The sequence below is a fragment of the Pongo abelii genome, chromosome 19 (genome assembly GCF_028885655.2).
Source record: "Pongo abelii isolate AG06213 chromosome 19, NHGRI_mPonAbe1-v2.0_pri, whole genome shotgun sequence".
Classification (NCBI taxonomy): Eukaryota; Metazoa; Chordata; class Mammalia; order Primates; family Hominidae; genus Pongo; species Pongo abelii.
In genome coordinates this window covers 14,285,048-14,340,971 of record NC_072004.2, presented here as the reverse complement: position 1 = coordinate 14,340,971, position 55,924 = coordinate 14,285,048, and the positions used below count along the sequence as shown (strand labels likewise).

Below are 55,924 nucleotides of genomic sequence, written 5' to 3'. Positions count from 1 at the left end.
GAACTACTCCAGACTAATGGCTTTTAACCTTGTATACACATAGAATCTCTTGGGGAGCTTCTTAAATATACCCATGTTAAGGCCTCAGCCCCTAGTGATTCTAAATGTAATTGGTCTGAATTGTGTTCAGGCTTCACAATTTTTTTTTCTTCTTTTTTGAGACAAGGTCTCCCTCTATCACCCAGGCCGGAGTTCAGTGGCACGATCACAGCTCACTGTAGCCTTGACTTCTAGGGCTCAAGTGGGCGCCTCAGCTTCTTAGATAGCTGGGACCACGGGTGTACCACCACACCCGGCTCGTTTTTATATTTTTTGTAGAGATGGGGTTTTGCCATGTTGCCCAGGCTGGTCTTGAACTCCTGGGCTCAAGCCATCCACCCACCTTGGCCTCCTAAACTGCTGGTATTTCTTGCGTGAGCCCCCGTGCCCAGCCAGGCTTTGGAATCTCTTGAGGCTTCTTTAGGTCATTCGAATATTTCCTGAAGCTTGACGACCACTGCTCTAAACTGTGTCATCAGATTAATAATTAGATTTGTGCCAGGCACGGTGGCTCACGCCTGTAGTCCCAGCACTTTGGGAGGCCGAGGCGGGTGGATCACTTGAGGTCGTGAGTTCAAGACTAACTTGACCAACATGGAGAAACCCCATCTCTACTAAAAATACTAAAAATTAGCCAGGCATGGTGGCACATGCCTGTAATCCCAGCTACTTGGGAGGCTGAGGCAGGAGAATCGCTTGTTCCTGGGAGGTGGAGGTTGTGGTGAGCGAGATCGCACCATTGCACTCCAGCCTGGGCAACAAGAGCAAAATTCCATTTCAAAAAAAAAAAAAAAAAATGTAGATTTTAGGTCCATTTTAGTACCTTTCTGTAGAAAAAGCATAAAATTGATGAGATGGGGTGCAAAGTAAAGTCAACACTTCTATTTCACACACCTATTTCACTGAGTGGCAAATTTCTAGCTTTGAAGAAACTGGTCTCCATAGAATGCTAGCTTTTGAAAACCAAATCTTAAGTAAGGCTTGTTTTCTGACTGACGAACTTACACCCTGCTCTAGTTAAGTCAGGGTTTTCTTTCCACTGCTTTCCCAAAATGCTAGACTAATTTTCAACTCCATGCCTCTCCAAGGCATTTTCTTAGTGTGAGGTACTGTGTTTCCAAAAGTGTCAGAAAACCAAGAGAACTGTGAGAGATGATTTGGAGGTGGGGAGTGGACGCCCACATTTTAGGCATACATAGAACCAACAATAAATAACATTGAGTAAGTCATTCCTTCACCAAGTCCCATTTATTCTTCATGGCAAGATGCAAATCTCACTTATGTGCCAGTCTTGAACAGCAGAATCTTTGCCAGGAGCAGCGAGTGAGCCTAAGGTGAGGCTAGTGTGGCTTTAGTGATACTATCTGGGCTAGAAATTAACAGCATTGCTTTGTTTTCATTGTGCCTTTTAAAAATGATGATCTCCTCTTGTTGGCAAGACATCATGGCTTTTTACTTAAAATATGTTTCCTTTTAAAGTTAAGTAAAATCAGAGAGTGAATCAAATGGTTAAAGTAGCAAATACTAATTGTACAGATGGTGTGCCAGGTAAAAAGTAAGCAGAAGGTAGTTTGAGACGGATTAAAGACACAGAAATGCTGCCTCATCTGAGTCTTTTCTGTCTCTGTCTTGCAGATAAGGATCTCCACCTAATAGGAGAACACTCTGTAAAAGTGAGACGAGAAGGCACCTATTGTCAAAATCCACCCAGCCATAGGTGCTGTGCTCACATTGCACCTGTCGTGTGACATGTGGCTGCCCATGCACACGAACCTGCGGCACCAAAAGACTGGGGCAGGCAGCGGCTTCAGTGTTCTTGGAATCCTGTGTAATAGACAGCACTTCCTGGGGGCTGCGGGGAAGGTCCACTAGGGCACACAAGCCCCTCTCACCGATCTTGTCTTCAGAGTCATTTATAAAAAAAAATCCACCCTAAATGCTTGTGGATTAGTTGTACATTGGATTGGACCCTTTAAAATCTGAAAGGTCAGCCTGCCCTCAGAATGACTCGTGTGTGTGTGTGTGTGTGTGTGTGTGTGTGTGTACGCATGCATGCATGCACATGGGATTATTAAATAAAACATTGCTACCTTGTCCTTTTATAATACTTAAGAAAACATAAAGGTACCCACACGTTGGCAAAATATATTTTATTTGTTCATACAAAGAAATAGTATGAATTACCAGAATTTCATTTGCCTAGAAACATCTTTCTCTGTGTAAAATTAATTTGTGTTATACATAGGACAAAATACTTGATTTAATTTTTTGTACATATTGGCTATCCTAACATCCAAGTTATCGAAGACATACTGCTAGAATTTGCACAGTATTTTAGATTACTTGGTTGAATGAGACTCAGTGATAAATTAATGTCACAAAAGTGAGAAAACATCTAACCACACCTTTAAGTTTTATTGGCCATCCTCTTGATAAGCTGAAAAGTCACATTAGCTTCTGTGTCAGCATCTTAGATGCGTAATGTTTCTAGTTTATTGGAACCTTCCATTTTCCTTTCTTACAAAAATATCCTGGCAGGATCTGAAACTGTTTCTCCAAATGTCTAAAATATATCTGTCACTCAAAATGACCCCCAAAGAGAATCCTGGGAAGAAAACAATTTCTCCTCCTCCATCGTCCAATTAAGTATTTATTAAACAGTCACTATACTGAAAGTACCTTTCCAGGTACCACCTACTAAGTTAACAGACTACTGTTCAAACACCGCAAAGAAAGCATGAAGTAGATAGAAACAAGAAAAACCTCCCAATTTTTTTTTGTTGACCTTTTTGTTTGTTTTCACATGAGAAAAGAAACAAAACTGAGGAAAAAAAATAAAGTACTCCAATGAATATCAGAGCTTTTCGTGTAAATTGGAGGAAGTCCAAAACACGTGCCAGGACAAATTGCCGAAACAGAAAAGGGTGTTTGTCTTCTGGCAGCTAAAAAGTTAAGCTTGGTGGTCTTGCAGATTGCTAGAACAGGAAGAAATCTAAGTCTTACGTTACCTAACTTCTGCAGGAGGAAGATGACCGTCCGATGATGGGGTGCAAGCTCCGGCAGATGCTGCAACCAGATCTGTTAGGAAGTTTAAGCCATCAGACCCTTATGAGGAGATGCACATGATGTTTGATTTATTTGTCTTACATAGAAAAACTTGCTCTATTCCATCAGTACTAATATGGACATCTGTTTGAATTCAAGGATTTGACCCAGAATAGAATTTTGACCCACTTCAGTGTTCATGACTAAATGATCCTCCTTCTACCAGAAAATTTCCTGTTTCAGTTTTAAGGCAGGGAATAAACAACTTAATAAAAAATTGTCCAGCTTGGAAAGAGGGCAGGGACCTGAAGGGGAGGGAAAAGCTCCTGCGTGTTTTCCTATGGCTTTGTTGCATACTCTTCTCCGAACTCTTCTGCAGTTCCACATCGACTGCCACATCAGACCATCAGAATGATCAGAAAGTAGACAGGGCAAGACCACGTGAAGGACTTGGATACTGCCTTTTACTTCAAGCCATGTTATGCTGTAAACCGAAAAGAGGTGTTCTCAGTTTGATTTCAAATAAATGAAAAAATACACAACCAATTAGCACCCTTATGCAGGTGTTTTTCACAATCACTCATCAAGAAGGCAGAACCACGCTATGATTCTGGTATTCCCCTAAGTGCAGGTCCTACACTACTTTCTGGAGACAGTAAAAAAGCTACAAAATGGATAAAACATTGGAGAACAGGGAGAAACCTAAGAAATACACAGATCCCCCATGAGCTTTCTCCAAAACAGAACCTACACAATGATGGTTTGGCTGCTAAGTGTAAGCTAGCTAGATGTAGGCTAAAACTTTTGGGCAAATACAAACTGGATTTTCAAGACATCACTTAAAGACCAGTGACATCTCTGATCAGTTTCTAAAAATGATTTATCTTTTCCTCTTTTCATACAACGTTTCTTATACTATCAGGCAAGTGATTCCATACAACATACAAAAGTGTCCTTTGTAACTATCCCATCCCGACCATTTTGACAACATGTATATCTTCCCACATAGTCCTTGATGGAAATATAACTGAAATCACAATTCTTTTATGGTAGAAGCATTCTGGTTTAAAAAACTGAGGTTAAATTAAACATATCATTATGTGATATTGCTATATGTTTAACCAATTGCCCCTGTATTACTATATGGCTACTCAATTGCCACTATATTGCTATCTGGTTACCCAGCTGTTATAAATCAACAGAGAGGCATGGGGAGAGCATTCTGTAGAGCAGTGACAGTGCTGGTAACCCTTCTGTCAAGACCTGGCTAAAACAAGGGACAGCTGTATGAGCATTAGGCTCAAGGGTTTACAGGCAATATGGACCCAGCTTTCCCAATCTTTTTTTACAAGGGCCACTCTTAGTTCTTCCTGTTTGGCCACTGGCTACTGCCCATATTATCACTCTGAGATATAATTCTGAGATGAGCTAGGAATTCCAAAGATGCATCAAGCTGAGGTGTCAGACTCCTTTCCTCTGCCAGGCTGCCTGTCATTTTGAGGCCTTTGTCTTTTCTCCCTATTGAGGCTGTGAGCCTGCTGCCCAACACTGGCTGGCTCTGTACCTAGCAGCACCTTGGTAGACGCTGATGCCGCGGGACACAGCTGACACCTCTGAGTCTCGACACCCAGCGCCCTTGGTTTGTGCTGGCGGCTTTGCTAGCCTCCGGATTCTTTGGTGTGTCAAAGCAGAACTGTCTGCCTGGGGAACGCAGCGTGGTGTAGTTTCATGCAAATTAAAGGAGATCATCTTGATTTCTGAAGCAGCACCCAGGCATCTCACACACATGACCTGGGAAAGAGGGGGCAACAATCTGCATACACTTCAAACCAGGGAACGGGGCAGAGGAGGATACAGGGCCATCCTGCAAAATCAAAAGCTGAAGTCAATGGACCCTAGCATTCTGACTCTAAAAGGATGTGGATAGAGGGCGCAGTGGCTCACACCTGTAATCTCAACACTTTGGGAGGCCAAGGCAGGCGGATCACCTGAGGTCGGGAGTTCAATACCAGCCTGACCAACATGGAGAAACCCTGTCTCTACTAAAAACACAAAATTAGCCAGGCATGGTGGTGCATGCCTGTAATCCCAGCTACTTGGGGGGCTGAGACAGGAGAATCACTTGAACCGGGAAGCAGAGGTTGTGGTGAGCATATATCACACAATTGCGCCCCAGCCTGGGCAACAAGAGCAAGACTCCATCTCAAAAAAAAAAAAAAAAAAAAAAGAAAAAAAAAAGGATGTGGACGTCCCTGTAAAGGGAGTGAGAAATTTCCCCATGTGCTGAATGGAGCGGGGGACAGAACCCTAGGGCTGTGGCTTTCAGGCTACATCATTGGACCGGACACCACATCTGCAAGGAGGCTGCTACATGAGGTCTGCCCTTTAGAATACAGTCCTGTTGAGGCAGCTCAGCGTTCCTACTAGGTACACAGGCAGGAGGAGACAGGGAAGCTGGAATGGGAGACCCAAGACAAGACAAGGAGGCAGCAACTGGAGAACTCAGACGGTGACTGAAGGCTGAATACCCGTAACAACAAAAATCTCAAGTTGTGCTTTTCTTCGTTTTAAATATAACAGGTAGGGGAGAAGAAAAAATGGAAGCACCATCAATTGTGAAGAAGAGAACGAAATACTAGAGTTAAACACTTTGGAATGTTAACAGATTATGAAGCTAACTCTCTAAAGAGTGTGGCTAGGCAGCTTAGTGAATTAATTGCTTATGAATTAAAAATAAATTATTATAAAATAGATTTCTGTACATTTTACATACATATAATCTCTGTCAATAGATAAGCCACGTGGGTAAGGTACATAGACTGGGTTTGTTCAATCCCAGCCAAAGTCGTGCCCGGTCATCTGGTAGAACTTGAGGTTGAAAGGCCGGTAGAACTCACGCAGCCTGCGCACCACCTCGCGGTCGATCTCAGGGTGGGTCCTGCCCTTGGTCTTGCCCAGGCAGTGGGGCCGGCTGCTGCCCTCCGCCTTCTTCAGGCAGGGGAAGCCCTTGGTCTTGTTGAAGTAGAAGTGCTTGTCCGTGATGATCCTCTTGAGGCCCAGGAAGTCCTGCACGCGGCCCAGCTCGCCGGCCGGGTCGCTGATGAGCCGCTCGCCGCTCACGAAGAGCATCTGGCGGATGGGGAAGTGGCGCAGCCAGTGCTCCAGGTGCTTGGCGTAGATGCCGATCTGGATGGCGCTCCACGACGTGTCGATGAGGCCCGCTGTCCTGTTTTTGAACGTCAAGCTCTCGAAGGTGGGGATGTCGGGCCGCTTGGACAGCGTCTGCGTGTAGTCCGAGATGGCCCTGGTCACCGGGTCCCGCACCACCACGATGAGCTTGGTGTCCTTGGACATGGCCGAGATGCGCGCGGGGGCCTCCCGCGTGACGAAGTAACTGGGCGTCTTCTCCATGGTGATCTGCCCGTCCAGGGTTCTGGGCATCAGGTCCCTGAGAAACGCAAGCAAACAAACCGGGATCAGAAGGTGACGCCTCTCTGGCCACGCGTCTTAAGGTCACGACTTCCAATCCCATCTCCCTCTTATTTCTGGAAGCAGTGGTAGAAACATGTAAAATGCAAGTAGAACTTTAGAGCTGAAAGGTACATTAGCATCCCACCTGGTTTGGAGGGCAGGTACCATCTACCGGAAACACGAAGGCCCCTTCATGCAAGGTAGAAAGTGCAAGCTACCTGTTTCTCTAAGATCCTCTTGTGGATATAACCTTTCCCTTATTTTCCCAGCTTTCAGATTGCCCCAAACATCTGATGCCAAAATACAAAAGCCTTTGGCCTCTGATAAGTGCCTTTCCTAAAACTATAGCACCCAGGACTCCCAGAGATTTCACTGTCCATGAGTCCTGCCATTAGTCTGCCTTCCCACACTTATCAAACCCAGGCAGATGTGCCTTGGGCACTGGAAGGAAAACATCCCTCGGGTCCCGCCCAGTTGTTCCGGCTTTATCACAGTGACTGCTGACAAAGCCTTTACTTCACAAAGCAACAAGGCACACAGCAGCCAAAAAATCCAGTGAAATCAGGTAAGTAAACTGATACAAACATGCCACGAGGAAATTCCCAAGACACAACTCTAGAAGCCTCCAAAAATACTTTTGAGGGGGTACTATGCTCACTATCTGGGTGATGGGATCAATGGTACCCCAAACATCAGCATCATGCAATATACCTATGTAACAAATTCTTGCACGTGCATCCCCTGAATCTAAAATAAAAGCTGAAATTATAAAACAACAACAATAATAATAATAAAAAAAAACCAAGCTGGGCACACTGGCTCACGCCATTAATCTCAGCACTTTGGGAGGCGGAGGCGGGTGGATCACCTGAGGTCAGGAGATCAAAACCAGCCTGGACAAAATGGCAAAACTCCGTCTCTCCTAAAAGCCAAAAAACAATTAGCTGGGCGTGGTGGTGCATGTCTGGAATCCCAGCTACTTGGGAGGCTGAGGCAGGAGAATTGCTGGAACCAGGGAGGCAGAGGTTGCAGTGAGTCAAGATGGTGTTATTGTACTCCAGCCTGGGCAACAAGAGCGAAACTCTGCTCAAAAAAAAAAAAAAAAAAATTAAATGAGGTTAGATCCAGCAATCCCACTTCTGGATAGATATACAAAGGAATTGAAATTGGTATGTCAAATAGATATCTGCATTTCCCTGTTCATTTTATAATAGAATTATTCAAAATTGACAAGATATGGAAACAACTTAAGTGTCTATCAATGGAGAATAGATTTTTTAAGTGTAGTATATATGCACAATGAAATATTATACAGCCTTTAAAAAGAAGGAAATTCTGTCATCTGCAATAACATGAATGCAACTGGAAGACATTATGCTAAGTGAAATAAATCAGGCACAGAAAGACAAATACTGTGTTATCTCATTTATATGTAGAATCTAAAAAAGTTGATCTCACAGAAAGAGAGTAAAAAGGTGGTTACCAGAGGCTGGTTGGCGGATTAAAGGGAAGATGATGAAAGACAAGATGTTGATCAACGGGTTCTAAGTTTCAGTTAGACTGGAGAAATAAGTTGTAGGGATCTATTTCACTACACAGTGACCATAGTTAATAATAATATATTGTGTATTTCAAAACTTCTTCAAAAACAGATTTTCAAGTTTCTTACCACACACAAAAAATGATAAGTTGGTGAGGTGATGGATATGTTAATTTGCTTGATTGAATCTTTCTTTCTTTTTTTTTTTTTGAGACAGAGTCTTACTCTGTCACCTAGGCTGGAGTGCAGTGGTATGATCTCAGCTCACTGCAACCTCCGCCTCTCAGGTTCAAGCAATTCTCCTGCCTCAACCTCCTGAGTACCTGGGACTACAGGCGCCCACTACCACACCTGGCTAATTTTTGTATTTTTAGTAGAGATGGGGTTTCACCATGTTGGCCAAGATGATCTCGATCTCCTGACCTCGTGATCCACCCGCCTCGGCCTCCCAAAGTGCTGGGATTACAGACGTGAGCCACTGCTCCCGGCCATTGATTAAATCTTTCTAGAATATAAATGTAGATCAAAATATTACAGTGTACCCCCAAAATATGCACAATTATTTCACAAATAACTTTTTTTAAAAAAGGAAAAAAATTAAATGAAATTCATAAAGCTGACTCAGTTTAGCTCAAATTAGCTTCTTAAATTAGTTAAGGAATTTGGGATCTAAAGTCAGACTACCTGGGTTTAAATTCTGGCTCTACCTCTTATAAGCTACGTCACTTTGAATAATTTATTTAACTTTTCTGGGCATCTTTTTCTCGTCCACAGAAATGGAGCTACCAATACGTATTCATGGAAGTTTAATGAGGATTAAACAATTAATAATTATAATATGCTTAGAATACACCTGACATATGGAATATACTTGACAAATATCAGCCACTACTACTGTCATTATTATTATCATTATTAAGTTGCTCAATACACAGTTTATGGCATATCATATGACCAAAATTCAGCATATGTGTATAAGCACTATGTGTATACATCAAAAGGAGGTGTGTTAACTAAGTGGATACTAAGCTTTGGTGACAGATCTACAATCAGACAAGTTATTATTTACAAGTCAGATAATTTATTGGGTGCCTGCTATTATTCTGGATACCATGTTAGAGGCTATATCATCTATTAGCTATCTACTATGGAACAGAGATTTCTGATTGATTCCTGCCTAGGCACAGGAATTAAAAAGAAAAAAAAGAGAATTTCCCATTATTTTTGACCAAGTATTTACCTCTCAGTAAGGCATTCTAAGCTTCAAGCCATCTTAATCCACTGAGACCACAATTCTCCTATCTAGCACCGATACAGAAACGACAGAAACTTTATCACAGGAGTCAGAAAAGGCAATTCCCTGGAGGGCGGACACTCCTTCTTCCGGACTGCCAACAGGGAGTTTGAAGAAGGGTGCTTTTCCCTTAAGGAAGACTGCTCAGCAGCACTGGAGTCAGCCTTGGTTTAAGCTAAAGCTGGATTGACCCACTTTGCCCATTAACCACTTAAATTAATGTAGCAGTGTCATCAGGCTAATGTGATTGAGGATTAAAGAGAGTCTCGGCTCACAACTTATTTTGCATTTGACTAAAAAGCAGGTCAAGTCAGATAAAGCCCAAGTTCTTTTTCCCCTGTGTTAAACCATCTGCAACTAGACAGTTTACAAGACATTAATATTCAGAATCAAAGCATTATCACCACGATTGAAGGAATATCAAACCCCAAGGTTCTTCGGGACCATTGCAGAGAAGGGGGTTTTGGGGCATCTCGATGTCAGTCTGACTTAGCATGGGCTTGGAAGTCAGGCCACCGAGTTTGACTCTCAGCACCTCCATTTACTAAGGTGTGTGACCCTGGGGGACACATCACTTAATCTGTCCGTGCTGCAGTTTTCTCATCTGAATAATGAAAAAAAAAAAAAACAGATGATGTCTGCCTCCTAGGGCTTTTGAAAGAACTGCAAAGTTAGCTTTGGTACCCAGCCTGGTACCTAGTAGGCTGTTAGAAAAATGTTATCAATTATCTTCTGTTGACAGGATCTTGGAAAGGATGTAAGGAAGCAAGACTTGTGCACAGGGGACTTGTCACTCATTCAGTTCTACCCCACAGGCGGGCAACGAGGGAGGTTTGGCTCGTGGAAGAGGCTAAGTACAGGAATGCTGGATTCTGCTCTCAGCCTGCCTGGGGTCCACAACCTTCCCTGAACTCTGCAGCCGGAATTTCCTCACTAGCCCTAAAGAAGGGCTTGTCAGTAGCTGAACAGGATGCTAAATTGGCAATTGTGTATAAGAAACCACCTAATAAAGCTAGTAAAAAGGAAATGAGAGATCAACCATAAATAAAGATTCCCTGAGCCGTGGGCAGATTTACTGTGCTCGACTGCCTGCTGGTCCCCCAAACCATATGAGGGCCCCTCTCCCCAGGACAGTCTGGTGTTTGTCCACATGTGTCAGAAAGCACTCAAGGAGCCTCAGAATTTATTTTGATTATTGTCAAAATAACGGAGCCAGGGGAACTACTGCTGTGATAAAGAGACTCCTAAGCCCTTGTCCAGTGGAGGCTCCGGGGCCACTCTCCCCTCGGCATGCTTGGGTGCAGACAAGCAGTGGCTGAGAAGTGAGATCCACAACAGGATTTATCATTTTGGCAAATGCCTCCTGAGCCCTCTCCAAAGGCTTCCCGGGGCACATCTGTAGTAAGTGCTGGGTTCAGACCCTGACATCTCCCAAGATGCCAAGAAAAAAATTACTCAGCCGGGCTCGGTGGCTCACGCCTGGAATCCCAGCACTTTAGGAGGCCGAGGTGGGTGGTTCACTTGAGGTCAGGAGTTCGAGACCAGCCTGGCCAACATGGTGAAACCCTGTCTCTCCTAAAAATACAAAAATTAGCTGAGCATGGTGGCACACGCCTGTAATCCTGGCTACTCGGGAGGCTGAGACATGAGAATCTCTTGAACCTGGGAGGCGGAGGTTGCAGTGAGCTGAGATCGTGCCACTGCACTCCATCCTGGGCAACAGAGTGAGACTCTGTCTCAAAGGAAAAAAAAGAAAAAAAGAAAAGAGTAATCAATCACGCTTGTTAAATCACAGTAGCAAAGACTTTATTCACGACCGTCATGATAGGTATAGAGACCCACTGCAGTGGAGTCTTGCAGTGATGGGGAGACAGATTGGCCTCAACTCCGAATACAGCATGGGCAAGTGGGCTTTATAGCCAAGGAGCAGGGTGGGGGTCAGTGGACAGAAACTTACTACGAGGAGCCATGAGGGGTAAAGGGAATTCTGGCTAAACCGATCTAATAGGACTCTCCCTGAAGACTGGCCAAAGTGACCAGACATCACGTGGGGGCTGGTGGAGGCTGAGGAACCTGATAAGATATCAAGGGTGAGGAGTTCATGCCAAAATGACTTATCAGGGCCCTTTGCTAAGACTGGGTTTTACAAGGAAGTGCACAGGAGGTCCTGGGAGAAGGTTCAGGAGGCAGACTGAAGTTTGCTCAAGCAAAGAACCTTTGTCACACCAAGTGAGAAGCATGGCAGGCCTGAGAAGTGTGTGAACGGCTCCTTGCACAGAACCATCCAGGCAAGTCCCTCTTTGCCCCTTTGGCTGCTCTTCTTCTGCCACCCTCACCCCACAACCGCGCAGTCCTGGAATCAAGTTCTTTCCATTCACTAACTGGGCACACCTTCCTCTTCCTCCTCCCCTCCTCTGGGCACGCTTGCTGCCCTCACTCTCAGAAACCTCTCTGATCTCAACAGTGGCAGAGAAGAAAGGATGAGGATGTGGCCGAGGGTAAGACCCCCTCACATGGAATCTGCGTGCCCATCCCAGCAACCTCAGCAGCCTGTCCAGCCCCAGGCTGGCCTCCAGAGTGAGCACATGATGCAGGTTAACTGAGTCACTCATCGTAAAAACCAGCTTCTCAAAGGGATAGTCAGAGCTCATAATTATACAGCGCCCTGGAGCTTGCAAACTTTCACCTGCTTTATCATCTACTTTAATGCCTTTGTGGTAGTTATTGTAATCTCCAATTCAAATGAAGACACTGAGTCTAAAGGAGAGAGGGTGACTTGCTTGGAGATGGGTCACCGGCTGCAGGTCAGAGAGTTGGGACTTGTAGTCAGCTCTCCTGATGGGCCTTCTTCCATTCATGATGATCCTCTCTCAACCCTCCTTTGCTTCTTCTTAATATGATTTAGAACACGTAGAGCTACACACCTGTCCTCTCTTTAAATAGATTCCTGTATTTTTTCTTTCATTCATACATTAGTAGCCTAATAGGTACTTCAGTGCTAATCAGATCACTGCCGATCATAATTGTTCAAATAGGCGTCCAATTTCGAAACAATAAGGTTCTTTGGTTTACATGTTCCTATTGTTAACTGCCTTCTATGGGGCCTAGAAAATTACCAATCATTGCAATAGCACCTCCTCTCCAGCAGCCCTGGCCCTGCCTCTTCTTCCCCTCTTTACCACGTGGGCAGGAAGGGATACCTTTTTGAAAAGCACGTAAACCTGGCACATATTCCTAATAGATGTTTGTGAGGCCAATAGGGCTAGACAGCATCTCCAGTCCAAAGCTAAGGAAGGCACAATGCTCACAGCCCACAAGAGTATTCCTTGGGACAAGCCTAGGAGATACTAACCAGGTATGTGCGCCCACATGAACACAGGGTGACAGAACCCAAGAAAGATCCTACCTCTTTAATTAAACCTAAGGGCAAAGCAGGCTTGTCACCCCAGTAAGGTTTGGGGATGACAAGCACAATGAACTTCCAGGACCACCAGTGGCCTCAAAAAACTGAGCCACAGTGCATGATTCTGAGAACCGGGAGGATTTGGAGTATTTCAGGCTTTCAATTTGTTTAAGGATATTTCAAGAAAGGTATAAGCCAGGCTGGGTGTGGTGGCTCACACCTGTAATCCCAGCATTATGGGAGGCCGAGGCAGCTGGATCACCTGAGGTCAGGAGTTTGAGACCAGCCTGGCCAACATGTCGAAACCTCGTCTCTACTAAAAATACAAAAATTAGCCAGGTGCAGTGGCGCACACCTGTAATCCCACCTACTTGGGAGGCTGAGGCAGGAGAATCACTTGAACCTGGGAGGCAGAGGTTGCAGTGAGCCAAGATGGTGCCATTGTACTCCAGCCTGGGCAACAAGAGCAAAACTGCATCTCAAAAAACAAACAAACCAAAACAAAGAAAGGTATATGAGCCGGGTGCAGTGGCTCACACCTGTAATCCCCAGCACTTTGGGAGGCCAAGGTGGTCGATCACGAGGTCAGGAGATTGAGACCATTCTGGCCAACATGATGAAACCCCACCTTTACTAAAATACAAAAAATTAGCCGGGCGTGGTGGCATGCACCTGTAGTCCCAGTCACTCCGGAGGCTGAGGCAGGAGAATCACTTGAACCTGAGAGGTGGAGGTTGCAGTGAGCTGAGATTGCATCACTGCACTCCAGCCTGGTGATAGAACAAGAATCCGTCTCAAAAAAAATGGTATATGCCACCTCTGTGGCACTCAGTTCCATCCCTGGAAGCATTTTAAATCATGCAGGGTGCTTTTAATCAGCGTGATATGCCTGGCCCCTCCCCACACCCATTGAATCAGGCCCTGGATGGGTGGGGCTTAAAAATGGGATTCTTCTAGATGGTTCTAATGTGCAACCAGGACTGGAAACCATTATGCTGTGGTATCTGTGGGCCTGGAACTTGTCATAATCTAGTCATTTATTCTGCTGATATTCATGGGCACCTAAGTGGAGATACTATGTGGGTATAGAGGTCCACCATCGTCGGGGGAAAAAATGAGAAAACATCATTGTCAGCAGAACTGAAAGTTGTTCAGCTAATCCAAGACTAGCTATTTGAGTCATGGATAGAGGTGTGAAGGTCACATGCTCAGCTGCCTGGAGATCACTTCCCAGGGCCAGTGAGGGCTTGTGTCCTGATGGTCTACAAACTGCAGAGAAAAGAACAAATCCATTCCACTCAGGCAGGCTAGGTGCAATGGCTCACACCTGTAATCCCAGCACTTTGGAGGCTGAGGTGGGCAGATTACCTGAGGCCAGGAGTTCAAGACCAGCCTGGCCAACATGACGAAACCTAGTCTCTACTAATAATACCAAAAAAAAAAAAAAAATTAGCCAGGCATGATGGTGGGCTCCTGTAATCCCAGCTACTCAGGAGGCTGAGGCAGGAGAGTCACTTGAACCTAGGAGACGGAGTTTGCAGTGAGCCGAGATCCCACCACTGCACTCCAGCCTAGGCAATGGAGCGAGACTCCATCTCAAAAAAAAAAAAAAAATCCAATCAGGATAAGACACTTGTTACCCCTAAACACATACACACACACCCCTCTGAGAGTTGGTTACCTGATGTGAATCAGGCTACCAGTAAAACAAAACAAATGAAAGGAAACTAGAAAAAAGATAAGTCTACCTCTACTGGTGTGATAAAGAAAAGCTATCAGAGGTATCTAATTCTTTCATCATCAAAAGTTAAATAATATTACCCTAAGCAGAAGAAAAACAGACAGGTGAAGAATAATACTAGTATTAGATTGTCTAATTTATGCTCGTATAAGAGTTTGTGGCTGCAAATGAATCTCAGTGCTCTTTTAGAGCATATGAATGCACTTAGCCTCTCGCCATCGGATGCCTTAAACAGCCTCAGGACTCAACAGAGTCCCCGCCAACAAGAAGGCCCTCACCAGATGCGTCCCCAAAATCTTGGTCTTGTCAGCCTCCAGAACTGTAAGAAATAAACTCCTTTCTTTATAAACAAAAGAAAGAAAGGACGGAAGGAAGGAAAAGGAAAGAAAGACACTAAGTTCTCATTTAAAAGAAAAGATTCCATGAAAGTAAGATGAATTAATGGCGTAAATTCCTGTCTTCCTTTTTCCCACCCTTGAGGCAGGATGCTCAGAATCATGTTTGAGGATTTAGAATTTCCATCTGCAGTCGGAGATAGCCTCTGCCCCTTGCCTTTCCTCTCCAGAACAGAGAGGCCAGCTGAGAAGATGAGCTGACTTTCTGCCAAGTCAATTTCCCACTGGGGAATGGCGGTCCCAGGGCTTTGGAGAAACACGAGACTTTACCACTGAACATCCCAACTATTGCTGGGGCTCTTAAATACTGCAGCTAGAAGTGGACTATTAAAAACCAACCTTGAAGGCTAAAGGTGTAGGAAATTAAAATGAACCACAGCAGTTCTAAAAAGCCCTATAATTCTGATGTTACCCAGTACCAAATGTTGCTCTAATTTCTTCTTCTGCTTCTTCCTTTCCTCGGGTGATATCCCTCCTCCTATAGCCCAGCAATTGAAGTTACTGTTTGAACTGGTAAATTACACAACAATAAAAAAGAAGATTATTGAAATGGGTGTAACCTAACTCACAACAGGCAAACAGATGCCTGGAAATTTATGTAAAACAGATGATGGAAGTTAATGTGCTTTAGAGAGGAGAGCAAGCTGCAGCCCACATTGAGTTGGGGTAGGCCCAGTCTTCCAAGCCAATTGAGGAAAACTGGGAAGAGCAAGGGAAACATTCACCCCACCCACTTCTCCTGGCCCGTTAGGAAAATGACTTCCTTGTTTAGTTGCAGAAATACCCCATGTTTTCTGAACTCCAACAAAGATTCTTTTTCGTTTTTTAAACTTAATTTTTAACTTAGATATAGTAAAAATCATTCTTAGTGTCCAGTTCCAAGAATTTTGACAAATGCATAGAATTATGTAACCACCACTATCATCAAGATAGAGAACAATTCTAGCAATCCCCCAAATCCACTTATTCAGCCTCTTCCAATGAAGATTTTACAAGTTCCCTTTGAAACGGCCAAAGGTTGCCCAAATCCTTGTTTTGACACTGCTTTGGGGAAAATATTGATTGAAATGAAAAAATCGTCAGTAGAGACATAGAAGTTTTTTTTCCTTTTTTTTTCTTTTGAGACAGAGTCTTGCTCTATTGCCCTGGCTGGAGTGCAGTGGTGTGATCTCGGCTCTCTGCAACCTCCGCCTCCTGGGTTCAAGCAATTCTCCTGCCTCAGCTTCCAGAGTAGCTGAGATTACAGGTGCCGCCACCATGCCCAGCTAATTTTTGTATTTTTAGTAGAGATGGGGTTTCATCATGTTGGACAGACTGGTGTCGAACTCCTGATCTCAACTGATCCACCCGCTTCGGCCTCCCAAAGTGTTGGGATTACAGGCGTGAGCCTGAGATTACAGGCCACCGCATCTGGCCAAATTTTCACATAACTGATATATTTACTGTTGTTTTTTTTCTTTAAAGACAAGTCATTTTTTTGAAGATATCTGCTCCTAATCGGCACGTCCCAGTGATTACTTTCCTGGGCTTCAGCTTCCTCATCTATAAAATTAGTTCACCAGTGGAATCTGCAGAGGGTCAGCCCATTCTGATAAACTGTTCTCACACCAATCCCAAGAGCATGGGACAGTAAATTGTGATGTCACATCTGCTTTACCTTCCAGGAAGCCCAGGTCCAGCCTCTGAGAATTCACCAGTCAAAAATGTGACAAACAGAAATATTTACAAACACAAGAATCAAGATTTCTAGGAAGGCTATGTTTCCCCCCTCCCCACTCCAAAGCAAAACATGTTCCTAGCATCTACACAGTCACAAATCTGTCTAGGAAATAAGGATGCCCCCTTAAAAAGAGCAAAGGAAATAGAGAGTGCAGTTTTTTGAGTGCCTGATAAACCAACAAATATCAGCAGCTAAACTCAAAAAGAAAACACTGGGATACTGGGGGTTGGGTGAGGGGCATAAAGAGACGATTCAGAGAATATTTTAGGGCAGTGAAACTATCCTTCAGGAAAATATCATGCAGCTTCCATGTCATTATACACATGTCCAAACCCACAGATTATGCAACACCACCAGTGAACCCCAGTGTAAACTATGAACTTTGGGTGATAATGAGATGTCAATGTACGTTCATCTATTGTATCACTTTGGTAGGAAATATTGATAACGGGGGAGTTTATGCATGTAGGGGGTGAGTAGGAGTACATAAGAAATCCCTGATGAGCCTGGCGTGCTGGCACGCCTGTAATCTCAGTTACTCAGAGGCCCTGAGGAAGGACGATTGCTTAAGCCCAGGAATTTGAGGCTGTACTGGCTATAATTGCTCCTCTGAACATCCACTGCACTACAGCCTAAGCCACATAGTGAGAACATATCTCAAGAAATAAATAAATATCTGTATCTTCCCTTCAATTTTGCTGTGAACCTATAACTGCTCTTAAAAATAAAGTCAATTAAAAAAAAAACATGAAAAAACACTGGAATCTGGCAAAGATTCTTCTCCCAATCAAACGACTCAGGCTCCCCCAAACTTTTCAACTAGGCCTCAACTTTTGTCATTCTCTTTGCCTCTGCAATGTCCCATTTTAGCAATAATTCTACTGAGTTGGTTTAGCTAGAATCCCCCATCCTCCATAGCTGATCACCATCGATATTTAAAGGTTCTCAGCCTTGGCCAGGCGCGGTGGCTCATGCCTGTAATCCCAACACTTTGGGAGGCTGAGGTGGGTGGATCACCTTGAGGTTAGGAGTTCAAGACCAGCCTGACCAACACGGAGAAACCCCTCTACTGAAAATAGAAAAATTAGCTGGGCGTGGTGGCACATGCCTGTAATCCCAGCTACTGGGGAGGCTGAGGCAGGAGAATCGCTTGAACCAGGGAGAGGTTGCGGTGAGCCAAGATCGCACCATTGCGAGACTCTGTCTCAGAAAAAAAAGTTCTCAGCCTCTACCATCCCCCAGGTGATGTTGGGTCACCCTGGCCTGTCTTCAGTAAGAATCTGGCTAGGTGGGTTTAGCCAGAATCCCCGGACCCCTGATGATTCCTCTTAGTAATTTTCCAACCACTGACAACCTCTCACCCCCTGCCCGAAGACATCCCCTACTCCTCCCACACCCTACCCCACCCCCTCACCCACAGCACCTTGGCTATAAATCCCCACTTGTCTATGCTGTATTAGGAACTGAGGCCAGTTCTGAGGTCTCTTTTCCTTTGTTGCAATAGTTGTTAAACAAAATTTTTTTTTTTTTTTGAGTCGGAGTCTCACTCTGTCACCCAGGCTGGAGTGCAGTGGTGCCATCTCAGCTCACTGCCACCTCTGCCTCCCCAGGTTCAAGCGATTCTCCTGCCTCAGCCTCCCGAGTAGCTGGGACTACAGGCGCCCGCCACCACGCTCGGCTAATTTTTTTGTATTTTTAGTAGAGACGGGGTTTCACCATATTGGCCAGGCTGGTATCAAACTCCTGACCTCGTGATCCGCCCGCCTTGGCCTCCTCTCAAAGTGCTGGGATTACAGGCGTGAGCCACCGCGCCCGGCCTAAAATCTGTTTTTTATACCGCTTTGACTACTATGGCTCTGGTTTTCTAGGACAGATCCCATCTCTCTTTAGTTTCTTTCCTACGAGAACAATCATTTTCTCCTCTGGGGACGCACAGGGTCTCACCCCTTAACCAAGGCCAACATCATGCGTATTATTCTCATCACCTGCTTTCTTGGAGCTGCGGGCTCTTCCTGGGGAACAGGGAGCATGCGCAGCTTTGCTGGTCTTGAAACCCCTAGCAACCACCGCCAAGCACTCAGGAAAAAGAAAAACCCTTCTCAGTTTTACAACTGAGACTTGTCAAAGTTAGCACATCTTAACCTATGACATTAAAAAAAAAAAAAAGATAAAAGGTCCTCTTTTATGGAAGGACGCCCATCGGTTATCAGGGACTCTGCTGTGTACCCTCACCGTGCTGAATGGGGTTGCCAAGCCCCTCCTTGGACTCAGCTGCTTGGAGCTGGATCCTTAGCTCCTGCTCTGTTCCTTGGGGAAGGAAATGCGATAATAAGGGAAATGAGGGACCCAAGAACCGGTGGGATGGAAGCTGAGGGCTTATTTCAGGCTCCGCATTCCGTGGACCAGTTGCTCAATCTTTCCATTCCAGGAAGATCGGTGACACCTACTCAGGTGACCAGCTTGAACGGGCGGTGGGAGCGGTTGCAGACTTTTAGGTTAGCTGCGAATGGGGGAGGGTAGAGGACGCTTCCAAGAAGCAAACTTCCAAGCTGCCAGGCAAGTCCTAGAGGTGGAAGATGCTGGCAGGTTATGGGGGGAGGGCATCTGGTACTTCAGACCAATGCGTTAAAGCATTTTCAAAAGAAAATCCAAGGAAAAAAGAAAGAGTAGGCTGCAAGGTCGTTACAGTCCTAATCACAGCATTTTCTATAGTAACAAGCATGGCCTAAACTACTGTCTTCTCCGAAAGCCAATGTACTAACCTTAAGAATTCACCCCCCAAAAACAGCCTGGGATCTTTCTACATGACCTTTTACATCCCAGGGAACCTCAGGGGTCAAAAAGACAAAGGTTACAGTCTCTCCTCTCCCCTTTCTTCTTCTACTGAAAGATAAGACACCCAGCCAGGGATGCGAAAAGGAAGTTTTCTCAGAAAACTTAACATAGACATGGGGACAATGACAGAGGAGAGCTGTAATTTGAACTGCAAGTTGTGACTCCGGGAAGTTTCTTCTTTAAAGCAACTTTCATCCCAGGGAGTGGGGTTTGGCGGGAGGCGGCTGGGCGGAAGATGTGTATCAGCCCTGCCACTCCTTATCTGGAACCTCCTTCCTTTCCTAGGAAGCCTCAAAGCCACCCTTTCTGAGAACTCCCTTCAAAGGCCCACATCTCCATAAATAATTATCTCCATTTGGGGGAGATGTTTGCATATCAAAGAACTCCTTTGGGAGGGTTTAAAATAATTTGAACTGAAATTGTAAATAGTTACTGGCTCTCAATTTCAGGTTTCGCAGCGGGATCCGTGGGGCTCCCGGAAGTGATGTCATTATTCATTAAAAGTTTACTAGGCCTTTTCTCTTTCCTTTTTTAAACGTTTTAAAGGTAATGGGTAGGAAAGAGGAAAAGTAACAAAGGATGGACTCCCCAGCCCTCCTCCTCTTCCAGGCCTTCTCTCCTTTCTCCACGCCCAGCCCCCAACCCCCACCACAAGGATTTGGCCTCCATTGTCCTAGAATTTCAATACTGCTCAGAAAATGAAAAGCCCTTGAATACCATAAGGGGGTGGGGCTCAAAAGAGCATCTCGCTTCTCTGGGTCAACTCAAGATCCCTTTCATTGGGGCAGAATCCTCGGTTATAGGCCCCGCTTCACAATGGCCACAAGTTCCTGTTCCTGGAAGGGGCTGGGGGTGGGGGTGGAGGGAGGGTTTCAATTAAAAGCTAATAGTCTTTTGTGGGTGAGCTCTCTGGGGTACTGCTCCTGTTTACAGGACCTTACAAACTCCTGTTTATGCCGGGACAAATCCTGTGAAATCAGTGATCCTGTGTCCTATTTCCTAGGGGGGAAAAAAAGCAAAACAAAATCCAACTTAAAAATAAAATCATTATAAAGAAAGAATAAGAGTTTTCTGGGAAGCAGACTTTTTAGAAAGTAAAATCAGTGCTGCCAATGGGCAGGGGCGGGGCAGAGCTGAGTACCCAGAAAGAAGGGGAGGAGGGTACCAAAATCCAGCCGCAGTTGAAGTAGTTCTGCTCTTTCCTGCTTGGACAGATTCTTCTCTGTACACGCTGGGCCAGCGTTTTGTCTCCGATGAGTCCTAGCTTCCTGGTCTCTAACACCCTTCTTTTTTCTGGGCCGGTGGGGCTCCAGCCCTATGTGGGTTACTTCCCTGGCAACAAAGGGCCATTCCTCCAGCAGGCAGCTTGCAATTCGCTTTTCTTTTTCGCATGCCTCTGTAGTCCCCTCCCTGCTCCCAGCTTCATTCCCAAGAAAAGCAGCCTTCCCTTGTACCCTTGGTAGCACAGTGTAAATGTTTGTAAACAGGCCTTCACCCAGAGAGCTTCCAAAACACTCTGCAACACCAGTCAACACAGAGTTGATGAAAATCACTAAACCTCCACCCTCAAGCAACACACACACACACACACACACACACCAGGAAACCAGGAGAGAAACAGGACAAGGGGAGGGGCTGCCCAATGCTCAGAATGAAAGCAGAGTGGGCACTGGGTAGGTTCCAGTTCCTGTTCTGCCACAGACAAGAGGTACTTGGACAAGACACTCAAAAGCTTGGGCTCAGTTCTCCACGTGTAAAAATTAATGGACTGGTTTAAAAGGGTGTTCCTCAGCTCTAAAGTTATTATAACCACCTTTCTCCCACCACTCCCCACATACCACTTCCTCCTACAGCCAGCAGTAGGGTGGCACAAGCTGGCAGATGTTAAGTAGAACCTCTATAAATATTTGATGTTTGAATATGTACAAAACGCACCCCAAGGGCATTGGTACAGACCACCCCCAGGAGGTGTCATCAGATGATGCTCAATGTCAAATGTACCCTAAAATGAGGCACTCAGCCTGGTGAATCAAAAGAAAAGTGGAGTTCAAGGTCAGGCTGTGTGGCCTCAGGCAAGTGCACAACGTCTCTGTGCCATCTTTCCTATCTGTAAAAGGATAACTTTTGTCCGGCCACTTTTACAAAAAAATTCTTCCAAGAATCCAGTGTAGTTTGGAGATGAATACACTCTGAAAGCCGCAAATTCCTACCTAAGGGTAAGGTGGGATGAATCCCACTTGTACCCCCTCTTTATGTCTCTGTTGGCATTTGGCTCTGGATGAGAGAAATGCTATTAAGGAAGAAGAGACATAAAATCGGTTTTTAAATTTAAAGGCTCATGTAACAACAAATATTTAAAGGAGTTTGGATTTCTTATAATTTTTCCCTTGTGCTATGAAGCATTCCATTTTTGGTGCCCTCCTTCTTAGTCCCCCTGTAGGATGTTGGAGACAAAGGAAAACTGAGTCTCCTTCTGGGGTTGACATCACTGAGTGAATTGGATGATCAGCCAAGGAGGAACGGGAAATTAGGCAGCTTTTAACACAAGCTCTTTCTTTTCTTTTCTTTCCTTTTCTCTTTTCTTTTCCTTTCTTTCTTTTTCTTTCTTCTTTCTGTTTCTCTCTTTCCTTCTTTCTTTCCTTTTCTTTCTTTCTCTCTCTCTCCCTCCCTCCCTCCCTTCCTTTCCTTCCTTCCTTCCTCTCTCTCTCTCTCTTTTCCTTCCTTCTTTCCTTCCTTCCTTCCTCTCTTTCTTTCTTTTTTTTCTCATGGCATACAATTAGGTTGAGAAGGAGAGAAACAGCCCCAGTTTAGGGGCAGGGATCCGTCTGAGGCTGCTAAAAAGAAACAAGTACTGTGGAAAAGACTCAGTATCATCAGCGACCTTCCCTACCTCCTGAGTGCAGGACCAGTAGGAGTTTGGGACAAGAGAAATTTCAATCAGCGCTTGACTTAAGTCTGAGATAATGGCTCCATCCAGCTCTCTGCTTCCCTTGTGCTCAACCAACAGAACCCTACTTCATGGCAATCCACTAAAAACAGTATAAGGTAACTAAGTCAATAAAAATCTGAAGACATAAGCCTGAATTCAACTAAAATGAAGGGAAGTAAGTGCAAATAAACCCCCATTATCATAGGCTTTAAATAGCTCAACAACATTTTAGAAAAGCAATGAAGCAGTTGCTCTCTCTTTTTTTGTATTATTTTATTTTATTTTGTAGAGACAGGGTTTTGCCATGTTTCCCAGGCTGGTCTTAAACTTCTGGGCTCAAGCGATCCACCTAGCACAGCCTCTCAAAGTGTTGGGATTACAGGTGTGTGCCACCTTGCCAGGTGGAAAAGAAGCACTTTCTAATCAGAGAGAAGATCTCAGAGAGTATAAAACTTGAGATGCTACAGACAAAGAAAAGGCTACTGTTTCTCATCTCACACTCCTTCTTGTCACCAGTACTTACTTCTTCCTAATTGGCTTGTCCATGCGCTTGAGGTTGACCAAGAGATGTCTCCAGAAAACAAGAGACATGGCAATGTCAATGGAAACTCTGTTTGGACATCCATCAATTAAAGTCCACACCCCCTTCCCTAGGGGCATTCTTTTTATGGATTTTTTGGAATTCTCAGCTTGTGAAGTTTAGATGCTACCCAGAATCAACTTTCAGCAGGAGAAAAGTAAGCCAAACCTCCCTACATTCTCATCTTTTCATTGTCGTGGTCAACCATTTATTCTAAAAGCCCGATACATTTGCAACAGATCAGTAAACAGAGCCCAACTTGCCTTGTGCATTTCACATCCAAAGAGAGAAGGAAAGCGTTGGAGGCCTGAAGCTATGGACAAAGGTTCTGCATTATTTGAGCAGGTTCCATGATTATTTGTTACATTCTACGAAAACTTTTTGGTAGATAATGTTGCCTGACTGGTGAGTCTTAAAATTGCCAGCAACTCTTCTGTGCTTTAGACAAAGCATTCCCGTTCATCTCCCATTCTCCACCCCTAAGGAACGACACAGTAAGCACCAAGGAGATTAAGTAACTAAACCATTAGTGAGAGAGCTGCTAAGAATTACAAGTGAGATTAGCCTTTTACCCTGCATTGGCTTGGTGAAAAACTGACACTGTGACTATTTTTAAGCCTAATGACCATTTCTAAAAACAAAATCTTTAATTGCAACTTATTGCCTTCCATGTTTTGTCTCGTATTTGTTTAGACTGTGAGTTTTAAAGACTATCTTAAAAAAAATACAAGAAAAACAGCAAGACACCAGGCATCGCAAGCACTTGAAAATATTTGTTGAATGAATAAATAAATGAATGAAAGAAAAGGAATCAACTAGCAAGGCTTAAAGCTAATGACTGGAGGTCATGACGCAAATATGTCAAGAGACTCGGGTGAATCGAGGGCAACTTGGAATAATAAACAGGTGGGGCCAGGCTTCAAAAGGGTGATGGTCCCAGTATCCTGATGTCCAAAGATGACACATACATGTAACATCACACCCATTACATTAAGTGACGCAATGACATTAAGTGGCTATACCCATAAAATTCTTGAACTTAAATGCTAAGCAAAAACACCCAACAAATGTGATAAGATCAGAGTTCCTTATTTTACCTGTGGATCACAGCAAACCCTGAGCCCATCTTCCCGCATTGAACTTGGGATGCTTTACCTCTGGTGGCCAGTAATCAACATCTGTTCAGACTAATAAATGGTTACAGTTAATAACAATGAGAAAAATTGCACTAATTAGCAGATTTGTGTTAATTATTACTTGTTATTTTGCCTTAATTATTATTAAAGTTAGTTTGCATTCCCAAGCATCCCTCAAGTGATGGCAAATGCCTCCTAGGTAGCAGCAAGAGGAAAGGAAACTCGAATTTAACTTTAATATTTGTCATGATGATGAAGGAGTCAGTGATATGGCCAGTATGTGTTGTGGATCGGGATGATTCTTGCCCTCCAGGGACTTACCGTTTATGTTGAGAGAAATTCCAGTCACAGTCAAGAGATATTATACACTTGACTCAAAAATGAGAAATGTGAAAAACTGGCACCCAGAAGTTGTGCTCGGGACAACTGAAGCTTCTTCTTCTACTTCTTTTTGTTTTTTTGAGACAGAGTTTCGCTCTTGTTGCCCAGGCACAATCTCTTGTTGCCAGTGGCACAATCTCTGCTCACTGCAACAATCTCTGCTCACTGCAACCTCCACCTCCCGGGTTCAAGCGAGTCTCCTGCCTCGGCCTCCCAAGTAGCTGGGATTACAGGTGCACACCACCACGCCCAGCTAGTTTTTTGTATTTTTAGTAGAGATGGGGTTTCATCATATTGGCCAGGCTGGTCTCAAACCCCTGACCTCAAGTGATCCACCCGCCTCGGCCTCCCAAACTGCTGGGATTACAGGCGTGAGCCACGGGCCCTGAGCCTGCCCCAAGAGTAGGTGGAAGTGAAGAAATCAGGAACAAAAGATGTTCCTATTTAGGAACATGAACAAAGCCTACTCAATGAGACAGCCATTGGGCCATTTAGCCTGGACTGAAGTTTCTGTTTTTTGTTTTTGTATTTGTTTTTAAGACATGATGGCAAATAAGGTTAGAAAAATGGATTGGAAAATAGGCTGGGAATATCCTCGTCCATTCTGCCATCCCTCCATCCCTTGCTTCCACAGACATCTTTCTGAAAGCCAAATCTGGAAATGTTCATAGCTTCTCGCTGTGTTGAGAATGATCTGCAAACTCCCTGGCAGGGCATATATGAATTCACTCCAAGGGAATTCTAAGTTCCTCCCTCGCTCTCTTTCCAACCCTCCTTCCAACTCTGCTTCACCCCAGCTATCAGGAAGCACCTGTGGTTTCTCCAGTGGATCATGAGGTTTCTTGGCCCCCATGGACTTCCCTCCTCCTGGAATATTCTTTCTGGACCTCCTTCGTCTAATATATTTCTATACACTCCTTGTTCCTTTTTCATAACTATTACATTCCCAGCATCCTTCCTGAAAATGCACACACACACACACACGTACGCACACACACAGAGTCATCATAACCTCTATCCATCTGCTACAGCAATCCTCCAAGGGTGTGAGGACTGGCTTATTTGCACTGTGGCAAAAATAAACGGTTGCTAGATAAAGGAAGAGTAAACAAATGCAGGAACAAATGCTAGACAGATTTTGGATTTGACCTCTGAGGCAATGAGAAGCCACATAAAATGTAGGAGGTTGGCAGCATGAAAATCTTGTGTTAGGTGTCAGGGAGCCAGAGCTTACCAGCAGCGTATCTGAAACAGGCTTAGGCTTTGAGCTGATTATAAACTCCACAAGCCTGCTGAAGACCAGTATTTTTAAAATGTAAAGAAATTTGGAATAAGCAAAAAAAGATCACTAGGTGTCTCCAGTGGAAAACCTGCACTGTTTAGAGCATGCTCGCTGATTATCTGACTCCAGCCTTTTATTGCTTTTGAGAGACTCTGCAACTTTCTAAATTATATAGACAGCAATATAGCAATCCAATATAATTCTTGATTCTTGACCAGAGATATACAAATAAGTTCTTTCTGGTGGGAGTTCTCTGGACTTTTTTCTCTACCTCCTACTCAGTGGAAGAAGTCAGTTTCTCATCTATTTGTCAATTTAAGTCCAAGTAAATTTGTCTTCTTTTGACTTCTCCTTTGAACCAATGGTAACATTTGCCTGGTTCCATCATTAATAATGAGCGAAATAAGGTTTTTAACACAGTCATTGTATACCTTAATGAGAGCACGATTTTACCTTTTTCTAAGAAAAATATCCTTTAACAAAAAGGCCGGATTAACCATGTGCTTCTTGGAGGGGCCCTATCTGTGCCAGTAGCCATTGCCCCATGGCAACCTCTTTATGCCAACCCCTCGGCTTAATACCAAGAACAGTCATGGTTCCCTTTGAGCAAACAGCTTGTTTTTGTGATTTGTGTAATTAAGGTTTTCCTTTTTTAAAAGCTGTGAGAAAGCTGTGGATCAGGTCCATAGTCATTTGGGGTACATTTCTTAGGACAATTCCTGGGTCCATCTTATATTCCTACTTTTGGTTTTCTTCTTTAACTGTCATGTTTTATGTGCTTTCTGTGCTTTATGTATCATTTTTGAGAATCACCTTAATGGTGGCTCACACCTATGATTCCGGCACCTTGGGAGGCCAAGATGGGAGGATTGCTTGAGCCCAAGAGTTTAAGACCAACCTGGGTAACACAGTGGAGACCCTGTCCCTACAAAAATTTTTAAAAATTAGCCAGGCATGATGGTGTGCCTGTAGTCCCAGCTGCTCAGGAGGCTGAAGCAGGAGGATCACTTGAGCCCGGGAGGTTGAGGCTGCAGTGAGCTATGATCACACCATTGCACTCTAGCCTGGGCAACTGAGCAAGACTCTGTCTCTAAAATATATTTTTAAAAAACAAATGATAGATAAAAATAAATGAAATATGTAGATCTGAATGGGGAGGGGACAGTGGGGATGTAAAAGAAGGGGCTGCTAATTCTAAACATTTTGCTACTCAGGAAGCTAAGGCTGGAGGATTACTTGGGGCCAGGAGTTCAAGACCAGCCTGGGCAACAGGGCAAGACCCTCATCTCTAAAAATAAATAAATAAACAAACAAATGTTTTACAGGAAGATAGAAAGAAAAGCCAGTAACAGGTTAGATGTGGAGAAAGAAGTGGGGACAAGGAGCACCCTCGATTTTTAAGCAAAGTTGATGGAGGGCATGACACTAAAGCGCTCTGTGTTCACCCACAGAAGTAGCAGTAACCCAGGAAGTTTTGAGGGTGGGGGATGAGGAAGAATTTAGGTGTTCATCCAAGAAATGTTATAAACAAATGAAGATTTAGGTCCTGTGTCCATGTGTAAAAACAGATCAAAACTGAGAGAAGGTAAGAATAACCCCAGATTATAGGCTAGAAAAGGGTTCCTGGGTCCAGAAAGGCTCATTCTGGGCAGATGAATCAGCCTAGGTTGGGGTTGGGGGCAGGGGTTGGGGGTGCACCAAGAATAATTACTGCCTCTCTCTGAAAAGCTCAGCGGTGTTCTCTATTCTCTGACAAAATCAAATAAAGACCTTTAAGCTGTTACTTTCCCAAATGAATCAATTTCCAATTCCCTGGGCTGAGAACACAGGGCACTAAGCTCATAGGCAAACACCACCTGAAGGAGAGAACAAGAGCTGAGCTCTCTATTGCCCCATTAGCACGTTTTGGAGATTAATCAAGCTCAAACCTCTCCAAAGACAATGTTTTCCTGGGTTTGCTAAATGCACATCGATTCACTTGTCACTTGGAGACAGTCAGGACTATCAGGTAACAAACTGAGGAACAGAATCAACTGACTACAAAGCTAAAGCTGGTGCAGTCATCAGCCTCCTTACATCCAATATGAAGTCATCTCAATGCATCTGGAATTGAGATAGCTTTCTTTATGAGACAAAAAAGAAGCACATAAAACATGACAGTTGAAGAAAACCAAAAGTGGGGATATAAGATGGACCTAAGAATTGTCCTAAGAAATGTACCCCAAATGACTATGGACCTGATTCACAGCTTTCTCACAGCTTTTAAAAAGGATCCCCTTTCCTGGCCTCCTCCTTCCTCTGAAGATACATGATTCTTCACTTGTTCAGAACAGAAATAGGCCTTGTTAACTATTATGACAGAATGCTACCCTTGCTGACTGCAAAAAGGTATGCAAATTCCCCAGTGCAGTACCCAAGGAGCAGAGCTCTGGAGCTTTTAGGAGTTCCGGAGAATCCAAGTAAAGGGATGGACCCTCTGTGCAGCAAAATGCGGATATAAGACATATACACGGCCGGGCGCGGTGGCTCACGCCTGTAATCCCAACACTTTGGGAGGCCAAGGCAGGTGGATCACCAGGTTAGGAGTTCGAGACCAGCCTGGCCAACATGGTGAAACCTCGTCTCTATTAAAGATACAAAAAAATTAGCCAGCATGGTGGTACGTGCCTGTAATCCCAACTACTCAGGAGGCTGAGGCAGGAGAATCGCTTGAACCCGGGAGGCGGAGGTTGCAGTTAGCCGAGATTGTGCCATTGCACTCCAGTCTGAGTTACAGGGTGAGACTCTGTCTCAAAAAAAAAAAAAAAAAAAAAAGACATATACACAATTCTCGCTTCTGAACTTCAGGAGATTCACAGACTCCAGCACAACTGTGGGCCCAGATTAAGAGCCTTGGCACAGCCCAGCAGCTGTCCAGCAGCCACGGGTTGGTTGTTCTGCTGGTCAAAAGCCTGGTTGACATGATCTGTGTTAGGGGTCAGTGAATGGGGGAGAGACGACATGGACTCTTCCAGGTTTTCTAGATTTCGTCCATCTGGGAGGTTAGCATAACACTTAGGCCCACCCAAACACTCTGTCTGAACTACATACACGTGGGATCTGCCTTTATATTTTATTAAGCATTGAAATGATGAGTCTGCACAGTTTTGTGAAGTCGCAAAAATACTGTCCAGTCCAATACTCAAAGTTCATGCTACAGAAAAATAAGTTTGCCTCTTGGAAAGAATAAATAGTCTTCCCTTTTATCAGAAGATGGTTCTCCCTGCCTTGGCCATCATGATGTCAGCTCTAAGAGTTGTATAGCACTTTACCCGCCGCAAAGGACTAGACGGTCAGGATCTCACTGGCTCAACGTATACCAATGAAGGGTTGTTTACTTCATTTTAGAGAATGGGACAGTGAGGCTGAGAGAGGAGAGATTAAGTGGCCCCAGATCAAATACTGGGCAATGTAACAAAGCAGGGACTCCAAATCCAGAATGTGAAACTCTGAGTCTCATGCTCATCCCACTTCTCTACATTTCTAAGAACTTCCTAGATCAAAATACTCAAATATAGTAACCACCCCACCTCTGACTCATCTCTAATTACCCACCCCCTTTCTAAAGGGGTTTTCATCTTCTTTTCCTATCCGACAATTTAAAAAAAAGGTTTGGGTTTAAATTAATTTTTTGGAATTATAGGGCCTATAAATTATAATGAAATAAACAGCACTTTATACATACATATATAAAAGAGATGACGATGATAATGATAATGATGATGATGATGGTGATGTGTGTGTGTGTGTATATATATATGTGAGAAAAATTAATTTAGAAAGTGGAAGCTAAATCTCTTACTAGTTCTTTGCACTTCGGCACTAATGCCTTTATTTTAGGAGTTCATTTTTCAGTTAATCCCACTGAAACAAATGATCACAAAACTGAAAATAACTAGATTAGCCTCTCCAAACCACAGCCCTCATTCCTCGTTCCCAATTCTTATTCTGTTTTATGTACTTCAGCCTGTATTTTTTTTCAACCGCCATCAGTGTTCTATGGAAGAAAAACACCACTTACCCACATCCTGGAACTAATATCACAGGCCAGAGCTGCTCAAGGCAGCTCACCTAAAAGGCTCTGCTGGTGATACAAACCCAGCTGGAGAGAAGGAAAGAACTGGAATTTCACAATGTGCTTTACAGGTATCGTGAGCTCATGAACCCACCCAAGGCTATCCCCTCTGCCCTCCTTCTTCCCTTTAAATAAACGAAGTGTGTAAATGGAAAAGAGAGCTGATCCTAAAGGTTCAGAGGCCAGAAGTCAAGCTCAATCCATCTTTAGAAGAGGGGAGATACATGAAGCTGCGCCAGGTTGAACAAGCCTCTCCAACCAGGAGACAAACAGGCTAATAAATTAGTACTGCTGAACCACTGAGCCGAGGAGCCAGAATCAATCCAATAGGCTGCCTCCTCTTCTAGCTCATTAACTATTTGAGATTACCATCATATGGTGAGTAGTCTCGCAGCTGGAAATTAAATTAGCCTAGCTATAAACCCGGAATGTAGACAGGAAAGTGTCTGATGAGTGAGCAATCCTGGGCAAAAGCTCCACCACCGAATGCTTGCCCAAACTCCATCCTCAGGCACTCCAAGCTGGCCTTCCTTTACACTTTCTCTTTTGAACAACAACAAAAGGCGTGAGACTTTCTTACTTTGATGTTCAGAAAAAAGTACAGTAAATCAAGGTTGTACACACACACCCCACCATCCCTGCAAATGGTCGGTGCAGAGGGCTGAGCTCAGTAAGAAGGGCGGCAGGCACTAATTGCACACTCAGAACAGGTGTGTGCCTGCAGAGCCACCTCTTAATTACCAGGTTTGGCATTTTGGCACTGGCAGCCTGGAACTGAATGCTGGAACTGAGTGGCCAATGGGGCTGTTCCTACTGTAGGTCCGCGGAGCTGAGAAACGGAATTTCTGATTACCTGGCTTCAACCTAATGAAAGACTCCTTCCAGACAGGAAAAAGGCAACCAGATTCGAAGACATGGAACCTGGAACACATCCTGAGAGGATCTCCAGCACTGGCCCTTTTTTCTGAGTGGCATCTTTTTTGATCACCAGCAAAAGCAATTTCTGTTCAATGCTATTCAACAGCATCTTACAATTCCCACTTTTGAGCTGACATACTTGAAAAAGAAAAAAAAAAAAAGCACAGGATAACCTGTACTAGTTACCCTTCAATGTCATGAGGTTAAGGCTCACTTACAAACATCCTCGACCCCCCTCATGCTGTCACTCTCTTCTGCTGGGTCCTTCCCTGCACCAACCATATTTTTTCATAGGAATCTCCTTGCCTTTTCACATGCATTCCTTCTGCCAAGATCTTCTTTCCCACCTGGTCTGCTCATGAACTCTTATTCATCCATCAAAACTTCACTCCCATGTCACCTCCTCCCTGAAGCCTTCCCAGTGCAGCTCCCCATCCCGCCTAGACAGATTGAAATTCTCCCTCTGTAGGATTTGTTTTTGAACTACTTCTCTTTTTGCATGTATCATGCCATACTGTGTTTAGCCATCTCACCCCCTCCCTTTATTCTCATGCTCTACAGTCTGTCTCTGCAAAGCAGTCAGGGTTTTTCTAAAATGTAGGACAGGTCCTGTCCCTTCCACTCATAAAGCCCCACACACGCTGGCATCTCACACCAAGACCTGCCTCTCTGACTCTCTCAGTCCTCATCTTTCTACCTTTTCACCTTTTTAAAAAGGCCCTCTTGTGCAAAAGCATAAGAATGATATAATGGACTTTAGGGACTTGCAGGGAGGGTGTTGAGGAATCAAAGACTAAACATTGGGTACAGTGTACATTGCTTGGGTGACGGGTGCATCAAAATCTCAGAAATCACCACTTATCCATGTAGCCAAAAACCACCTTTTCCCCAAAAACTATTGAAATAAAAAAAGGCCCTCCTGACTTCCAGCCTATAGTGTCCCTTTTCTCCCATCACCCTCTCCCACAAAACCGTCTACCCCCTCACTCTTGGTGACATTACATTTTTATTAATCTACTTGTTTATTTCTTTACTGCCCATCTCCCTACTAGAATGTAAGCTACAGGAGGGCAGGAACAGTGCTCATAAAATAGGCACCCAATGATATTTGTGAAATGAACACATCTTTGAATCCCAGAGCCTGATACAGAGTAGATGCTCAATATGTTAATAAAGTCAGTACTTAAATTCTAAGGAACAAAACGAAAATCAGTGGACATTCAGATACAGAGAAACCAAGAACTAGCTGGAATCAACCTGACTCCTCCCCCTCTTCCCTGTGTCCACTGTTGGTTTCCAAATGGATATAATCAATCCTCAGGGATTGCCCTAATGACAATTTCCTCTGGGAGGAGGGTGCGTGGTGCCTGTCCTCTCAATACACTCTTATTGAGTAAAGAGAAGCCAAAGGATTGTATAATGGAGGCAAAACAGCACCAAATCCAAACCAGAATGTAACTGACAAGCTGCTAGAAAACTGTTTATGGAGGGCATGCGTGAGACGAAATCTAAGTCCACCGCTATACTTGAGCTTGCAATCACTTAGGAGGCATCTTTACCTGCAGCCCGGACCGCTGCTGTCTGCTAGTGCCCCTCTCCGCACCTGAGCTTCTGGGACCTACGATCCATCCATCTGCCACATCTGGAGGCTGATCAACCACAAACAACTCACAGCCCTCACTGATGTGCTTTTGCACTTCCCATCCCCCAAACTCACATCCCCAAAAGACACCATCTGGGTAAAATGAGGTGGCTTCCATCAAAGTCCTCGAAACCAATGAAAGCTTCAGTCTTGAGGAAGCCAGTACATCTGCTGCCTGGCAAATGCTCTTTTCGCAGAACACAAAATAGTCATGGGCCTGTTCTGTACTTCTGTTTCCAGCTGGGACTGGAAGAAAACACCATCCCCAAAATAACAGTTAAAGACTGAACATTCCCTTGGAGGAGACAGATGGGAAGGAGACACAGTCAGGGCAAGGGGCCACCCAGCCACAGTGGCAGCCCCCTAACCAGCTGCCTCCTAGCTGTGGCCTCTTGAGTCTACCTCTCAGCCTCTCTTCTCTGTCTCCTCTAAACAGAAATAGGATCCGATCAGGGCAACCCAACTCTGAGCTAGACCTTATCAATAACTGCAATCACTTTTATATGCTAACATGGAAGGTTCCCAAACTTAGCTGAGTTCCTCCACAGTGAGTGACGGGCCCAGGACTAAATCACACTGGGAGTACTGGCAAGCAGGAGCCAAGCGTGGCTTCTTTAGACTGCTCGCAGTTCTGAGACAGAGGGAGAAGGTTTGCCCCGACCCTGCCTGGTTGAGCCAGAGAGCCGTGGACACGTGGCATTCCCTCATCCCCTCTCCTGCTGTGCCTGCTGACATGCCGCTCCCGGAGGAATGACAGGGATCCTCTCTCAGCAGGACTGGTGAAGAGAGAGGAGAGGTGGCAGGGCCCAGCCTGCAGACCACCTGCCTCTCCACACCATCGGGCTGGAGAAGCTGGCCTGGGGAGACGAGAGAGGAGTTGGAGAAGAATGGCTCTCTTTCCCTCAATACTTCAAATCACAGAATGAAGGTGCTTAGGACAGTCATCCAAGCTACCCAAGGAGGCAGCAGGGAGGGGGTGTGTGGATTCCGCAGGGGCAATGAGTGGGGATGAGGAAGCATGTCCCAGCCATATTTGCAAACACCATCGAGAACTGCTGCTTGTTCCTCTGGGAGCCTTACTCGAATCACCCAGCAGGGCTAAATGTGGTTCATCTTAGAAAACCATCTATGTGTTTTCTTGCTTTCTTTGTCTTGAAATCGCAAATTTTTAAATTTTCCTTGAAAATACATGAAAAGAATTTGAATTCACAACTTATATAAAGCTTGTGAATGTCTCTGGTATAGGAGCTCTGCTGGCCTGAAAAACTCCCTTGTCTGTAGGATAAAAGCCCTCTCTTTAATGTGCCATTCCAGCCTCTCCACCTCTGAGCCAGCCTCCTGGCTCCTCTCTCCCCCAATCCCAGGCACCCTCACTGTTTCACCGTTTTGCCCAAGCTGCAGTGCTCTTCTGTGCTTCTCTTGGCCTTTTTCACACAGAGCTTCCCAGCCCTGAATATTCTGATCAGTTTCCAGGACAACCAGCCAGCAAGCTCCTATCCATGATTCAGAACCCAGCTGGATGGTGGCTTTTTCTTTGGGCCTCTTTCTCTCTCTCTGCTCCTACGGCATTTCTTACCTTGTTCTATACACCTCTCACCATGTCCCCTCGACCAAGATGATGAGTTCCTTGAGGATTCGGACAACGGCTTAAAACCTTGTTTTCCCAAATGCCTGCCTACCACCTGACACATTCTAGGAGTTCCAAAACTGTCTGGTAGAGAAAATCATGAATGAATGAATGAGTGAATGAATGGTAGACAAGATCACATTCCACTAGTAGTGCCATCTAGATGCTCTGGTCATACACTGGCAATAAGGCTGTCCTTGTTATTGCCTGATTTTCACAAGGCCGCACAGAAAGCGAAGGTGGGTATTAAATTTCCCTTTAAAAGATACGTAACTTTATAGGAAGGGAAGTGTGATAAGAATGAAAAGCTAGTCGAGTACATGCAATAGAGGATCCCACTCTGGTGTGAAACTGTTCACCCACAAACCATGTGAAACGTCCTTGCCAAACGCCTCCTCCTGAGCAAGGGCTCAGGTAGATGTGAGCAGGCGATCCATGCAGATGTTAGAATTTCCCCAAGTACGAAGAACCTATGGTAAGTGTATCAGGAGATAATAAGATAACTATGGCAAGCTTAGAGTGCTTGCAGGAGAAATCCAGATACTCCTGTAACTTTAGTTTTATACAAACAGGTAAATCAATCCCCATCTCTCTCTGTTAAAAGGCTCCACTCGCCCTCCTTCCCCAGTGACACCTAATCTGAAAGTTTCCTTTGTTTCCGGTGCTGTGTGAACTGCAGAACACTTTTCAGTGTTCCCCTTGGCCACACAAAAGGGGGAAAACGCATTTTTTAAAAAAGTTATTGGCTTCGTTTGCAGCTCAAGGCTGCCAATGTTTACATGTGGCACTCACGTTATTTAGTGAAGACCTCAACATTACAACCAGGGTGAGCAATCATGTCGGTGCTAGCATAAAACATACTCAGACCACAAGAGCTACACAGTGCCAGGCAGGGTGGAAAAAAGCTTCACCTTTTCCAACACCATCAAACATCTTGCTCCATAAACACCACCGACACAGAACACTTACCTTTGAAAACAGACATAAGCTGCTTGGAGGAAAGCTGAACCTGCAATTAGCCTGCTTACGGAATAACAGCAAGTGGAGGCAAAGCAAGACCCGACTTGAAATCCTAATCAGCAAGTCTGTTCCCCCGGCCTCGGCCTCAGCCTCAGCCACTTTTTATCCAGGGTCCTTGATTCACTGCAACTCCACTTCTTGCTCTTTATTCTTTTTGCAGCAATCATCTAGGGCCAGAGGGAGGGTGCAGACATATTAGGTTTGAGATGACATCACAGTGGGAGATGTGTGGGAGAGGAATAACTCAAGCTATAGGAACAGGAAGCCTGCTCCAAGGGGTAAAGGTGGATGGAGAGAGAGCGGGAGCACAGGATTAGGGTCAGACTCTCAGAACTGCAAGAAACCTCAGAAACCTGTTTGGCGAATATGGCCCAAGTTGGCATCTGGATAGACACAATGCCTCAGGATGCTGGTAGGTATGAATGAAAGGAGGGTTCTGTACTCATGGGGGAAATGCTAGGTGAAACAAACATTTATTTACTTTAATTTATAAATTTGTATTGTTTTGTTTTTAGCTACAGTATTTCTCAGGGCCTCTAATATACTAACATGGAACTCTTTTTTTCTATACTCTACATATTAATTTTTTTTTTTTTGAGATGGAGTCACTCCTGTTGCCCAGGCTGGATTGCAATGGCGCGATCTCAGCTCACTACAACCTCCACCTCCCAGGTTCAGGTGATTCTCCTGCCCCAGCCTCCCGAGTAGCTGGGATTACAGGCACCCGCCACCACGCCTGGCTAATTTTTTGTATTTTTAGCAGAAACAGGGTTTCACCACGTTGGTCAGGCTGGTCTCGAGCTCCTGACCTCAGGTAATCCACCCACCTCGGCCTCTCAAATTGCTGGGATTACAGGCATGAGCCACCGTGCCCAGAAGAACTTTCTCTTCACTCAAAGAAACGTGGAATAGCGTATCTCAAAGTGTGATCTGCAAGACTCCCCACAAACTGTCCTGGAGGAGATACATGCAAAACCTGAGAGGAAGCATTTAAAACTATTATGAGTAATTTGACATTACGACAGCATCCAACGCCATGATCAGTAAACTCACTAGCCAGTGTGCGTGTTGCTAATTGTATGGCAGGAGGCACACGGCATGCTCTGTGTGCTTGTCACATGCAATAGGACAACATATTGAGCCACAGTGGATTGGGGGAAAACGTGGTCCTACAGCAGAGTTGGCTGAGAACTGGTTTAGGAAACACTGCTGGGTCCAATTTCTATGGTACACATCGGGTATTCCGCTGACACCAGAATGACTGAGTGACCTGACTATCCACAGCAAAAGGCTGACCCTAAGATTTGCCAGCTGGGGAATCTGATCAAAGAAAAGCCAGTTAGGGAACTAAAAAAGTAAAAAATAGGAGAAGCATGTCACTGAAAGTGATTTCATCAAGGTGATTCTGATTTTAATTGGCAGCCAGCTAAGCAGACCTCTCCACACAGCCTCTCCTGGGATCCCTACAAAGGTGTAAAATGAAAAAGTCAAATAGATAAAAGCTCCTGCCCAACTCTAACAAGAATACCCGTGATGAACTGGATTGAGGAAATTTAATCCTGAAACGTACATACCTGAAAAAAGTGGGAAAACTGTTTGAAGCTCCCCACTCTGGTAACAAATGAGAAAAGCTGCCCAGTGTGAGACAGGAAGGGGCAGGGAGGGTGGAATGTCGGAAGGAGAGACGATTCCCCCATCCACAAGCCCAGGGGCTCACCAGGTCCAGCCATTTGTTGCCACGAGAAAGGCAGGCATGGTACTGTCCGATCCTTTATAAAAGCAGCAGGAAATCTGGATTTGTATGTGAAACCTCCCAACCTGTCAACAACATAGGCAGTAAATGTGCATGTATTAAAGCCCCATGAATATTCACTGTTAGGCTTCATTTATATTAGGTTCAACAACAGGCAAAACTAACTGGTGGTGGTAGAAGGTGAGACAGTGGTTGTCCTTGGGATGGGGACAGTAACCAGAAGGGGATACAGAGGTAGCTTTGGGGGTTCTTGAACTGCCACTTCTTGATCTTGGAGCTTGCTACCAACAACATACTTGTATGTTTGCCTTGAGAAAAGTCATCAGGCTGTGTACTTCTGATTTGTATACTTTTCTATAAGTATGTAAATAAAAATTTAAATAAGAAACCCAGGCCGGGCAGGGTGGCTCATGCCTGTAATCCCAGCACTTTGGGAGGCCGAGGTGGGTGGATCACCTGAGGTCAGGAGTTCAACATGGAGAAACCCCATCTCTACTAATAATACAAAATGAGCTGGGCCTGGTGGCGCATGCCTGTAATCCCAGCTACTTGGGAGGCTGAGGCAGGAGAATCACTTGAACCTGGGAGGTGGAGGTTGCAGTGAGCCAAGATCGCACCATTGCATTCCAGCCTGGGCAACAAGAGCAATACTCCGTCTCAAAAAAATAAAAAATAAATAAATAAATGATGGAGGGAAGTCTTGGGGAAGGTACAAAATAAAGCCACGTCGAGAAGTGGTTAAGAGAGTGGTGCTCATATACAGGCTGCCATCTCTCTGAGGTTTCTCCTTTTGTGTAGGGAGAGCTAAATTAACTGGTGCTTCAAGGAAGAGGAGGTCCTGCAGAGAAACAATACATACAAGTCATCTCGGCACAGGTAAGGGGTGGAGTAGCAGGGCTAGCAGCTGCAGAGTAAGTAAGAGACAAGTTCTCGGTGGAGCGCATAAAGTTGGGGTGGGCCAGATCAGCTTTATGTAAGACATTTTTGGCCAGCCACAGTGGCTCACACCTGTCATCCCAGCAATTTGAGAGGCCGAGGTGGGCAGATCACAAGGTCAGGAGTTCGAGAGCAGCCTGGCCAACATGGTGAAACCCTGTCTCTACTAAAAAATATATACATATATATATATACACACACACACACACACACAATAATTAGCTGTGTGTGGTGGTGGGTGCCTGTAATCCCAGCTACTCGGGAGGCTGAGGCAGGAGAATTGCTTGAACCCAGGAGGTGGAGGTTGCAGTGAGCCGAGATCACTCCATTGCACTCCAGCCTGGGTGAAAGAGCAAGACTCTGTCTCTGAAAAAAAAAAAAAAGACATTTTCACGCACACCTGCTGGGGACGGCACAAAACCCAGTGTCTCCATGGGTGGGGTGCTCATGGTGCTGGACAATACAGCTCAGAAGCAATGGGCCACAGAGTGTAAAATGTGGGGGGGTGTCAATGTGATCCCAAGAGCTGAGAATCTGAGTGGCGTGGTTGTGGGGGGCAGCACAAAGGACCGGTGGGAGAGAAGGGATGAGCTGGTAGAGGAGGGGATGGGAGCAGGCCTCGGTCAGAGAAGGGGAGTCAAACGCACAGATGTTGGGGCAAGGGCTACAGGGATGGCAGAAAGTGCTGGGTTGGCACACGGATGGCGTGGTTGAAGACTGCCACCATCAACACGGACATCAGAGCAACAGAGACAGGCTAGGAACAAGTGTGGGGAGGGAAAGAGAATAGGGACAGAAAAAAGGATGAAAAAATAGAATCTTGGAAATGCTTTTAAGTGGAAAAGTCTACATCTTTGGGAGGAAAGAAACAACAGAAGAGATGGCGTAAAACTGGTCCAGAAGGAACACGGCATTGAATTTCAGGCAGGTAGACAGCCTCCAAGTTATGGAGTTTGAAGGGCCCTCAGGGAGTTGTTCCCTTCTTCCTTAGGTCCAAGAGGTAGAGCCACCTACAGATATAGCTGTATGACCTTAGGCAATCTCTGTGAGTTTCCATTTCCTCCCTTGGAAAATAAGGGAAATCACACAGGAAGCATCGCTGTTAAGATTAAGTAAGCGCCTGGCCCACTCGCCTGCACACAGCAAATTCTTGCATACAGAGGCTAAGACATATTTTTCCTTTTTTTTTTTTTTTTTTTTAATCACACAGTCACTGACTTTCTGGCCCCTTCTTACCTCCTTAGGTCTCTTTGGAAAGCTCCTGGAAAAGTAAAATGCAAAAATCACATTTTAAAATTCGTACTATCTTATCTCATGTTTCTGCTTCCTCCTTAAATGGTTTTCAGATTTACTAGTAATTTAGTAGGACTAATGATTTCAAAAATAAAAGTAAAAAAATCAGGCTTAAATTGCCTACAGATCTCCTCGAGCCTGTAGATTTCAGTCCACCAACTATAACAGGCTTCTCAGGGACAAGTTCATGGCTTCTGTACTTCCTCAGTGTTTTAAGTGCTAACTCGTACTTGATAAGAGCACTAGATAAGAGCAAGTGCACCAACGGGATTTTTGAGGTGGTAAAACTACCCTGAATGATACTATAATGTGGGATACAGGTCATTACACGTTTGTCCAACACTATACAATGTACATTACCAACAGTGAGCCCTAATGTAAACCTATGGACCCTGAGTGATGGTGTGTCAACGCAGGTTCATCAGTTGTAACAAATGTACCAGTCTGGTAGAGGATGGTGATAGCGGCAGGCTGTGCATGTACAGGACTGATGGGTATTTGGGAAATCTGTGTACTTTCTTAAATTTTGCTGTGAACCTAAAACGGCTCTAAAACTATGGTCTGGGTCTGGCATGGTGGCTCACACCTGTAATTCCAGCACTTTGGGAGGTTGAGGAGGGCGAACTGCTTGAGCCCAGGAGTTTGAGACCAGCCTGGGCTAACATAGTGAGATCTCATCGCTACAGTTTTTTGTTTTTTGTTTTAATTAGCCAGGCGTGGTGGTGTGCACCTGTAGTCCCTGCTACACGGGAGACTGAGGTGGGAGGATCGCTTGAGCCCGGGAGGTAGAGGTTGTGCCACTGCACTCCAGCCTAGGTGACAGAGCAAGACCCTGCCTTAAAAAAAAAAAAAAAAAAAAAAAAAAAATCCTTGTTAGATGAATGAAAAAGTAAGTAAACATGATTTATACGAATGTATTATTCATTGACTATAGAAAAGGATTTTAAATGGTCACCTTTGGCTTCCTCCATTAATAAGTATTTTAAATCAATGATAAGGTAATGATCACTTCACTGTCTTTCTCTCTTTACCCCATCCCTTCCCACACCCATCCACCCACGCACTTGGGGATCTTCGGTGGGAACAGGATGTTTACTGCTCTGTGTATCTGTGTCAACTGGCAGCACTAGCATATGCTAAGTGCCCGGAGGCAGACTGGAACAATCAGAGAAGAGGGCACCAGGGACCAGCCCGACAGCATATCAAGAGGAATGGCTGGATCCAGCCAAGAAAGTTTCCGGTACACAAGGCCAGGACGGGCAGGGAGAGGCTGCTTAGCTAGGAAAAGGCACCAGGAGCGATCTGGAAGAGAATTACTGGTCTCTAATTGTGTACTTTGTGTGTCTGTCCCCAGGGAGATTGTACTTTAATGGAAGTAAGAACGAAATCTTGTATTTCTTTAACATCTCATGCAACAATGTTCAACGTCTTATGTGCACTTCCCGACATGCCCTTTTCAAAGGCCTTTAGAAACGCGAGGAAAAAGGTTGCCTCTTTCAAATCCACAAGAGTTATTGGCACCACGGAGGAAGCCTATCTGCAAAGGCTGGGGCTGGGGCGTTTGTGGGCTGAGACCACCTTGGGCAGCACTAGAAATGGGTGGGCTTGTCAGTGCCCACGAGGAGAGATCCCTTCTCCCCTCTGAGGCTGTCCAGGAGAGCGTTCCTTCCCCTGCTCTGGGTAGGGGCGGCTACAGGGCTCTGTGCACAGGATTTAGGGTTAGGAGGACGAGCCTGGCGTGTGTGAACAGCGCGGAAGGTGCTGGGGAGGGGGCGTACCACTCGGCCTGAGTCCAGGTGAGATTCAGGGATCGGAGGGAGCTTGAGAGTTACTGGCCTTTTCCTTTTCCTCCTATCCATCCCAGTCCTTCCCACTTTCTCTCCGTCCTGTCATTTAATGGGCCAAATTATGGAAATGAAGGTATTTTCTGTTATCTACTGAATCTGAGGAATCGCCTTACAGGCACCCATTATAGAAGCGGGTGGAAAGAGGATTATCCATTTCTTCACCCCAAAGAGAAAAGGGGGCGGAGAAAAGGGAGAAACGAAACGCTCGTTGCAAATTGACTCAACTGAATTCACTTTCTTGCCAGCAACCCCTCCCGCTTCCCAGACCCAAAATAAGGTCCGAAAAACCCGAAGTGTCCTCTCCGGCTGTAAAGAATCCACTCGGGCCCACTCGGGTCCTGCCAGCCAGGGCTGCAGAAGGCGAGGAGGTCTCCCTGCAGGACTCGGGAGCCGAGCATTCGGAGAACAGACATCTCCGCTCCAGAAAACAGGAGAATCTGCGCAGGAGGGTGCAAACAGGACAAAGAGAGAGGAACCAAAGGAAGAGAGTACAATAGAACAGCTGATAGGCTCGACTTGGAAAGCGAAGGCAGCTCAGGACCAAATCAGCAGCACCGAGTCGAAGCTGAGCTGCCAACAGCCAGGCCAGCACCGGCGGGGGCGGGGCGCGCCCGCTCAGCCCGCCTCTCTGGGCGGGGTTCTCCTCGCAGGCGGAACACCAATGGTCTCTCCGCGGCCCCTCCACCCAATCAGCGCGAAGACGGGTCCCGCCGGCACCGCCCACCTCTAGTGAGGGCCGCTCAGCCAGGCTCAGCCCAACAGGTGAGGCCGGACGGCGGGGCTGGTCACGTGGCCACGGCCGACTACCCGGCCCGCCGAGGGGCGGGGGAGGCGGCCGCAGTCTCGGCTGCCAGCCCTGCCCCCGCACTGGGAAGCTCCGCCATCTGTCTCCGGCTCAGCGGCCCCCGGGCCAGAGGCGGCGATCCCGCGCGACACCAGGGCCGCGTCGATTGATGCCCGAGGCCGGGTGGCTAGGAGCCATTTTCCCTGCCCGTGGCAGCGCCCCCGGCCACCCTTCCAGAACGGGATGTCCAAGCCAACGCCCCTCTAGCTCCCGAAAGGAGCGGACACGTGGCAACGTCGGGGGCAGCTGGGGCCCTGCTGGACACTTCCGTCCGCAGACCTGAAAAAGCGGGGCGGCTCTCCCCCCCGGCTCCATTCATTAAATCAAGAGTGGGATTCTCACTGCTCTTCCCAATGTTTTTTTCACTCTCCATTTGCTTCTCAAACCTCACATTGCCCAGAACCATCTTTCAGCATTTTATGGGTTTCTAAGCAAGTGTAACAGTATTAAGTAGTGTGGGGCAAAGACTTGGGAGAAAACAGGGATTCTGAATCCTACGTGTAAGGTGCTTCATGGACACACATGGAATCGTTCACATTCTAGGCAATGGCCTTTAAAATAGTGACCCCTTGGCAAGAGAGTCTGGGCTGAAACACAATCAACTTGATGTTACACCAGAGTCTTATTTTTTCACATTTGCCATATTTAGAACAAAAATATCTTATTCCAACAATGTATAGTGTGTGTACTTTTTTTACTGTCCGGAAAATATAAACTGCTCTCGGACAGTACTCTTTAACCAGCTCTAAATCTAAAGATATGCACCCATAATTTTTACAAACAGCAATCTTTGGGAGGCAAAACCTGTGCGGTACGACTTTGCTATTTAAACATGTTTCATCCATGAACAATGAAGTACATTTTCTGAATGAGCCAGTAACAAGATATTTTTAATATTTTTCAAGTTACCAAAATGTGTGTGAAATTTGTATTTAAAAGAATTTATAAAGGAAATTAATACCACTTTTATCTACGTACAAATAAAATTAATGGTGGGTTTTATTAGCATTAGCAGTATTTTAACACATAGCCTCTTGGCTGCCATAAAAATTATTTATTATCATTTTATTAAGATGGTAATTGCTTCTCACGTCCTAAACTTTTCCCCAAATCTCTTGACAAGAAAAATCAGAAATAAAAATCAGCATGCACGAACATCACTTTTATTGGATGTTAGTTTTATTTTGGCATAGTTTGAGAGAAACCTGAGAGTTCCAACAAGGTAATGTTTTAAATATATAAAAAGTTTCATGCTCTACTTACAATTAGTTTTCAAAGATATCAGTATCTCCTTTCTTTTCAGTCATGGTAAATGTTTTCATTCGAGGTAGGCAGCATATTGTTTTCATTACCCTTGAAAATATGCCACATACTTGGGGGACTCATTTTGCTGGAATTCCTGACTATCCCAACAGCCTAGGATTGAAATTTCTCTTACTGTCTGAAATCATCGACTGTTAAATGAGAGAGGTAGCGCCCTATTTGGAAACTAAGTCTATTCACAGTAAAAGAAATGCTCATTATGCCCTGCCTTTAGAGTAGGCATTTTGTGTTTCTGTCAATCAACTTAATTTCCATGTTCATAGAGTGAGAACATAAAGTATTCAAAAAACTACTGACATAGAAACCAGTCGGCAAGCAGCCTGAGTCACGTATTTCAGTTCTGAACCTTTAAATAAATGCCACCTCCCTGATTCGTAAAACTAGCTGACTGGTGAGTTTGTCTTTTTAAAAATTCCTGGTGCGCTTTTAATTATAAATAATTTTAGTGATTCAAGGAGTCATTTCATATAACCAGAAAACCTTATTCCTACAACATATTATAAACAAAAAGATAAATCAGCATACATATGTGGAATGAGGTTATGTGACATATTGACTTTTCAAAATATTAAAAAGTTTTTTTTTTTCAGACTAAAACATCAAACTAGAAACACAGAAGCTGTGACAGGTCATTTTAAAGTTTCAAGCAATACAACTTTAGCTGGAGAAATATCTTTCACAAATACTAGTCTATGCTAAATTGTAAATTTTCAATTATCAGGTTCCATTAAAAAACATAATCTAGTTCAGCCAACATGTAATTCCTAATTGCAGTATTCTATTTTGATAAATATTTTTAAGACATGTACTGCAACCTAATTTTCAGAGACCTGTTCAATAATAACATATCATTTGGAAGATAAGTGTAATCTAATTCATATATTTTAGCATCATATTTATCTAAAACAAATGGGTTGCTATTAAATTTTGACTATTTTATTAACTCAGAGCATCTGGGAAAACACTTATGATTAGGTTAATTTATGTTATATTTTCCCTTCAACTTGTAAAAGATTAATCAACCATTTTATGGTCTAATTTAGGTGCCTAATTAAAAACAGAGTTCAACACATGCTCCACTGTCTTGCTAATAAATCTTCAGAGCTTTGTAACATGATGGTTTGTATTTCAAATTGTTGCATACAAATGTAGATTTTTTTTTTTTTTAATCTTCACCCAGCATCTTGGAAGTGAGTTACATACTTGGTTTAAACTCTGGGACTAAGAGTGCAATTACTTCAAAATGGATTATCCCCAACCAGATCTTATCTTAAATTTCCCTCAGTGAAGACAGAAACATTCTTTGCTACCAGGTTTTCTGAAGTAGACTAGAAAAATAGGAGGCAATTTTGTTTTCTCAGCATTTGTTAAATTTAAAATGTAGGGAATATAGCTATTTTCAGCTATTAGCTTTCAAGAGAGAGATTTCTGAAGTTACAGGGTTTTCTATTTTCATTCTAAGTGAATCGCTAAAAGTGTTAGCTATAACTGTCTGCTGGTTAATCAGTACAAGTTAATTACGAACTTGATTTGGGGGCACTCTTTTTATGAATAAATTAATTCCAAGAAGTTCTGGAACATGTCATTTAACCTCACATCCTCCCAGCCTTAAAAAGGACAAATGGCAGAGGATAAATCTCCTCAAGAGGGACACTTGCTATGTTTTCTCTGTCCAGATGCTTGAGGGATTTTTTGTCATTTTAGTGATTCCCTTGATTCTAACTGTCCTTTGCAGAAAAATGAAACTGACACAGTGGTGTGATTATCCTCACTCTAGTTATTAACCAATGTTAGATGTAGTAACTATCCTGTTTGGGGGCTGATATTCTTTTCAAGTGAATGACAAAATCTGCAGTCTGCGCTGAGACCACTAAAGGCATGTCAGAAAGCTGTCAAACACTTCTAAAGCAAACTCAGTTTTGGACCTATGCTGTATGATAAATATCTCGCTTAGATCACTTAAGCGAGGAAGCGTGATCCAGAATGGTCCAGAATGATCTCTGGAGCAGGACTGCCTGGGTTGGTATATTAGCTTTGGTACTTCCCAGCTGTGAGATCTTGGGCAAATTGCTTAACCTTTCTGTGCCTGTGTTTCCTCATCTATAAAAGTACCTACTTCACAGAACTGTAATGAGGATTAAATTTGCTAATCCTGTAAAACTTGAAACAGTGCCTGGAACATAGGGAAAACATTCGGTAAGTGTTAGCTACCACCATTTATTATGCCACACACACACACACACACACACACACACACACACACAATATACTTTGTTTAATGTGGGCCACAGCATTAAGGTGTCAGCTTATTTTGTATAACGCAGAATGGCAAGGGGGGCCGAGGTGGTAGAGGGAGTTTCTGCCGCTGTACTGTCTAAGGCATATTTTTGTATAACAGACAATAATTACACCATATTTGGCTAACTTAATTCCCAAACCGAGGTCATTACAATTTAACAATATCTACCAACACTTAAGTAAAATCACAAAGAGAAACTTTAAAAGTTACAGATTTAATTTTTGGTCATTCAAACTTTAAATTAACATCCGAAGCCCAAATGTACAGGGCAGGTTCCTTCTCCACCTTAGCATATGTGAAATTCTCCTGAACCACAGCCCCGTGTTTCCCAAACACTATGGGGTACCCATGGAACAGGAGGTAACACCCAGTTTCACCAGCCTGCTTGATGAGCCTCTCTGTGGGGTCCTCATTGGTGCCTGCTAAGTTTGGGAGGCCTGCTTCAAGAGGGCTGCATAATGAATTGGAAAAGTCAACCCAGAAGAGTCATTATCGCAGACTAAAACCAACTGGAATTCCAGTGTGGATGGACAGTGCGTACTAGCACGTTTGGTTTTTGCAGGGTTAAGGAGGTAGAAAGGCTCCCACTCTGGCCAGTGGCAGCGTCAGCTCTGTACACCACCTCGGTGGGTTCCATGTCACCATGACCCCTTCTGATCCGGCTGATGGTGTCTCCTTTTTCCAAGTGGAAGGAAGAGCAATCAAACTCCGAGATGTCATGCAAATCTGCCAGGCCCTGGGCTACTGGTTAGGCCACTAGCAGGCTGTGTATCAACCGATTAAACCCATTAACGACTCACAGACACAGCCACGACCTCGTTCTCTAATAGATTACGATGCTGATCCTCAGACTCAACCATCCGTGTCCATCGTTTTTTGTTCTTAATGGCTTCAAAATGTCTTCCCACTCTCATATTCTCTAGTTTTTGAGGACTTGTTTTAACTAGGTTTCTGAATTACAACTCTCCCTGGTTAATTACTATTTATACTCTTCTCCAATTGGTTGCCTGACTGCAGAGACAGAGCGGAGGTACAATGGAGCACACCTCTGGCACGGAGCAAAGCTTGGCAGAGAGGAGAGAACTCCAACGAGGGCGAAGGGTGCACTCTGGGTACCAGATTTTAGGTAATGCGCTCTGGGTCAGGAGTTTCCTCCTGGCGTGGTCTGTTTAAAGTTAAAAAGGACGCCTTCAAAATAATTGTGACGTCCATACCTTTGCCCAGACATCCATTCATTTTTCTTAAGTAATTAAAATTTTTAAACAGATAGCATTTAAAAGATTTTTTTCCCCCTTGGAAAATATCCACCAACTCTGCGGCCGCGCCAGGAGCTGCTGGTGCAGTCCAGGAACGCAGTGTTTGGGGCCAGTTGCGGCATTTACCGTGGGCTCCTCCGGCTGCCCGATCCGCCGGGTCACCGCCCCGGGCCCTGTGCCTCCTGGACTCGGGAGTCCTGCTTGTCAGTTCAGGCAGAGGGCTCGGGAGGACGAAGAACCTCCCGCCTCCCGCGGCCCAGCCAAGCTCTTGCGGCCCCCCGGGTCCAGCCGCCGTGCGTGGCCGCTCGCAGCGCAGCCCCCGGGCGCAAGTCCGCACCCGAACCTCCCGGGCTGCGATCTCCGCTGCAGGCGCGCGGCGAGGGTTTCCACGCGACTTCGTTCTTCATTCGGCATTTTTGAGTCAATCAAAAAGAACGTGGCAGGTGGAGGGCAGCCGCCTAAGAGACTGCGTGAGCCTTCCTGTGGGGATTTCCACAGCTTGCCCCAGGTGCTTCAAAATCGCCTGACATTAACGGTTCAGTCCTTTTCCTGCCAGTTCCTCCCAACCCGGCCCCAAGTGTGTCTGATCTCAGAAAATCCTAGGCTGCCTCGGGGCTCTGGCGGGTTCCACCTGGAAGGGCGCTAGTTATAGCCTGCCGCCTGGCCCTGGAATCACCATCCCAGGAGGAGGCGGAGTGGTGGTGGCGGTAGAAGTCATAACAATACAATCGGTGACAATAGCTAACAATTAGAGAGGCCCTCACGTGCCTGCGAGGCACCTTACCTTACCAGCGCATTCACTCTTCCCATCCCTGCCCAGAACCTGCATTATTCCCACTGCACAGATGAGAGCACCGAGGTTCACGCGACTAACCAGGACATGAATCCAGGCGTGGGACTCCAGAGCCCCCATTCTTATCCACCAGTGTCCCGAGAATGGGTCACAGTCCGGGAACGGTGGGAAGGGTGACTGTCACGGCTGGCTAAACCTCGAGACTTGGGCAACTCCTGACAATAATAAAAAAACATTAAGGACAAAGGGGAAGGGGTAGGACGAGGCTGGGAAGCGAGCGGTTTTAATCCGCGGGGTCAGCCCTCTTTTATTCTCCAACCCATCCAGGTCCCGACAGTGGGATAGGCACAGGGAGAGGGGTTCAGTCATCTCCTCCTCTTTTGTTTTCCCAAGTCTTGGGCCTCTGTGAAGCTAATTGGGCCTGGAGGGGTGTCTGAATGTCGTGCTGACTGGGGTTACGGATGGAGACCCCACCGAAAATGTGGGGGTCGGTACCTGGGCCCCTAGTCGAAGACAGTTATCGGAGGCCGAAATCTAGACCTCCTGCCCACTCGCGCCTTACCCGAAGCTCGGGCAACCCAACAGCTCACCCCAAAGACCAGCAGCTGCGGAAAGCAGTGGGCAGAGGTAGTGATTATGACCCCGGGGCCGCTGTCCCTTTGGAACCTGACCCGCAACCCGACTTGAGAACAGAATTTCCGGAAGCCGCGACCTCGAAGCAACCCTCATTTCTCAATCAATGGGCCCCGAATATTCTTTGCCCCGGACGTGTAAAAGCCCCGCGGAGACACGCGTCCTTGCTTTCCCTATCCCAGCACCGAGGCCAGGGAGGCGGAAACGGGCGGCGATGCCCGGGGGCCCGGACGCCTTCAAAGCCTCGCGCCGCTCCAGCCGGTTGCAGTGCGCGCCTTTGCCCGACAGGGACCAGCACAGCTCCACGCTCCGCGCGCCGCCCGCCCGCCAGGCGGAGGCGCCGGGCCACCCGCCCAGCTCACCCTCCCGAGCCCAGGCGGCTCGCAAGCGAGGCGGGTCTGACCCCCTTGGGGTTCCGGTAACCAGGCGGACTATAACAAAAAGTTAACAGACTCTGCGGCCTCGCCGGGACGCCGCGGCCCCCACCTCCTCTCCCCATCTGAGAAGCAAAAGCTGCTCTAGAAGTTCGTTGAGGGCGGAGACCGACCAAAGGGGCTCAGAACATTCCCAGCGTCTCGGGCTCCGGGAGGAAAAATTTAAAACGAGTCATAAAATACTATTCGAGTCGGATACACCCATGGTTAGAGGGTGGCTCGCTTTGCTGAGGGCGGTCTCAGTCGCTGCCCTTCTTTGCGGCGAGGTCGCCTGATTAATTCAAGGGCACCAGTACTCCGCGAGAACTTTCTGTGGGTTGTGACGAGAACCAAGCGGAGCGCAACCCTCACCGCACTCGGACAGGATGCGCTGCGCAATCTGCGGTAGTTTTTCTGCCCCACCCCGGGTGGTCCGAAGATGTAACCCTGCCACTTCCCTATCATACGCCATGTCTCCCTTAGCTCAGGGTCTGAATCGACGATGGAGACCCTGCCCCTGGCAGGGAAACTCACCGGTACCAAGCGAGGCCCTTGTCGTAGCTGCGATCGAAGAAATGGGGTTCGGCGCCCACGGCGCGCACGTCGGGGTGCACGCGCAGAAACTCCAGCAGCGCCCTCGTGCCGCCCTTCTTCACGCCGATGATGATGGCCTGCGGCAGCTGCTTGCTCCCAGACCCACTGAAAAAGCTGGAGATGGGGCTTGGGGAGTCCGGCACCTCGGGACTCTGCTCCTCCGGGCTCGCAGCGCCCTCGGCCATCTCCTTGCCTGAAGCCAGTGGGGTGGCTGGCGGCGCCCGGAACGGCAGCCTGGGGGGCGTCCGGTCCGGAGCTGTGGCCAGGGCTGGCGGGTCGTGTGCGGCGCGGGACCCAGAGCCCAGGAGCAGCAGCCCCGGCGCGGCGGCGCAGGAGCCGGCGCACGAGTACAGGAACATATAGAGCCAGACGCAGAGCATGGCGAAGAGCAGCGCGAGCTTCCTCCTCACCGGCGGCGGGGGCGGCGGCGGCTGCGGTAGGAGCCGGCCGGGGACATCGAGGCAAGATCTGCCGCCACTCAGGCGCTGCCCCATGCGCTGCCCGCGGGCGCGGCCAGGGTCATGGCTCAGCACATGGCGTGGGTCCCGCCGGGCAGTGAGCGCAGAGAGGGTTCCCCGGCCCACTGGACGCCCGGGTGGCTCGGTTTATTGCCCCCGTGTGCCCGCGGCCGCCGCTGCTGCTGCTGCTCTTCCCCAGGTGGCGGCGGCAGCTGTAGCGGCGGCGACTCTTGACATGTTGCCCGGCAGGAGCTGCAACTGGAACGGAAAGTCAGGACGGCGGTAACTGCTGGGGGGGGGTCTGCTCCTGGGGCGCGACGACGCGCTCGGGGCCAGGAGGACGTTGCACTCTCGCGCCCTGGCCACTCTAGACTGTGCGCACCACCGCACGCCGGGGCTGCCTCCTTGCAGTCCTAAGAACTGAGCCTCGAGCAGCCCCGGCACTTCTCCGCAGAGGCTGCGGAGGCGAACTGCGCAGGAAGAGAGCTGTGGACCGAGGTGGAGTGGGCGGTCCCGGCCTTCCAGAGTGACGGGCTGCTCTACCTACCAAAAACCCCGAACGCCATGCAAATACAGGCGCTTCTCCGAGAGCTCAGCAGCCAACCCGCTCCCAGGACGAGGGGGTGTGGAAAGGCTTCTGGGCGGTGTAGGGCGGTCAGGGGTTCCTATTGGCTTCGGAACAAGGGGCGGGCCCAGAGGGGCGGAGTTAGGGGCTGGTGACAGGAGCAGATGGTGGGAAGAATGCTGCAGTGACCTAGCGCTGGGAGAGGTCCTACCCTACTGAGTGGTGCGCTCCCACACCCGCACGCATTTCCGCACTCGTTCCCTAGAAGCCAGCCTTGGCGGTAGTTGCCCAGATGTTGGGACACGAGTCGCCATCCAGATGTTTCGCAGCAGGTTTCGTGATGCTTACGTGTTGCAGAGTAGGGAAGCGGTTGGATGAGGGAGAGCAGGGTCGGAGATGCACTAGGCACTCGAACCGCCCCCCTCCCCCAACCCACGCCGGGGACTCATTCGGAGACCCTTCTGGGACAGGCACGGGATTAGGAAGTTTAAGTAGAAAGGATGTTTGGAAATCGCCGTCGTGTGTGTGTGTGTGTATGTGTGTGTGTGTGTGTGTGTGTCTTTCCTTCTTACTCTTTGCCAGGTTAGCTTGGCCTGCCGGTTAACTGAGATCAGTGTAAAGTGTCCTTAACAAAAATCTCCAGCCTTCCAAACTGCCGAAACTAGGTTGGGGAGGGGAAAAGAGACAGGAGAAATTACCAGGAAGAGAGTCTGGTAAACAAAAGTTTCCTGGTCGAAACATGTGTGTGGGAGTCATGTGTAGGAAGTTTTATCTGGATATGAGTTTGTTGGAGACGTTAGGTTTGAGAAAATTTTCCTTCTCCCCCTTTTTCCTGAACAGATATAAAGCCAACATTTGCCTTAATTTGAGACAGTTTGATTTGCTAACCTCTGACACTGATTATTTCGTGTTGTCATTCGCCACCGCTTTTTTAAAAGTCAAACATCAATTTGGAACAAATCCATCACTGAGGTGCACTTATTTAATAGTGAAAGTCTACTCGAAGGCACCCCCAACCACATTTTCTTTGGCAAAATGACCCACCCACCCGGGACTGGGGCGGATAAACGCGTCTTGCAAGAAACAGCAACCGCTAGCTGGGGGAAGTGCGGGTGAGCGGTGCTGCGCTTTGCTGAATTCTTGCCCAGGCGTTTGGAGTTCGGAAGCTCGAGATCAAGTTCATACTGGTCGTGTTCAGGAAGTTTTCGATGCCTGCAACCCAGCCTCTGCGGGGCCAGAGGGCCTCCAACTCCTGGCTGCAAGCGGTTCCGGGGACAGAACATTCCTTCGGACTCCGACCCCAGCGCGACCCCCGGGGCTGAGTGTCACTCACGAAGTGACTCACCGGGAGCCGCCGCCCGCATTGTACTTACTTCACTGTCGGCTACGGCGGGCGCAGCGGAACCGACCTGAGCCCTGGTCCCTCGACCACGCTGTCCAGGACCAGCCACCAGCAGCCGGACCCTCTCACTTCCTGAGTAAATGTTCCCAAGTGTCCCCGAGTTTACGCAGCCCCACCCTGGGTCCGGTCCCCCCTCGTCGGAAGCAAACTGAGAAAGCCAGATTGACGTTAGCACCCCTGATTTGAAAATGTGCCTGAGCAGCGGTAAAGATCAGAGAGGATTCAGATAGCACAGCTGCCAGCACCGGACCCGTGCGCCCTGGCTGTGCTACGGGAGACTTCTTTGCAACTGCTTTGAGCCCAAGACGTTTTCTTACAAAACTGTTGAGGGAGAAATAAATTAGGCAGAGGATTTCCCTCCCGCTTTTATATTCTCAGCAATAACTTCTTTCTAGTTTTTCTTTCCCTGTCTCACTAGGACGTTGTGTTTGTTCTTCGAAGTGACTTATTAGCTCTTAATTTTATAATCTAATCCATTTATTTTAAACTTCTAAAACATGAGAACAAATATATTTCTGAGCACTAGCCCGACTCTATTTGGAAATGTGGGGAGAAAATAGTGTCTCTGTAGGGAGTGTCTTCAAATTTTATGTTATTTAGGTGGAAAATTATGTTATTTAGGTGGAAAATTATGTTATTTAGGTGGAAAATTCATGTTGTATAGGTGTGTGTTAGGCGAACTGTAGCTCCCATGTGGCTAACTTCAGGCCTGCCTGGGTGTAAGTCTTCCAGTGTTTTGAGGATTTTGACAATCCCAATATAAAAAGTCCCTGTCCTGAGGATTAGTAAAGTCTAATAAGTGAGCAATTACAAATTGAGGCAGCTGAATACATTTGGCGTTTCTTTTTTCCGGGGGTGGATTGAGGGAAGGAGGGAGTGGAGGTAAAGATGTGGGCGTCGGAAATTGCTCTGACTGCAGCGCAGAGCTGAGCTCCCATAGCTAAGTCTCGGGCCGGACCCACCCGGCGTCCTTTCAATTCCAGCTATTGAGAACCATAGGGGAGTTCGCGGTGCGCACCATGCCGCGGGGCCTTGCCGGCACAAGGTCGGAGGGTCGTCTGGGGCCTGGACAGCGCCCGGGCGGGCTGGGAAGCGGCGCCAGAGGACTACCTGGGCGGCGAACCGACGCTTTGGCCCTTTTGCCCACCTAGCTGATCCTCCCATTGCTCTAGAGAGTCTCAGGCTGCGCCGTGAAATTCCCACGCGCGGCGGTCGCTCTCGGTCCACCCTTGGCAAGCGCCGTCTCTCCCAACCGTCTTCCCATTCCGCAGATGCAGAACCCAAGGCTCAAACCTGGACGGAGCTGGTAGCCAAATTAACCGTGAACCCAGTTTGAGCTTCTGCCCTTAACCTTTGCTCAGCAGTGCGGGGTTCCCCACGCTTGGACCCTGGGCATCAGCAAACTGCCACCACTAAAACCGAGGGAAAAGTTTACCTCTGATAAACTCATTCAAAATGTTTGCATTCGGAAATGTAGAAAGGAGAGAATTCTATTTCAGCACGTCTATAAGGTTTATGTTTTATTTTGTTTGGTTTATTTGGTATTACCGAATAGGGTGCGCAGCTAGGGCCTCTCAGGGTTCTCATCTGGGAGGCAGCCCCTCTCCTTTAGGACAGGGCAGGGCCGCCACAGGGGCCCTCTTCTCTCGCTCTTCCCCCAGGTCCTGCTGCCAACAACCCTCTGTGCGACCCCAATCGGGTCACTCTAAAATTTCTGTAGAATTTTATTCCAAAATTCTAAAAAATCTGTAGAATTCCAAAAGTTCCCACTCTAAAAAATCTGTAGAATGGGAGACTTGAGCCAAAAGATCCCCGCAGTATTTTCCGCCTGAAATTTCTCCGATTCTAGGCTCAGGATGGGAGGCTCCGCAGCTGCTCCAGCCCTGCGGCCAGCTCCGCCTCCCCAACAGCCGCCCTCTGGGGCCGAGCTCCTCCATACCCTCTGCCGGACCGCAAAGCAGGCATTTCCTGGGGCCGCCTGAACCGGTGGCCCAGAGCCCCAGTTCCTGCCACCGGAATCCGGACCTTCCTCCCGCGCCCCTCGCCAGCGAGGCGGCCCCTCGGGGGTTAGCAGATGCAAGCTCGCTCCGCCTTCTCCAGCGGCCCGGGCGTGAAGGGCGGTCGGCGCCGCAGCGGCTCCGACGCCCGCCCGGAAGGGAGCGCTCTGGCCCCGGCCTCGCAGCTTGCGGGACAGCCGGAAGCGGAGCAGGGGGCAGCCGCTGCCAGTTATCTCCCCAGCGGACTGGGAAGGGAACTTTATCTCGGCCTGGACTTCCGCTGTACCTTCGTTGGGGGTTAGTGGGGAGGCTGCGGTCGTCCGAGCTCCTGGATGTCGCCGGCGCCGAGATCCCCTCTTCCGGTAGAAGGGCCCAGGGCGCTGCTCCAGGCGCGGGAACCCCTGGCCAGAGGCGGGCACTGGCGCAGCCCCGCGGCTGCCGCTGGCCAAGCCGACTGCAGGGATGAGAAATTCCTTGTAAGAGTGGCTGGAAGGCTCCGCGAAGAGGGAAGAAACTCTTCCCAGAGCGAGCTCCCACTGCGCCTTGGGAATGGTGCACTTTCCAGTCCCGGTTGGACCCTCTGGCATTGTCACAGGAAGAGCTGCCATGTATGAGGAGCCCTCTGCAAACTACAGAAGGATGAATGCTCTTAGCTCATAAATAAGATTTTGACGCCCTGGTTGGTTTGATGACTTGTGTCATGAGGAGTAGGGGTGTGCGCTGATTCCAAATTCTTCCACACGGCATCCTGCTCTGGGCCGGAGACTCCCTTGTCTCCTAGAGAATGGGACAGGGAATGGAAGGATAGGAAGACTGAGGGAGAGGCCCCTATTTTGCAGGCTGTCTCCTGAAGGGCTGGCTGCTTCCCCCACCTGGAAGTCCAGGCCCCTGTCGGGAAGTCCTCTCCGCACAGCCTGACAGTCACCTGGTTCTGTTATGATTGCTCTCCTCCCGCTTCAGGCCTAGGACGGCAAGGGCAGCTCCCACTTACCAGAGCCAAGGCACTACGTCATTCCTGGGTGTCCTCTTCTCCTCCAGCTCCTTTGTAAGTCACATGCTCCTCTATTTACCTAGTGGAGGGTGTCATGCCAGGACCCTGGCTTATGATACACCAGAGCTGCATTGCTTTTCCGAATCTGCTCAAGCTGTACAACACTTCTGAGCCTCAGTACCACCAGCCATCTGTGGTCCTCCATTTGTCCTCTTCTCCTACAAATACCTCTAGCCCCTCTCTTCCTCCATGATGCTTCTAGCATTGGAAATCCTCCAGGACAATTCTGCCTTCAAGTTTCCTGGCCTGAGCCACTGAGTTGGTGGAGGAAAACGTGATAGAGATGACTCGTCCTCCTTTAATTTTCCCACTTCTATAAGCATATAAACGTGCCCTGCAACTCTCCTAAGTGTCCCCAGGAGACCCGCTTTCCCAGTCTCTGAGACAAACATTTCTTAGCCTTCTCTCCTGCAAGAGATAACATTTCTCAAAGTTTCTTTGAGCATGTAGATGCTGACAGGGGATGATCTATCCCTTCCACCACCAAACCTCCACACCAGTTGGCACTCCACCCTTGTTAAAGTGGAGGAAGCTGCAGGCTAGTTCCAGCACAGTGAACCCCAGTAGTGTTTTGCTTCTCAGCCTTTGCCATCTCCTCATCCCTGAGCCATCTCCCTGTGGCAGACACTGATGGGCCACCAGCACTGCATCAGTGAAGGACTTGCTGCCCCAGCTGCTGGGGTGCTGTCAGCACAGCCTCCTGCAGTCCGCCTCTCCACGATTGCGGAAAGCAGCTAGGCTGAAGGGTAGGTATGCTGTTTCCCAAATGACCCCCGGCCAGTGACTGATGTAGAAGCTAAAGGCTTGCTCTTCCCAGCCCAACTTCAGACTTCTCTGAAGGGCTGTTCAATCTCCAGAGCTTCTTGTGAGTCGGGCAAAGGATGCTGTGTTCCATCACAGCTGACCTTCTCCTCCTGCCCACAACTGCTTCTTCCTCCTCTCTTCTACAGGTGCGGGTGCTATATGCATTGGTTTATATGCTTCCTGTACATTTCCTCAGGAACCCAACCTGCACCCCTCCTTCTCTATAGTATGGTTCCCATCAGCATCCAAACATACTCCTTTTTTTTTTCGGCTTCTCTTCATAGCAAAATATATGAAGTTTTTACCTTTCACCTGCCATTTTCTTTTTATTAAGCTAGTTTTTTTCAATGATGAAAAATTTATACAAGCCCTGAAAAGGATCCAATGTGTAAGAAATACAGAATATGACTCTCTCTGATCCCAAACTGCCAAACATTGTTTGCGAATATAAGCAAAAAAGTATACATTCCTCTCCTCCCCTCCTTTCTTTTCCCAAATGGCAGCATTAAAGAGCAATGTTCTGTCATATGGGTGATCGCTCTCTATCAGTG

The 55,924-nt window shown here is 46.6% G+C and overlaps 1 protein-coding gene and 1 long non-coding RNA gene across 3 annotated transcripts; one reads left to right on the top strand and one right to left on the bottom strand.

Moving 5' to 3' along the window:
- Positions 1-2,174: 2,174 nt before the first annotated feature.
- LOC100442248 (heparan sulfate glucosamine 3-O-sulfotransferase 3B1) lies at positions 2,175-52,327 on the bottom strand. Of its 2 annotated transcripts, XR_010137926.1 has the most exons (3): positions 49,037-52,327; positions 5,858-6,532; positions 2,175-3,568 (listed from the first exon to the last, which is right to left on the bottom strand). XR_010137926.1 is itself a non-coding variant. In XM_063718034.1 (2 exons), the coding sequence occupies exons 1-2, from the start codon at positions 49,588-49,590 to the stop codon at positions 5,914-5,916; spliced, it is 1,173 nt and encodes a 390-aa protein (XP_063574104.1). In that variant the 5' UTR covers positions 49,591-52,327; the 3' UTR covers positions 2,175-5,913. The 2 variants fall into 2 exon arrangements, 1 of the variants encoding a protein (XP_063574104.1); XM_063718034.1 differs by having other exon boundaries at positions 2,175-6,532.
- LOC129051017 (uncharacterized) lies at positions 6,529-10,460 on the top strand. Its single transcript, XR_008514973.2, has 2 exons — positions 6,529-7,120; positions 10,132-10,460. It is a non-coding gene; the product is annotated as an uncharacterized LOC129051017 (long non-coding RNA).
- Positions 52,328-55,924: the final 3,597 nt, after the last annotated feature.

What these genes read in the sequence shown, in the direction of transcription:
- LOC100442248 (XM_063718034.1), bottom strand. Translation starts at nt 49,590, where the DNA reads ATGGGGCAGCGCCTGAGTGGCGGCAGATCTTGCCTCGATGTCCCCGGC. An exon ending in AAGGGCCTCGCTTGGTACCG is followed by an intron (nt 6,533 to 49,036) that starts GTGAGTTTCCCT and finishes TGCGTTTCTCAG; the next exon opens with GGACCTGATGCCCAGAACCC.